General features: G+C 45.0%; 1 protein-coding gene across 2 annotated transcripts; it reads right to left on the bottom strand.

The window, feature by feature from the left end:
* Positions 1 to 22939: 22939 nt before the first annotated feature.
* On the bottom strand, positions 22940 to 51131 carry CHKA (choline kinase alpha). 2 transcript variants are annotated; one of them, XM_050952910.1, is made up of 12 exons: positions 50760 to 51131; positions 41522 to 41633; positions 33590 to 33643; positions 30439 to 30552; positions 29701 to 29834; positions 29223 to 29327; positions 28735 to 28793; positions 28284 to 28371; positions 26440 to 26548; positions 25739 to 25845; positions 25117 to 25198; positions 22940 to 24323 (listed from the first exon to the last, which is right to left on the bottom strand). In XM_050952910.1, exons 1-12 carry the CDS (start codon positions 51068 to 51070, stop codon positions 24264 to 24266), a joined length of 1335 nt encoding a protein of 444 aa, XP_050808867.1. In that variant the 5' UTR covers positions 51071 to 51131; the 3' UTR covers positions 22940 to 24263. The 2 variants fall into 2 exon arrangements, with proteins under 2 accessions (XP_050808867.1, XP_050808868.1); XM_050952911.1 differs by lacking the exon at positions 50760 to 51131 and adding an exon at positions 48900 to 48949.
* Between the last annotated feature and the right edge of the window lie 20958 nt (positions 51132 to 72089).

Below are 72089 nucleotides of genomic sequence, written 5' to 3'. Positions count from 1 at the left end.
CATGCATTAATCTCACTTATAATTTTTTTATCACATACTATTTAAGTTTTTGCTTTGTAACTTTTAAAAAATGTTTGTTCTGAAACTATGGACCCAGTCAGGAGGGATTGAAGGCCTCTCAAAACTAAATGGGCTCTCATGGGAGATCATAATACAAAGACTTTGTTAATTGCCCCTTCACACATATGAAGGGGGAGGTGCAAAAGAGCTCATCCCATCAGCCTGAATTCTGGCAGAAGACAATACAAATAGGTGACAAGAAAAATTTTCCCCTCTCTTCTTGCTGTTTGGACTCTCACAGAGCTGGAGCTACAAAACTGAAGCAGAGAGCCCCACAGTCAACCTGGGTTAGCCCTAAAAGACATGCAGAGCTGACAGATTAATACAACTGGCACCTTTTAAAAGCATAGACTGTAACTTATTTGTATATATATGCTTGCCTGCTTTAACCGGGTAATAACTCTCTCATTTCTATTTTTTAGTTAATAAATCTTTAGTTTATTACAGGACTGCTACAGGTATTGTCTTTGGTGAGAGATCTAAAGTACAAATTGACCAGTAAATTACTGTTCTCTTGGACTGGGAGCAACCTGAGTATTTTGTGATCTTTGATGTATAGCAACCAAAGTCCAGCTTGCCTGGGTGGCATGAGAGGATGCCCTAGGGGACTGTCTGTGACTCCATGGAAAGACTGTTAAAGTGCTTTAGGAGTTCACACTTGTTACAGGATTGGTGAAATCTAATTACAGAACATACAACCAGTTTGGGGTCCCTGCCCTGGTTCTTGACAGTCTGCCCTGAGGTTGGCACTCACAGTCGTGAGCCACTCAGACAGCGTGACAGACACTACAGTTTACGAAAAAGTTTTCCAGTGCTGGGAGGATGAGGCTGTGGGAGGAACTTCACTCTACAAACTTATTTGTTTTCAGGGAGATTAAATATTTTTACTGTCTGTTTACATCCCAAGATTAGGCTCCTCTGTGTACGAGCTACCAGATCGCTTAAAGAGGACTCCTGCATGGCTTGAACTAGGGAATATTTTCTAAAGGGTGAGATACACATGGATCCTGTGGTTCTCAATACCTGTATTCTGGTACTAGACACAGCAATTGGGGGGCAAGCAAAAGTGGCTTCAAGCCCCCTTTGTGTCTCCTAGCATTTGGATCCTGGCCAGAAACCTGCTGAGTCCTTAGGTGGATGTTAGAATCGACTCTGAGCCACAAAGTCAAGACTCGCCAAGACCACATCATACCCTCGCCACAACTCCTCTTCCTGCAGAGAACCCAGACCTATATTTGCACATCTTCACAATTTGTAAGCCATATTAACTGTGTAACTCTGTCTCCCTCTAGTGGAGAGTCCACACAGAAGTTTCAGCTTGTGAGCTGGGGCACCTGGTTCTGTGGTTCAGCCAACAGAAGCCCAAACTTTTAGATTCAGGAAGTCTAGGTACAATCCTCACTAATGGTGACCCATGCAGGGGCAATGCATTGCATAATCTTGTTCTTGATGTGGGTGTGTCAAATTAATGCATGCATTTTCCTTTTAAAGGACCATGGAGATGATGGGAGTTTGAGACTAAGGCCATCTAGCAGTTTCTATACTCATTACATTCACTCACTTGAGAACTTGAAGAACACCAATTTTTCTCTCTGGAGGGAGGGCATCCATGGGTGCAGGGGAATATTTAGGATTTTAATCTAAGAAAGTGTCCTGCCAAAGCTCTGGTGCCCTTGACATGTTTGTAAACATGTGTTAATGAATAAGCCTGTGCCCTCAATGTCCTCAGGACTCCCTACAGCAAAATCTGAATGATTAACCACAGAAGATGGAGTTTCCTGCAGTCTAGATGTAGTAACATAATTTAATATTTGCATTTTGTATAATTTAAAATAATAAGTAATAAAATAATAACGTAGCATGCATTAAATATATTGATGTATAATTTGACCATATCCTGAAAGCCACTCTTTTCAAATAGCACCAAAAAAAAAAAAAAAAAAAAAAAAAAAAAAAAAGGGCCTAATATGCCATTGGTAGAAATGCATCAGCCAAAATGTCTTTGTGTCTGGACTAATTTCAAGGCAGTAACAAACCTTTGCCAGTGTCATGTTATTGATTTGAACTGGGACCATATAGAACATGTTTGCAACCAAGGTCCTGTAGTGGCACCACATCTTGTATAAAGGGGGTCAAGTGAGGTGTCTAAGACAAGGTTATGGTTTGCTGGTTATGATTATGTTGTCTATATGTGTGTATCAATTTTGTAGTTGAAGTTATAAAAATTGGCTCTATACTGTCTGTATTTCAAACTTATGCTATGCTTCTAAGTAACATCCCAGTTGGTGTTAGCTCTGCCTAGCCTGCTTGATGGCCCATTAAGGACCATCAGCTATACAGTTGGCCCAATGAAAGAAGGCAAATATGCCTTGTAACTCAGCAAAGTATGCAGGAACTTGCTCACGTGACTCCAGACACCATTTTGCTGTAGTTTTCCACAGTAAGAACAAAGAGGAGTTCTTACACCTGGAAAAAACTATAAAAGGCTGATGCCTCATCTCCATCTGGTCTTCAATCCTGCTTCGTACCTTTGGGACTTTGCTACAAACAGAAACTCTACACAAAGGGCTGATGACTCATCCCAGCTGGGGACTTGATTTGATCCTGCAGTTTATTCTATCACTGCTACAAGCCTGAACCAAGAACTTTGCCATTACTGTATGTAATTGATTCCATTTTACCAATTCTGGCTCTCATCTATATCTTTTTCCTTTTATGAATAAACCTTTAGATTTTAGATTCTAAAGGATTAGCAACAGCGTGATTTATGGGTAAGATCTGATTTGTATATTGACCTGGGTCTGGGGCTTGGTCCTTTGGGATCGAGAGAACCTTTTTTCTTTTACTGGGGTATTGGTTTTCATAACCATGTGTTCCCATAACAAGTGGCACTGGTGGTGATACTGGGAAACTGGAGTGTTTAAGGGAATTGCTTGTGTGACTTGTGGTTAGCCAGTGGGGTGAGACCAAAGTCCTCTTTGTCTGGCTGGTTTGGTTTACCTTAAAGGTGGAAAAACCCCAGCCTTGGACTGTAACTGCCCTGTTTTAAGAAATTGGTACTGAATCAGCACTTTCAGTTGGGTCTCGGCCAGAACCAGCATCGTTACAGCCAGTCACCATTTTGTTGGTTTAGCATTTTAAAGTGAATTCTGTTCATCTACATGATGTTTGCCTTTAGATCCACTGGGGTGAAGCCAAAAAGTCAATCACTACAGCAGGACAATAGCCAGGACCAAGGTCACCCGTGAAGCGTGTGTCAGGAGCGTGGAGGGAAGGATTTCAAAATAAAGCAATGGCACCAAATGACAGACCAGGCACGAAGGCAGGAGCTGATCTGAAGCAGAGTCAGCAGTTTTTACTCAGCAAATAGGGGAACAGAGACTGTCGAGGCTACGAGGCCAATAATGCTACCAGCCCTTTCACCATGTTATATGTTTGCAGAGTTCACGTAGTTCTTCCTAAGTGTCTTTCAAAGCACCCACCTCAGTAGAATTCTTCTAAAAATAAGAAATCGTGCCACTGCCTGCACCACACCCTTACGACGGCAAATCAGCGTGAGCAGCCCTTACAAAAACCCTAGTGCAGTAAACCAGCATGTGTCTCCCAGGGCTCAGGAACAACCTTACAACTAGTCATGATACAAGACAGCTTGTTTCTCCTGTTCTGAGCCCACATTTTGAAAATCTTGGCCATCTCTGTTTATTACTCCTTTCTTTGTGCCATGAACTCGCACTAGGTAATAGCACAAAGAGAGCGCTGTATGATGACGTATGTGCCTCTGACCTGCAGGGGACTCTGGTATTTGGAACCCTTATAGTTTAGAAGGATTCAGGCTCAACACGGACTGGAATAAAAGAAATTCACAACTGAAGATATAAATGAGGAATAAGAAGAAAACAACAAGCAACAACATAGCAAATAGTTACACCACTGGAGACTAGTGAGCCTTATGCCATGTAACAGGGATGCACTTAAGAGGGACCAGTATGCATTCTTCTAAGGGAAGTAAAGGTTAAGGTGAAGCTAGCCAAAGCTTAGCTAGGGGTTATGAGGAAAGCCCAAGTAAGAGAGTGCCACATAATGAGTGGGGAGATCTGGCTCCCCTTCCTATTCCAGTTTCTGGCCCTAGCCCTTCTTAAGTAAGTCAAGTGCTGGCTTACACAAGTCAAAGCTAGTAATATACCTTTCTGACATGCATTTCAATCCTCGCTGCCAATTCACTTCTGAAGAGTGGCTAACGAGTGACATGGGAGTTTCCATGTTAAAGCACCACAGTGACATTTACATCAAATGGGTTCATTTTTCTACATTTAACACTGCCACTGTTGCTAGTCACTGCTGAAGCTACATTGGTTCTCGTGCAAGATCTGACAGAGTCAGCAGAAACAGAGCCTGAGTGATATTTATATATTTTTTCTTACCTAAACTGTACTCCTCAGGACAGTGTGTGTGCCTTTTGTCTAACAAGTGTCATGTGAGTCTATGGTGCTTTATTCAAAATAAAAGAGTTATGAATAAATTACTGGAAGTGGTTTTCATGAAAACTGATGACTCATGAAATTGAAACTCGTTCAGAAGTTTTTCTTGGAGCAACTTTAGTTTCAGTTTCTATTTTTTCTCATGTTCCTCTTTTTGGGTCTTCAGATGACTGTCACTTGGAGAAAGAAAGAACACAAGTGTGTTGCATCACTGATCAAGGCAATTTCTTGGCTGAGTTTTTCATCATAAGAACATAAGAATGGCCGTACAGGGTCAAACCAAAGGTCCATCCAGCCCAGCATCCTGTCTACTGACAGTGGCCAATGCCAGGTGCCCTAGAGGGAGTGAACCTAACAGGCAATGATCAAGTGATTTCTCTCCTGCTGTCCACCACCACCCTCTGACAAACAGAGGCTGGGGACATCATTCCTAACCCATCCTGGCTAATAGCCATTAATGGACTTAACCTCCATGAATTTATCCAGTTCTCTTTTAAACCCCACTGGACAGCCCAGTGGGTTATTCTCTGCTTCAGAGAGTCTTAAACTTTTTATAAAAAATATATAAACACATAGCCCAGAGAGCAGGAGCCACAACGCCCTTCTCATGGACACCGTGGAGGCCATGGATCACCCAGCCATCTCCGCCGCATCTGATGCTGCCTTTAGGGTTGCCCTCACAACCACTGTAGCCTCCTCCACCAGCGCTTTGAACTCCTTCCTGTCATGCTCCTGGAGGAAGTCCTTAAGCTTGGGCGAAGAGCCCCACAGGTTGAACTCATACTGGCCCAGGAGAGCCTGATGGTTTGCTACCCATAACTGGAAGCTCGAGGACAACTAAATTTTTCTTCCAAATGAGTCCAGTCTTCTTGAATCTTTGTTTTTCGCAGTAGGGGCTGGTTGGCCCTGCTGATCCCTGTGGTTGACCGACTTGACCACCAGGGAGTTAGGGGCAGGGTGGGTGTATAGGTATTCATGCCCCTTGGTGGGCACAAAATACTTGCGTTCCACTCTCTTAGAGATGGGGGCCAATGAAACTGGTGTTTGCCACAAGGCATTTGAAATTTTCGCCACCCCTCCTTGGAGAGGCAAGGCCAATCTGCCTGGTATTGAGGTGGACAGTAAGTTAAACAGGGAGTCCAAGGGCTCCTCCATCTCCTCTGCCTGGACCTTGAGGCTTGATGACACCCTTTTAATAGTTCTTGGTGGGCCTTAGAGTCCTCCTGTGGGATCGAGGGAGAAGGGGCCATAATTGCCTCATCATAGGAGGGTGAGGAGGCTGGCGCCATACTTTGTGTGTCCACTGGCACTGGAAGGTCCACCACCTGGTTGGTCTCTGGGCACGGTGCTAAGGATGTACATTCCACCAACTCTTTCCTTGGAAGCCGGGAGAGGGAGGCCGACGGCCCTTTTCAGGCTCCGGCTATCGAGCAAACCCCCACCGGGGGCTGCGTCGGGGGCCATGGTGCCCACTAGTACCATGGTGCTGGCCACGGGGCCCAGTGCCATTGCATCTGCTGGGGCACCAGAGGAGCAGGCTGTTCGGCCTGGGTGGCCTGACCCATCGATGGACAGCTACAAATGGAGGCTGGGCTGACGTACGACCTGCCACTATCCCTGGACCAAGTGGAGCGGTGGCGCAAGGAACGGTGCCAATCTCAAGACTGTGATCTCCATGTGGCAATCAGCTCTGACAGGCGGATCCGCTATGGCGACTCGCTGGCGATTGACACCCAGGGCTGCAGGAGCAGTGCAGTGGCAGGGTCCTGGAGCAAGGCAACAAACGGGAACGATGTTGATGTTCGTGTAGTGATCAGCTATGATGGTCCCTCCGAGACAAGGACCTTTGGCGGTGTCTGCCTTGGTCCCGTTGGTATTCGCGCCTCGAGGCGGAGCGGTTCCTGGAGTCTCAGTCAGATGGAACCCAGCTAGATAACCTGGTGGGAGTCAATGGCGACCCATGTGGACTACGCACGGAACGGTTACTGAGCAGCGAAGGGCATTGGGAACGTTCTTTCGACCAAGACCGGTACCAAGTTGGGGGCAACTGTGGAGATCCCAGTGGTGGCTTGTCTCTGGAGTGTGAGGCCAGCATTGGCAGTGCTCCTGGTACTGGCATGGACATGACATCCCGGGCTGCCTGCAGGGCCTCCGGCATGAAGGGCATCCAGACATCTGGGGAAGCCTGCTCTGACTGGGCCGGACTACTCCACTCGACTTGAGTTGGAGGACTAGAGGCCAACGGTGATCGAGGACTGCCCAACACGGGTCTAGTCTCTGCCCCAGATTTACTCTGGTGCTGCAGCGGAGAAGGCCTCTTCTTAGCCTTCTTGGCATGCCCCATAGATGGGGAGTGGTGCTGACTAGCAGATGACGCTGGGGGGTCACCGTGCACTGACATTGCGGTGCCCCGTGCCAACTCGGAGTGGAGCACCGGAGCCAGGGTCAGCGCCGACTCCATCAGAATAGCCTGGAGCCAAATGTCTCTCTCTCTCTTGGTCTGAGGCTTATACAACTTGCAAATCTTACAGCGATTGCTGAGATGAGTTTCACCCAAACAGTGTAAACAGTCCGTGTGCGGACACTCACTGACATCGGCGCCTACAAGTGTCTCACGACTTAAAACCCGGGACGCGGGGCATGCCTCAAATCCCAGCGCTCTAGCTAACCTAAACTAAAACTAATCGAGTACTAACTACATACAGGTCACGTACACTGAACGAACAAGAATTCTGGGGACAAGCTACAGCAAAGCTGGAGCAAAGCAGTTCCGAAGTACATTCACTGGCGGCAACAAGGAACTGAGGGTGGAGGGAGTGCGCAGCTCCCCTTATAGCATGCCATGGAGACACCACTCCAGGGGTCGCTAGGGGTGCTTCCCTATGGGTACTGCTAGGGCAAAAACTTCTGACATTGGTGCATGTGGCGAGCACGCGCACCTACTGTGGAATACACATGAGCAATCATTTTATTTTGCCGGGATAAAGGTATTGGGACTCTCACATCAGAGTGAATTGCCAGATCTATCAGATTTTAAACATAAATCCCCTTTAGTCTCTTCCTGAAGAAGGTAAATCTATTATGCTGCTCTCTGCCTTGCTTTATATGCTAATTGCTACAGAACTGTATTTAACATAATGGCTTCCTTCTTCCACCCTACAGAAGTGGCCAAGACAAAGTTAGGTAAAGTGGGCCAAGAGGGAGAAAACTCATATGCAGACACATTGGCAGAAGAAGTTCAGAAAGATGCTAGCACTACAATAGCACAAGTTTACAGCATCAAGAAACAGTCGCTGTAAGTATTGCAGGTAAAGCAGGATGGCAGTCTCCTGAGACATCAAGGTGTCAGTGCCACTAGTCGAGTTGTCCAGGTGCTTTTCACAGGGCTTCAGATAGGCTCCCTTTCCTCTCCTGCCTGCACCATCACAAAGGCTGCTAGCATGAGAAGTTTGCTGTCCCCAGAGGTGTATAGAGGAGCTTGAACAGCATTGAAGCACTTTGCTGTGTGGAGCATGCCATTTTGCTCTCAAAATGGTGTCCTTAGCACAGCATGAGACTAGTGGGGGCATTCCGCTAGCATACAGACATTCAGGACTACACCCAGGGCCGGCTCTAGGTGTTTTGCCGAAGCAAAAAACAAACAAACAAACAAAAAAACCCGGAATGCCGTCCCTGGAATTGTGCCTCCCAAAGTACGTGCTTGGTTTCCTGGTGCCTAGAGCCGGTCCTGACTACACCACTGGCTGTCCCTCCCTCCCGCATCCTCCGGGGTGGCTCCATTTCAGGCACATAAGTATTTTACCCTGAAACCCCTCGAGGATCAAGATACTGCAAAGAAGTGTGACGTTCTGAGTGTTTTCCCACCCTCGTTGACCCATCTAAGGGCAGAATGATAAATACATCCTCCACATTGACAGGAGCAGAGGTGGATCCTGTCCTAGCAATAGAAAAGGGACTAGGCCAAGCCAACAGTGCTAAGGATGTAATCCTCCTCTCCCGTCGCCCAATCTCAAATCTCAACAAGGAAGACAGCCAGAGTTTAGTCCTGTTTATACATAGAGAGAAGCCACTTTGTACACACCTGTCATTGTCCTAGCAGCATAAAATATCAGGTCAGCCTAGAACCATCTTTCTGTGGGCACAATGAAGTTGTTTAGGTCTGGTGACTCAAAAGCCAGATCAGACAAGAACCAGATCTATGGCCAGGGAAGGGGAGATATAGCACAGTGGACTGTCCGGCATTATGATGTCCATTCTCGGACTCACACACAGGACACTCAAGCAAACCAAGTCTCAGAGTGGGAGACCTCCTATATTTATGATCAGATACAACTTTCATAGTCAGCCACCTCCTTGACCTTCCTATAAGGCCAGCGGCACAGAGAGACGCCTAGGCTAGTATTGTCCTGCAGGGACATCCAGCCAGATCTTTGCAATACATGCAAGGCCAGAGGCATCATTTACACAGTCGAGAAATAACAGCCACCAGAGGACTCACCGCCAGCAACCTGGCATAAATCAGCATGAACTACAAAGAAGTGCACGGCTGTACCACAGTTCCAATCCCCTTCCATAAAAGGAAGCCACCTTCTCCAAGAGACCGTATTCATTAGCACTAGATATCACTAAACAAAGGAAGCCAGACTCCCATGTCCTGCCCAGCATCCCTGGCAGGGGCGGCTCTAGGCATTTTGCTGCCCCAAGCACGGCGGGCAGGCTGCCTTCGGCGGCTTGCCTGCAGAGGGTCCGCTGGTCCCGTTGCTTCGGCGGACCTGGAGGTCCGCCAAAGCTGCAGGACCAGCAGACTCTCCGCAGGCAAGCCGCCGAAGGCAGCCTGCCTGCCGCCTTGCGGCGCTGGCAGAGCACCCCCCGCGGCTTGCTGCCCCAAGCACGAGCTTGGCGTGCTGGGGCCTGGAGCCGCCCCTGATCCCTGGGTTGGTTACTTCTATAAGAAAAGCAGAATACACATAAACAAAACCACATATAGGGAGGGCTAGACTCCAAGATCTGCCCAAGCTTTCTGAGCAACATGGAGAGACCCTCTAGCAAGTTTTTTTCCTGAATACAGTGCGCTGTCATTATCAGCCTCTCTATTAGGAACGTGTGCAGCAGGGAAATTTTCAGTGACTCAGGTTCAAAGGATTCAGGTGGCCTCTTTCAACTGTGCTAGGAGAGAAATTCCCCTGGGTCCTAGCTTTCCCTGTAGCCCTGTTTAGACAAAGAGCAATACATACATACAGAGCACAACCCTTTCAGCCGCACAATAGATCTTAGAAATGAAACTAAAATCTCTTCCATAATAGATCTTTGGTGCTTCCCAGGAAATCACAGCTCAAACTGCAGAAATTCAGCTGCATTCTCGCATCTGTGCCAGAAACAGCTCTCTCATACACACAAGTATTTTGATTATGGAAATAAAGCTGGCCATGAGCTTTCAAAAATACATCATCCTGGTAATATCTGACTCACAATCATAATGGAAAACAAATAAAAGAACAGATAATTAAAAATAATCAGCATCACAGACATGAGTTTTGAAAGTTCTACGAAAATCTGTATTTATTCTCAGGAGTTCCCCTGGTAACAAAAATAGACAGTTTTTGAAACCATAACAGTTCAAAGGAAAAAAGGACAAAAAATGCAGTTGGAAGCGGATATCATCAAAGTTCAAAATGTCATATGGGCCTTTCCAACTGGCTAATCTCCAGGGTCAGCTGGCATTAGCAGCCAACTCTGTAAATCTTTTCAGGAGTTTCTATAGCCTTGAATAGTTCAAATGTTCCCTCACTCTCTTGAACAGGGAAAATTGCCCAGTTCCTGCTTGGAAGCCAACATACTGATACTCCTGAGAAAAGATGCAGATCCAGAAGACTGATCTTCATATTGACCAGTTTATAACATTAACTAATTTAGACAATAAAATGCTGCCAAAAAAATCTTAGCAAAATGCTCTCCCTAGCCCCCCTGCTACTAATTCACACTGACCAGCCTGATTTTATCCCAGGGAAATCATTAATCATAAAAGCCAGTGACTACTAAACATCATCCATCAGATGAAGGGAATGAATAGAAGTGATCTTCTTCTTGCATTATACACAGAGATGGCGTTCAGCAGAGTTCTTTGAGAAGTGGTGTAGTACAATGAGGAGGTCTCTGGACTGGAAGTCAGGAAAGTTAGTTGCTGTTCCTGACTCTGTTACTGACCTGGTTTGTGATCTAGGGCAAGTCACTTTTCCTTGCTGTTGCCTCTCCTGTCCTTGTTCAGTGGGATTCCTCACATATTTAGAATTAGGTACTTTGTTGATGTGGGTCTTAAATTGGCAGTTGGCCCAGAGATTTTCTTCTTCTGGTGCAGGCCTCGCTGCAGTGATCCGTGCATTTGTTACTTCCAGACTGGATTGCTGCCTTGTGCTGAAGCAATTAAGATCACTTGGATATTTTAGCTAGTGTCATATGCAGCAGCCCCATGCTTTATACAGAAGGCAGATTATACTGGCGCTCCAGAGACTGCACTGGCTTCCAGTTTGTTTCCCAGTGCAATTGAAGGTCTTGGCTTTGATCTATAAAGCCCTTTAAGATTTGGGTTCTTTCTACATACCTTGAAGACTGCCTATGTTCTCCTCTGATGGATGAGGTAAGATGAGCTGCTAAAGCTCAGAAAAAGACGGTTACTTACCTTGTAACTGTTGTTCTTCGAGACGTGTTGCTCATAGCCATTCCAGTTAGGTGTGCGCGCGCCTCGTGCACGTTTGTAGGAGATTTTTACCCTTGCAACACTCAGTGGGCCGGCAGGGCGCCCCCTGGAGTGGCGCCGCTATGGTGCCGGATATATACCCCTGCCGGCCCCTCCGCTCCTCAGTTCCTTCTTGCCGGCTACTCCGACAGTGGGGAAGGAGGGCGAGTGTGGAATGGATATGAGCAACACATCTCGAAGAACAACAGTTACAAGGTAAGTAACCATCTTTTCTTCTTCGAGTGCTTGCTCATATCCATTCCAGTTAGGTGATTCCCAAGCCTTACCCAGGCGGTGGGGTCAGAGCGAGACGTTGCGGAATGTAAGATTGCTGAGACAAAGGCAGCATCGTCTCTAAACTGCTCGACCAGTGCATAGTGGGATGCGAAAGTGTGGACTGAAGACCAGGTAGCAGCGCGACATATTTCCTGGATAGGTACCTGGGCCAGGAAAGCGGTGGACGAGGCATGAGCTTGAGTAGAGTGGGCAGTGAGACGGCCGATCGGGACGTGGGCCAAGTCATAGCACGTCCGGATACAGGACGTCACCCATGATGATAGCCTCTGGGAAGAAATAGGCATGCCTTTCATATGCTCCGCGACCACTATAAATAGCTGAGGCGAGTGTCTGAATGGTTTGGTTCTCTGAATGTAAAAGGCAAGAGCCCGGCGGACATCCAGGGTATGCAGCTGTTGTTCCCGGCGTGATGCGTGTGGCTTTGGGTAGACCGGTAGAAAAATGTCTTGATTGATGTGGAAGGCGGAGACCACCTTGGGGAGGAAAGCCGGGTGTGGTTGCAGCTGTACCTTGTCCTTGTGGAAGATCGTGTACGGGGGGTCCACCATCAGGGCATGAAGCTCCGATACTCGTCTGGCCGATGTTATAGCAGCTAGGAAGGCAGCCTTCCAGGACAGGTACAGCAGGGAACAAGTGGCCAACGGCTCAAAGGGAGGGGCCATAAGCCTAGCCAGAACAAGGTTGAGATCCCAGGTAGGAGAAGGGCGCTTAACCGGAGAATAGAGTCGCTCCAAGCCCTTAAGGAACCTGGAAACTACCGGGTGGGAGAAGATCGAACTGCCGGATTCCCCAGGATGGAAGGTGGAAATCACGGCTAGATGCACCCTTATCGAAGAGAGTGCCAGGCCCTGCTCCTTGAGGTACCATAAGTAGTCTAAGATAATGGGGACCGATACACCTGCAGGAGCAAGGTTACGGTGGGCGCACCAATGGGAGAAGCGCTTCCATTTGGAGAGATATGTTGCACGCGTGGAAGGCTTCCTGCTTCCCAGGAGGACCTGTTGCACCGGGGTGGAACAGCGCAACTCAAATTGGTTTAGCCAGATAGCAGCCATGCTGTCAGGTGGAGGGACTGCAGGTTCGGGTGGTGAAGCCCCAGCTCCTGAGAGGACCAAAGGCCTTGAGTACAAAGGTGCCCTAAGTGAGTACCCCAGCCGAGAGAGGAAGCATCTGTTGTCAGAAACACCGAGGGCTGTGCTGGGTGGAACGGACGACCGGCACACACCAGGGAGGGCGTCAGCCACCAGTTGAGGGAGCCCAGAACGCTTGGTGGAACCGTAACTACCATGTCTATAGTATCTCTGCGAGGATGATAGGCTGAGGCGAGCCAAGTCTGAAGAGGACACGTGCAGTCTTGCGTGTCTCGTCACAAAAGTGCACGCAGCCATGTGCCCCAGGAGGACGAGACAGGCGCGGACAGAGGTTGTTGGGAAGCTTTGTAGCCTCTGTATGAGGCAGACCAAAGTCTGAAAGCGGTGTGGGGGTAGGCTGCCTGTTGCAATATTGGAGTCCAGCAAGGCCCCTATGAATTCTATCCTCTGCGTAGGGAGCAGAGTGGATTTGTCCAGGTTGATAATCAGGCCTAAATGGGTGAATAGGTCCTTGATGACGTTCACGTGGGTGGTGACCTGAGCCTCGGAGGTCCCTCGAATGAGCCAGTTGTCGAGGTATGGGAAGACATGCACTCGACGATGGCGGAGGGAGGCGGCGACTACCGCCATACATTTCGTGAATACCCGAGGGGCCGAGGATAGGCCAAAGGGAAGGTCTGCGAATTGATAATGTTGACGATTCACCACAAAGCGTAGGTACCTTCTGTGCGGAGGGTAGATCGCGATGTGGAAGTATGTGTCTCTCATGTCGAGAGCAGCGTACCAATCTCCAGGATCCAGGGAAGGGATGATGGTTCCCAGAGATACCATGTGGAACTTGAACTTTCTCATGAATTTGTTCAGTCCTCGCAGGTCCAGGATAGGCCGGAGGCCTCCTTTCGACTTGGGAATTAGGAAATATCTGGAATAGAACCCCTTGCCCTTTAATTCCATGGGAACCTCCTCTATAGCTCCCATGGCAAGGAGCTTGGACACCTCCTGCAGAAGGAGTTGCTCGTGAGAGGGGTCCCTGAAGAGGGACGAGGAAGGAGGGTGGGAAGGAGGAGTCGAAATAAACTGAAGACGGTAACCATACTCCACCGTGCAGAGGACCCAGCGGTCCGAAGTCAGCTGGGACCATGCAGGGAGGAATGCGGCAAGGCGGATGGCGAACTGAAAAGGATCCTGGGAGGCAATTGGTACGGTGCTCTCGGGCGCACCCTCAAAAGTTTGGCTTCGGTCCCGTCGGTGGCTTGGTAGGACCGGAGTTGTTACCCCCCTGTGGTCCAGACTGTCGTCTGCGAGAGGTACGACCTCGCCTTCTGGAGAAGTCCTGCCTTGGATGAGGTGGGGGGTAGGGGCACTGGGGCTGCGGTCGGAAAGATTGCCTCTGAGTCTGTGGCGTATGCATTCCCAGCGAACGCATAATTACGCGATTGTCCTTCAGACTCTGGAGGCGAGGGTCCGTCTTCTGGGAGAAGAGGCCCTGGCCATCAAAGGGTAGGTCCTGTATCGTATACTGGAGTTCAGGTGGTAGCCCTGACACCTGCAGCCACGATATACGCCGCATGGCAATCCCTGATGCGATGGTTCTAGCCGCTGAGTCAGTGGTATCTAGCGAGGCTTGGAGGGAGGTCCGCGCCACTTTCTTCCCTTCCTCCAGGAGAGCTGTGAATTCCTGGCAGGAGTCCTGTGGGACGAGCTCTACAAACTTCCCTACTGCCTCCCAGGTGTTATAACTGTACCGACTCAGGAGGGCTTGTTGGTTCGCCACCCTGAGTTGGAGGCCTCCCGCCGAATAGATCTTCCTACCCAGCAAATCCATGCGCCTGGCCTCCCTTGATTTAGGCGCAGGGGCTTGCTGGCCGTGGTGCTCCCGTTCGTTGATGGATTGGACTACCAACGAAGAAGGAGGAGGGTGCACATACAGGTACTCGTACCCCTTGGATGGTACCATATATTTGCGTTCAACCCCCTTGGCTGTGGGTGGTACTGATGCCGGGGATTGCCAGACGGTATCCGCTCGCGCCTGTATTGAGCGGATGAAGGGAAGGTCAACCCTGGTTGCAGCTTCTGCTGATAATATACTGACAACCGGGTCGTCTACCTCTGGAACTTCCTCAACGGGTAAGTTAATGTTGAGGGCGACGCGCCGCAGGAGGTCCTGGTGCGACCTGAGGTCAATGGGGGGCGGACCAGATGTAGCCATCCCGGCCACCGCTTCATCCGGTGACAAAGAGGATGAAACCCCGGGAACCAGCGGGTCTTGGAGTTCCTGGTCCTGGGGGATGTCCTGCGGATCCTGTGGATCTGGTACATGGGCTGTGGGTTCCTCCGTACCTGCCGGCAGACGTCTGCTCACAGTGGATTCTGATGCCCGATGTTCAGAAGGGGCGGACCACGGTGGAACATGCGGATCACCTTGGTTCTGATGGTAGGCCCAAGGTGTCCAAAAAGGCCAGTGATGAGGGCCCTAGTGATTATCCGAATTCCCGTATGATGCAGATTCTGCATGAGAGGAGATCGATGGATGGCGAGATGGCCACGGAGGGGCGGAGACCGTTTGGTGAGTGTCTCTGCATCCATTCGGACCGTCTCTATGCGGTGCCGGAGAACGGTACTGAGAGTCGTGACGGTGCCGGGAGTGGGACCGGGACCTGCGAGCAGCATGGTGCCAGGAGGTAGACCGATACCTGGAATCGCCGTGCCGAGATCAGCTGTGAGAGGCCCGGTGCTGGGAGTGTCTAGATCTGGATCGGTGACGGTAGTATCTGGATGGTGACCGGGATCTCGAGCGGTACCGCGAGTACGACCGGTACCTTGATGGAGAACAGTACCGGTACTGCGAGCGGCCGCGGGATCGGGATAGATGGCGGCACCGGGAGCGCCTGCGGGACCTGGACCGGGACCGGCGAAGCTCTGTTGTGCCAGGCAAAGAAGGTCTCACAAGGGCCGGCTTGCCAATAGACTGAGGGACCCACACCGGCGGTGCCAGGGGTCGAGGCAGCTCAGGCTCCGTCATGGCGATCAAGTCTCGTGCTGCGGAGAATGTCTCCGGTGTGGATGGCACGGTAAGCTCAACCACGGCGTGTGCTGGGGAGCTGGTTAGCACAGGACTTGACGGCCCTTGCAAGGCCAGAATCAACGGTGTGGAGGACGTCGGTGCCGCGGCAGATGACGGTGCCGGGCGATCCGACTTGGTTAAGCGCTCCGACTGTGGTGTGGATACAGTCGCCGCAGGAGGTTTATGCTTCTTGCTCCTAGGTGACAGCGAGCGGTGCCGGGTGGGAGCTTGGGCGGATGAAGGCTGATGTCGTGTAGTCTTCACCGATGACGTGCGCTCCGGTGCTGAGTAGGTACTTGTTCCTGGTGCCGCTGCTGGTGCCAATGACTGGGGAGTCAAAGCCGCCTCCATCAGGAGTTGCTTTAGGCGAATGTCTCGCTCTTTTTTAGTCCAGGGCTTGAACGCCTTACAGATGCGGCACTTGTCTGTAAGATGAGACTCACCCAAGCACCTAAGACAGGAATCGTGCGGGTCTCCTGTGGGCATCGGCCTATGGCAGGCCGAGCACGGTTTGAAGCCCGGTGAGCCGGGCATGGGCCCCGGTACCAGGGAAAGGGACGAGACTAATCCCTGAATCCCCCAAACTATCTACAACAACTATTACAGAACTAATGACTAACACTAACTATGCTTGTAAGAAATCGAACTATATACACAATTAGAAGAAAAATGAGCGAATCGCTAGGGAGGTGGAGGTCAGGCAACTGCACTCCACTGTTCCAACGACTGACACGGGCGGTAAGAAGGAACTGAGGAGCGGAGGGGCCGGCAGGGTTATATATCTGGCACCATTGCGGCGCCACTCCAGGGGGCGCCCTGCCGGCCCACCGAGTGTTGCTAGGGTAAAAATCTCCAACGAACGTGCACGAGGCGTGCGCACACCTAACTGGAATGGATATGAGCAGGCACTCGAAGAAGAAGGATGGTTTTGTTTGTGGTTAAGGGTGGAATCCACAAAGCTGTTTAGGAACCTAACCTCAGATTAAGGCACCTAACTTAACCTAGAGGTTCAATCTAGTAGGGGCCCTCTGATCACATCTACTGGACTGGAGCCCGTCAAATGCTGGCTGGAAGAGGAGCCTACCTTGTAACCCAATGGTTAGTACAATCACCTGGAAAGTAAGAGATTCAGGCTTAATCCCCAGCCTTTTTGCCAGAGGGGTAGAAAGGACTGGAACAGGGGTTTCCCATATCTCAAAAGCATGTGCTAATCACTGAGCTATGGGATATTCTGTTAGGGCATAGCCTCAGTGTCCCGTGTTGAAGATGTTGCACTCTGGATAACTAAAGAAAGAGTGACTGGAACAGGGGAATTTGACTTAGGGTCTCCTGCCTGCAGCAGGGTGCCCAAACCACAGGACTACAAAATCACTCCCACTGTCTCGCTCTGGCCCAGTCGCTCTTTATTTATCCAGAGAGCAAAGGCTTTATCAGGGGAGATTGAGGGAGGCCCCACATCAGAATAACCTATAGCCCAATGGTTACAGGTAGGTGCTCCCGGTTCAAATTCTCCCCCACTATCAGGGAGGGGGGAATTGAACCTGGGTCTCCCATATCCCAGGTGAGTGCTCCAACCAATGGGAAAAAAAGCAGAAGATGGACACTACTAACACATCTCCTCTGGCCATTTTGTATAGAGCAAGGGAGGTGCTGAAGTCAGGAGAAAGGGTTCCTGGTCATGGATCACGAGCAGTGCTAGGCACCTCCCTGAAGTCTGGATTAAGGCACCTATCCCTGAGAGAAAGGTGGGGCTTAGCACTTTGGTGGCTCCCTACTTAGGGTGCTAGCTATGCAGATTGCAGTCTAAGGCACCTTCCTCTTAGCATATGTGCAATGTGTCTCAGGTGGCACGTGACCAGGATTCATCACTGAATTTGGTCTAAGGCACCTCTCTTTCCCCATTCATTGGATAATGAACCGAGGTGCCTAAATTGGTTTTGTGGATCAGTGTCATTCCTGTCATTTTGTAGGTATCTAAAAGTTAGGTGCCATGATGCTCAGCATTGCAATGCCTAAGTCCCTTTGTGGATTTGACTCTGAAGCACTAGAGCAGGACAAAGGAGATCTGCATTGTTACTTGGTCTGCCAGTGACTTCCTGTGAGACTGTAGGCAAGTCACTTATTCTCCCTGTTCCTCAGCTGTGAAATGGGGATTTATAATACTCCTTTTCTCCCACCCACCTTTTGTCTAGTTAGGCTGTGAACTCTTTGGGGAGGGGCAGTCTCTTCCTATGTGTTTGTGCAGCATCTAGCGCACTAAGGCCCAGCTCAGTTGAGTCCTCTAGAAGCTGCTCTAACAACCCGGTAGAAGTGCCCACATGCAAACAGGAGGGTGCTGGGGGTCAGGCATTTTAAGTGAATGATCTTCAGTTATGGAGTTTACTATGCTCATGGGGTTGAGAGAGATCAAATTTACTGAATGCCTGGGCATGCTGCAAGGCCTATCCCTCAACTCTCCAAGGTGAGCAGGCTGGGTGCTTTGCTAGGGAGGTAATGGAAAGAGTCATAGGCATTGAGCCAATCATGATTTTAAATTGACTTGCACATGTATCTTGAGCTTTTGCAACACACTTTAAAAATCCGAATAGGCACATAAATGTATCAAGGTGTAGTAGCTGATCCATTTTGATTGAGACTAGTGGATAAAGCTCACATAGATGGGAGAGGTTCTTTCCCTGTTTGTTTATGATAATGGAATCACAATTAATATTAGTCAGTGGGAGATACAGGTGCTCTCAAAATAAGAGCCATAATAAAGCCAGTTTCACATCTGGAGAAACAAGTAGGCAGCTGGCTACAGATCAGCTTTGTTGCCTGGACAGTTAGTCCAGTAGCTCCTTACTATTCTATGCCAGGGCCCTGTAAGTGCACTTCTGTATTTTATTTCAGTCTGGACCTATTACAGCTATTTATCCATCTCTGGTGAACAACTTCATTTATTGCTTCACATGGATTCAGTCTGGCATGACAGATGATCCCAACTGCATCCTGTAAACTATGGGAGCTGTCACACTGCTACTGCAATGATCTTTCAGGAGTTGAATCCCTGAAAGCCTTATTGTCTCTGTAAGGGAAAGCAACTAGTATCCCCCTCCCCCTTCCTGCTATGCTTCAGGAAGACTATATGGTCAGCCCAGCTGTATTGACTGACTGCTCCTGTCAAATCGTGGGGCCAGCTTTATTTTCACCTTTTTATAAATAGCTCTCTTGTGCTTGAGAAACAGCATCTCAGGCCCTGGCTTGTTGGAGAGGGAAAGACAGACAGTTACATCTAGAATTAGCTGCTGATCCTATGATTCCTGAAAAATTGCTGTGATTTTTTGTAGATTGAGGTCTTTGGATAGCACCCGACATCCCAGGTAAAATAGAGTCAACTCTACCCATCTCCTTCTGTTCTACACCCACAAGACTAGATTAACTGGTGTAAATGGATACAGCTTCATTAACCCAGCCCAGATTCATTTCATCAAGACTCATCTCTGAAAAATGATTGTAAAATGGTATTTCTGCCTTTTTTGCCCTGCTATGTTTTTCAGAGAAGTGAGCTTGGGCGAGAGGACAAGATAATGTCTTCTCTAATTGCCAGCTCTACAGGCTCAGAGAAGCAAACTGGGTGCTTTCCATTACATTATCACCAGTAATAAAGGACAAATTAGGGCTATGGAGACTACTGTGCAATAATTGCATTCTGGGGGTTTGTACAGCTATTACGGGCTGGAACTTACAGAATTACATCCATCCCATTAAAGTGCGCTGGCTCAGCCAGGCTATTAGAAAGGAAAAGCAGCAGAAATGTTTGTCACGAAACTTGATGGATCTGATTCTGAACAGAAAAAGAGCTGATGGGTGTAGGAAGAAGGTACCATTTTTCATAGTCGTTTTCCAGAACACAGCCACACCTCAAGCTGCTTTCAAAGAGCATTTCCACAATACATGCAGGCCCATGCTAAACTCTCACCCCTTCATATCTTCAGTGTTGGGGGAGTGGGCTGGCTAAGGTGCTGTTAAGTGATTACTAATCAATGGCTGTTTAGTGACCACACTCCCACTGTTACAATTAACACTACTTGGTGCTTTGAACAGAGTGGCCAAGGGTTATGTGGGCACTGAACTTTAAATAGCTCCCCAATTCCCATCCATAGCACCTTTTGATAGGTGTTAGCACATTAATGGGGTTATATAGGGAAGATGTTCCTTTTGTGGCACACGTGCCATAGAAACAGAACAGTCATCTCCAAGGACCATTAAATAAGCTGATGTATTTTTTTTTTTACAACAAATTTAAAGTACACTTAGATGTGGACAAATTGGAGGACATCTAAAGGAGAACAACAAAAATGAAAGTTTTGAAAACGTGACCTATAAGGAAAAGTTAAAAAAACTTGGCATATTTAGTCTTCAAATATATTAAGGGTGGTTATAAAAAGGACAGCAACCAATTATTCTCCATGGCCACTGAAAGGAGGATAAGCAACAGAGAGATTTAAGTTAGTTAGGTTGTCCTACTACCAAAGGATAGTTGGAAAAAACTTAAGTACTAGAACAGGTTTCCAGGACAGGTTGTGGAATCCCCATCGCTGGAGGTTTTGAAGAACAGATTAGACAAACACCTGGTTTAGGTATACTTTGTCCTGTACCTGCAAAATGATGTTAAGCATGTTGCCTAAGTACACCATATTCTAAGGGAAGTGGAGACAAAACATTCAGTAACCCTTTCATGCAAAAAACCTCTGACATAACCTTAGTCCCAGATTTGGACCTTAGCGTCCAAAATATGGGGGTTAGCATGAAAACCTCCAAGCTTAGTTACCAGCTTGGACCTGGTACCTGCTGCCACCACCCAAAAAATTAGAGTGTTTTGGGGCACTCTGGTCCCCCTGAAAAACCTTTCCTGGGGACCCCAAGACCCAAATCCCTTGAGTCTCACAACAAAGGGAAATAATCCTTTTTCCCTTCCCCCCTCCAGGTGCTCCTGGAGAGATACACAGACACAAGTTCTGTGAATCCAAACAGAGTGAATCTCCCTCTCTGTTCCCAATCCTGAAAACAAAAAGTACTTTCCTATTCCCCAGAGGGAATGCAAAATCAGGCTAGCGATCCAACACACAAATCTCCCCTTGATTTCTTCCTCCCACCAATTCCCTGGTGAGTACAGACTCAATTTCCCTGAAGTAAAGAAAAACTCCAACAGGTCTTAAAAGAAAGCTTTATATAAAAAGAAAGAAAAATAAGTACAAATGTTCTCTCTGTATTAGATGATACAACACAGGGTCAATTGCTTAAAAGAATATTGAATAAACAGCCTTATTCAAAAAGAATACAAATCAAAGCACTCCAGCACTTATATTCATGCAAATACCAAAGAAAAGAAACCATAGAACTTACTATCTGATCTCTTTGTCCTTACACTTAGAAACAGAAGACTAGAAAGTAGAACCACTTCTCCAAAGCTCAGAGCAAGCAGGCAGCCAGAAAACAAAGACCTTAGACACTCAATTCCCTCCACCCAAAGTTGAAAAAATCCGGTTTCCTGATTGGTCCTCTGGTCAGGTGCTTCAGGTGAAAGAGACATTAACCCTTAGCTATCTGTTTATGACAACCTCAAACTCACAAAGCTCAAGAGTTTAGATGACAAAAGCACCAGCAACACCCTAAAATTGTTTTTATGAAGATAGATCACAACCGCCAGTCTCCCACTTGTGCCCACATTTCTGGTGAACTCCACCAGCATAAGCACTAAGAGTAGCTGCTAGGGTCTTTGTATTGTTTAAGTCTGATCACAGCAAGTCTAGATGAACTGTGGTCAAGAATGGCAGCAGCAAGTCTGCACTAGTGTTTCCACCAATGCTAATATAATATTTCCTGGAAATTACCAATGTAAACAAGACCTATGAGTCGCTAAATCATTCAGTGACTTTCTGTTCTCTTAACTGCTGTGAACCAGAGCTGTTCAAGAAAAAAAGAAAAAAGTGAGCATGTCTTTACTGTTCCCATTGAAGTCCATGCCCAGAAAAGACAACAGTAAACATCTGAAAATCCTACATGAGTGTCTCCAATATAAATTCATTAGTAAGGGTATGCACCTTGTATAAGAGCAGCAAATTTCCCCTCCTAGAAGCTACTGTTTTTGGCAGAGAATTCTGTAGCATTCAGTGAACAACTAACACGCTGGAGTTAACTGTCCCAGTCTCTGAAAAGTTAGCAATTAGATCCACCTAAATGCAGAGACAGACATGTGAAGCAATCCTAACTAATAAGATGCCACTGACGTACCTTTGCAATAGCACATTTCAGGTGCAGAGTAGGTATAGCATAGCTGTATCTCTGAAGGTTAGTTGGCATCTATGAAGTGTGGCAGGGACTCCGTGCAACATGCATTGCACGGTAATTAGAAGAGTCTTCCTCTGGCTGGCAAACTACCTCATTCCCATGTTTTAATTAAGAGTTCCATGCTACAAATGTTACTGGTTGAGAGTTTACAAGCCCAGTAGCTCTGTCAAACTGAGCCCTTAATCTATTTAATGAGTTTGATTCTTTAGATCATGTACTGTTAAGTATCTGTAGTTAAAAATTACAATTGCATTCTCCCAAAAGGACCTTTGTTTTTCCCTTCAGCAGAGTTTCAAGATGTGTTACTACTTAAGCATTAAATTCTAAATGTAGGAGAATGATCATGTCTCCATTTGTTTCACATAACATTTCTGCAGAAATATTAGTTGTTTTCCACTTTGTAACATCTCCCCCTCTGATTCCTTGCTTTTTAGCTGCCTTTATGATTAACTTGTGTGACTAGTTAAAAAGTCAAGCTAGCTAACTTGAGTGGTACCTATTTTCTACTGAGGTTTGGGAGCATCATGTTCCACTTGCATATAGAAGGGCTGCCACAGAATGGACTGATTCACTAGACAATTTAAACCAGTCCGCCTTCATGGGCAGGTTGGTATCAAGGTAAGGCCTTCAAGGTGGATGTGATCTTAGATGATCTGCGACTGGCTATCAGCACTCATTCTTCATTGCTAAGATGTGAATATGATTTTTAAGGAGTAATGTCAGCTTCAATAACCACAACTACTGGATTAAAGGTGTTATAAATTAGAAGTATTTGCAAACTGACCCTCTAAAGAATCAGAAATGGCACATTGCTATATAGCATGACTTGTTCAAACACTGCACACTCCCCTCAAATGTTTTATACACCATCTTCCACACAAGCCTATATGGGAATACTTAAAAAAATTTATTGTAATATAATACAGTATGTCTTAGCAGAAAGCACGAACACAAATAAAACAATGGCCAAAGTAAAACAAAGTTCCCAAAATCTAAAGATTTCTCCAGAGAACATTTATACATATGCTGTAGATTTCACAGATATATACATATTTCATCATCATGTTACTGTTTCCCACAACACACAACTTTACTGGACTGCTGGAACAAGATTGAAGTCAGAGGTTTAACAAGGAAAAAAAAAGCTACCTAGAAGCCAAAAATACACCTCAGTTGGTCAAAAAATGTGTCTCCCTGCCCTCACACTGAGGGAAAGGGGATTATCTTGTGATTTCCCTCATTCCCTCCACCCCAACACACCTTCCTTACAGACCTGTACTGTGGTAACACCCTTCAGTTCAAGGAGAAGGGCTGGCTTCAGCTGGTAGCATTGTTAATGCCAATCCAGTCATCGAGGGGTTGCTAGAGTAATTCAAGGCACTAATTCCAGTGCTGCCAGCCTGGAGAGTGTCATAAACAGCACATTGCAATACTGCTAGATAGCTAGGCTGATCAATAAAAGCATGTTCTTGGCGAAGGATGTGAAATGAATAGGTTAGTCATCCCAAATCTCTTCAGAATTTCCAGTTCAAGATTCATCTGTATTTCATTCTACAAAGACACATACATGACAACTACATTCATACATATTTAGATAACACTTGACAGCAATTTGCTTTAATGTGTCCTTTAACCATTTTGCTGTATATAGCAGCAGCTTTCATGAGACAATGTTCAGGGGACACAATGAGGCTAATACAATTAACTCACAGTAAGGCCTTTCAGCCAGCTTCACAGTATAACAGTTGTCCTCCGACACAATTGATCTTCCCATTGACCAGTAGTGTCTACAATGTACTACCAACTACAAGTGTTCTCGTCACAAATGTTCACCAGTATGTCAATAAAACCCCTAAAAACAAAAAAAGTAAGTACCAACAGTAACACTGTTTGATCTTGATGCATGTGGTATTCCACACTGAACTGTAAGCTTCCCCATAATATAAGATACCCTTTAGATTAAAAGGATTTCAAGATATTGCACTGCTGTATTATACTTTTGCTTTCCAATCTCATTCCAAAGATTTCTTATGAAACTGTAAACAAATAAACCAAGTGATTTTGTACAGTCTTCACAAATTGTATATCTGCATTCCAAAGAAACTGGAATCCACTGAAACCTTCATTATAGATACAGTAGCCTAAGCACAGTGGAAGTTCTGTCCAGCTGCTTTCTTTGTACAGTAACAGATTGTCCATTCTTCCAACATTCACTCTTTAAGTTTCCTCTTCTGGTCAAAGTATGCATCAAATCTTGACATTGCATAGTCCTAAATAAAATGAGAAATAATTTCCTGAGAAACAGTGTCAGCTGTGTGCTGCCATGATGTACATGCATTCTTGTCTGCAGTTTGGGAGACTATATAATATGAATATAGATAGAAATATTTGGATATTATCCTCCTGGCTTCACCTTCCAAGAGTATTTGGGGGCAAAGGAAGAGACCTTTTAAACAAGTTAAAGCATCATGTTAAAAGTCTAATTTCAGGTTTAGTAGCATTTCTGCATCCTATCTAACCCTTGGCTATTAGTTTCATGTCAGTTAAATTTGTCTAGCAACAAAGCTATAGCACTATTCAAGTGTACTAAAACCTTTATCAGCAGTTTCCTCCCGTAAAGTAACTAGACAGTAATATCTTTACCATTCTTAGTCCCAGAGAGGAAGCCTTACTAGAGAAGTTTAAGAAAGCTATGGAAAGATTTGTTTTTCCTCCAAAACAAAACTAGTATTAAAACTAAAATCCACTGTTCATGTGTTAGTCAGATACCGTGAAGGGCAGATGCTGCAACCCTTTCAACTACAGGAGAAGACGTCTGGGAGTGTGAAAGAATCAGCTCACTGGGAGGTGAAAAATAATTCCACTTCTGTTCACTGCTGGACAGAGTATTAGCAAAAATTATTGATATAACCACCTATAGTGTGCACACGTGTGAGAGAAAAAAAGGTAAATTTCTTTTAAGAAAGCAATGCTGACTAAGATTACTAAATTACTCTTAAGGTGCATTAAGGTTTACTTTTAATTAAATGAAAGGTTAAGATTTTACTCTTTCAGAAAGCATACCATGTATCCAAACTCAATGGATGAAATCTTCGCTTGTATAATGGACCACAGGCCCCAGAGGAAGTGTGATGCCAGGGCAAACCTGCAAATTACAAAGCAAAATGCTTGCTGAAAGACTTTCTAGTGTCCCACATTAACTGCATTATCTAGCCTACCTAGAGTCAAAATCAGTGCCAATTATTATAACTTGCTATCTTTTAGACGAGTCATATTACATTTGAGCATCCCAGAACAGAGTTCCTTCTTGCTCCAAGCAGTCATTATATGACATCAGTATACCACTCACTAATCTCCAAGAAGCTTGGAAAACGTACCTTTATCTTAAGGCAGTTTTTCATAGCACAGCTTAGTTATTTGTACAATGCCCTTAGTAACTTCTACAGCCTACTATTTGCATTGTGCCATAACAGTTTTGACATGGAACAAGGATTCATTTACAACCATTAGGGGGTTTGTTCTCATTTACCCTAGAAAAGCTATTTAAGACAAATTCTAACTAGACATTTCTCAGTGATACAAGAATGTGAATCCTATAAAGACATCAAAATGCAAGTGTTATGCAGGTGGACTGTACACAGAATGCCAACACTGCACTATCACTACAGCAAATATAAATAGTTACCTATTGACTTCCATCAACATATCTTCTTCTGTTTTGGACTTGTCTTCATTACTTAGATTTTCAAATCCATTTTGGAATGCAGTCAGATAACTGGAGATAAAATGAAGCTAAAGACAATAGTGATCATGAGAACACATCAGACAAGTCTTAGTCTCAAGAACGGTTAACATCATGCTAAATCTTTATGAAGACCCTAAGAAGTTTAGTTTTTTTCAAGATTGCAAATTTGAGTATTGACTATTCTGGATCATTTCAAAACCTAAACACCAAAAGAAGAAGAATGCCACTGAGTAACAGATTAGGAATTCAGTATATAAAGACAATATCCCATTAGAATATCAAAATGGCATCTGTAAAAACTATCTAACCCTTTTGCTTTTGGTCTTAACCCACAGTTATTGAAACTAGTGGAACATCAAGACAAGCTTTGCATGAACATATGGGACCACAGTAAGTGTTTTACCTGAAAAGCTATTGGCAGCAATGGAAGTTTATCAGGGCTTTTTATTTTTTAAAAGCCTTGTACCCTAACATCACACTAAGTTTATGAAAGAATGACTACTACATCCAGTGACACAGTGAGAGGAATTTTGGTGGACAGGATGTATAGTAACAATTAAACCAGTAATTAGGAAGGACAGATCAGATTTGAAGCTTGTGGACACTGACATCTGCATGCAACTCTATTTTCATGCACCTACCTGTTGCATCCTTGTGGGATACTTCAAAAAACTGGCTTTGAAGAATGGGTATTTTGCATAAGTGTAGTCATACATCCATTCACAGAAGTGATTTGCAATGTCAAATCCTCTGAAAATTAACAGTTCAATAGTTAGGGCAGAGTTCAAGTTTCCAGAATATTTACGTATTTGTTCTTGTTTAAAATCAACAGTCCTGAAAAGTTTTATTATGAAGTATGATGAGAACATTTGCATGAAGTACTTTAAGTTCTACAAATAGGAGATCAGAATTGTCAGTAAAAACAAGTTTATTGATGAAAACACAAAAAGCAAATAGCACAAGACACAACAACTTTAGCTTTTTTAAAAAAGCTAGCAGTAAAACTAGTGTCCTTATTGTCCATGCAAAAGAACTTGCTACTGCTGTTTGTGTGGAGTACATCAGCAATACTAGAATCTGTGACCTGAACTCAAAAACCAACCGTCCAATATATTGAAGAACTGAGAACTATTTGATAACATTTTTATGGAATGCAGGAGGTAATTTAGATCACAAGTCATTTATTAATACTGTAAAAACCCACTTCTATATAAGTGGCTAATACTCCACTGGCATTGAGTTCAATTAAGTTTGTTGTGATAAGGTTTAATGGAGTAGTACACTTAGAGAATACTTTTCAACTTGGCAAAAACTGATATATGGCATTACTAAGACTAAATCAGAAGATGCTGAATGAAGAGGGCATTTTTGAGTAGTCCTGTAACATCCCGATAGATAATCCTTGCACATATGTCGGAAGGAAAGGGGTTAACCAAAAGGATTGAAAGGAAAGCAATGTGGGGAGTTACAGATGCATGAAGTAGCAAGAGCCCTTATGTTTAGAGAAAATTGCTGAATTAGTTAATTTCACAGATTTTCATGTACAGGAAATGGAAGCTTGTGCTGCACTTGGATACATTCAGACCACCAGTAACTCATGCACTTTTCTTAAATACAGCAGGTGGTCACAGGTGAGAAAGTTATTTGAAGTTGCCTCAGAACAGAGAGTCACAAGGGATCATCTTGCTGTGCTAGAACAAGGTTGCTGCAACAACTGATTTCAGAAGAAAGCAGCAAACTACAGTGCTAGGAAAAGGTTTTGGTAAAAATAGCGAGGACAGTGGAAGTAATTAAGATAAAAGATGGCTTGTGAACACAAGCCATCTCTAGCAGAATTTTTAAGGTATGCAGTAAAGATTTCAGACACATTACTTAGATGTTACACTAATGATCACATCTTTCTGATTAATAGAGAAATCTCTTGCATTTTCTAAAGAGATTTTATATTCACTTTTCTGCCCCATTTATGGAAAACACAACCCAGTCATGTCTAGGAGGCATGCTATCACAGGCCAAATATGTGTACCGAACTGCAGCAGTCTAGCTTTTCAGACTTCTGCAGATGAATTAGCTTTCAGATACACTGATTAAGGCACCTGTGAGCCTGCCAATTTGGCCTTTGCTCAGAGTTTTTTTTCATAGATTCATAGACTTAAGGTCAGAAGGGACCATTATGGTCATCTAGTCTGACCTCCTTCAGAATGCAGGCCACAGAATTTCAGCCACCCACTCCAGGAACAAACCCCTAACCTATGTCTGAGTTACTGAAGTCCTCAAATCTTGGTTTAAAGACCTCAAGGTGCAGAGAATCCTCCTGCAAGTGACACTTGCAGTTTTGGTTAATTAAAGGCAGGACACAGAATGTAATACAGAAAAGTACAACTCACTGGAAGAGACTAGATTTAGCAAAGTCTTATTAGCATTTCCTTTACTGTAATTTAAAGACATGCCAACCATGAAAATCTTGTTGTTTAGAACAATTTACCTGTAATTATAGCTGCTGTATTCAAAGTCAATAAGCATTAGCTTTTGTTTTTCAGAATCCTCTCTGCCTTCCAAGAGCAAGATGTTACCTGAAGAGTTTTGAGAAAACACAAAGATGTACTGAGCAGAATCACTCGAGTTGTTTTGATAAAAACCTCAGACAGTACTTCTATTATAAAAAGTTTTCAAAAAGCTTTGCTCAAGGATCCTGGCATTCCTTTTGACAAAACAGGAAAGGAACATGCGAAGGCATCGGGATACCTATATTTAATTTGTAACAAGCTTGTCAATCCTCTCCCTCAACTCAACCCATCATAATCCAAGCTGTCAGTTCACAGGATTGAGTAGATATATAGCCCAAAATAGCATTAGTAGAAATCAAGCAAGAAATAATCAAAGGCTGCTCTTAGCACTGCAGTATTAACCTAGTTGCCAAACTAGTGCCATCCTACCTTCTTGGCAGTCATTGTGGCAAAAGACAACTGGTGATGAAGTAGCTTCAAGCATAGATCTGAAAAACAAGAGCAAAGGGCCAATAAAGAGCTAAGACACAAAAGTTTAGACCCAGCTAAAATGTAAAAAACTTGTTTTTGTTGCATGAACTCCCAATTTTGTAGTATTCCTGACAAAAGTTACATTTTAATGCTGCGGGCAGGCTGAGAATTTAAGTGCACAGAAATCAGGACACTCAGAGGTGGGGCTCTACTACAACCAATTCAGCACATTATTACTGGATGCACCATTGTACCCGTTTGTAAGCATTACAAACAAGGGACAGTCGTGGAGGCTGTGGGAACTGTATCAGTTTGACCTGTAAATGTAAGTTTATTGAATTCAGAGAACTATACTAATACATTATCATTACATATACAAAACACTCTGGTATCAGTGGCAATTCATATGTTAATGTAAAATAGTGGCAAAGAAGCTAAAATGTTACCTTAGGCTTTTCATTTCCTGGGGAAGATTGTAACTGAGAATTTTGTTCAATTTTCTAATCCGGGATTCTCTGGTAAATTTAATCCTCAATACTTGGTGTAGATACCTACCCAAAAAATAAAGTTAATTGTAAAACAGTGTACCAAGTTTGAGTACAATTAATATTCCAAGGCTAGAATGCCAATTATATTACAGTTGAGATCTTTTAGCTTTTTCTTTAGTTTAATCTGAAAATATTATTTACACACACTTGCAAAATCAAGACACATCAAACTGCAACTTCTGGAAAGAAGTTAAGCCTTCTTGACTCCCCCAGATAAAGCTGTTTAGAGACATCAAGCCTTCATCCTTACAACACACCTGCCAGTTTACAGAAGAGACCCTCTAGAATAGCAAGATTTCTACCCATTAAGATTGTCATTGGGTGCTATCTCCCCCACCCGTTTTATAAAATTTACAATAGAAGTGAGAAGACTTACTTTTCCATTGTCCCAAAAAGCCATTTAGGTTCTTTATTAAATGGCATTTTCATACCATGAAACCTGGCCATTTTCTCAGCTATTTCTGCAGATATATCAGGTAAGCCTAATTCTTCAGTGTCTAACTTTCTGCTCTGTAACAAAATAAAACACACTTGAAAGAGTTAAGGACGGAGAAACATTAATATCACTCAATAGCTTTGAAGTAACAGAATCAAACTTCAAATTGTTTCATGACGATTCAGCACAATTATGATTGGGAAGAAATTTAAGTTAGGTGGATTATCTATTAATTATTCATTCATTTGGTAACCTCTGATCTTCTGTCCTATAAGGTCAGAGGGTCAAGTCCCACCTGAAATCTTATACTCTTGGACAAGAGTCCAGGGGATACATTAAGTATGTCATTGAAGAGAACAAAAATAAATTTGTGCCATTTTTTTGATTGTTAACAGAATGGCTGCTCTCAAGCTTGTTTCACTCCTTATTTATTATGATCCAATGTAAAACTACAGCGGGAAAAGAAATTTAGAGAGACATCTTCCTTCCCCTCCAGAGAGATTATAATTAGAGTCAGGAAGTCTAGTTATAGCAACAAATTAAGGCTAACAATTATAAGTGCCACATATTTCATTCCCACATCCCTGCTTCTGTATACAGTCCAAAGACACTCTGGTCATGTTCAATTACAACATCTTACAGCTACTAGCTTGTTGACTAATCATGAATGTGACTCACTGGAATGAATTCCTCTAATCGGCCTTGTGGAAAGATTCCATACAGCTTCGGGCCAAGATTTCTCTCTGCAAGAATGGCAAACATAACACTCTCCAGTACCATGGCTTCTGCACCCTGCATAAAATTAAGGTAACAGAAGTTTACACAAGAGTTAAAGTTTATTATGTTTAAGAGCAAGGCTCCTAAAGTTTGTGTAGGATTAGTTTTTAAATAAATTCTACTGAGACTAGCTGATGTAGGTTTTTCTTTTTTTTAAAAATTACTAAAGAAAAAAGGTTGCTCAATACAAGAAGTTTTAGTATGAAAGCCATGCAGCATTACAGCTTCAGGAGGAAACTTTAGTGAGTGAAATTATGAGGCCCATTGGTGCCTACTGGCAAAGTGTTCACTGTTCTTCACAAGAAACTCCTGTCAGACTTGAACTCACTACATCCTGAATACCACTTTCATGGGTATTTATCCATGAAGGGTAGCAAGAGGTTTCTACTAAAAGCTTATCAATTGTCAATCATTGCAAGATGCAAACATGATTAATATTTAAAGAAACAATATAATTATATTGAGAGACTCACTCATGTGTAATTGTAATGTTTCTTTGAGATGTGGATGCAGATGTGTATTCCACTCAGGTATGAGCACACCCAATGCACTGATGCAAAGCCAGAGAACTTTGTCTAGCAGTACTCCTAGGGAGCAGTGATCATGCCCTTGTCAAAGCCCCTCCCATGGCTATATAAGAGCAGCACCACCCCAGCCTCCCTCAACTTCTTTGCATGAGAGTCCCAGGCTGGAGACTCAAATACAGAAGTCAAGGAAGACAGGTCATGGAATACATATCTGCAATATCTCAAAGAACGGTTACAATACAGGTAACAGTCTTCTTTGAATGGTTGCAGATGTGTATTCCACTCAGGTGACTCACATGCAGTAATCATAGGAGGCGGGGCTTGGAATTTATTTAAATAGAGACTGCAAAACTGCTTTCCAAACTTTGCATTAGGCCTTAATGCCGTGGCGATAGCATAATGTCTAACGAAGGTATGCATGGAAGACCATGTTGCAGTTCTGGAAATTTTCAACTGTAGAGACACTGCTAAGAAACACAACAGATGTTGCTTGAATGCTTATCCAATGAACTCACAATATCTGCTTTGTTGGTGGGGCAGCACAATGGTCTATGCAAAAGCATGATCCACTTGCTTCTCATGCATCAGAAGTCCCAAGCTTTCTTGAAAACTTGGAATGAGCAAGTCAGTCATAAGGGGGTGGAATATCATGTACTCTACAAAGCACTCTTAAATGATGGCTTCCCCATTTGCCCTAACCAGCATTAAGCTGCAACGACAGCCAAATTGTGGAAGACAGAAATAAGGCTGTCCACAAACTACATACTTATCAAATTTACTAAATTGTTCTAATAGTACTAGAAAGAAAACTAGGAACAACTTATGTATTCCTATGAAAGGTATCTGCCCCTTTACTAAAAAGTGTGTTGTGAGACCAGTGATGTGGCAAGAATCTAAAAAGCCCCAAGACTCTAATCCAAAGCATTCACACGGATTTGAATGTAAGCAAAATAAATCTGATCATCATTAGTGAAAATTGCATTTATTACATCACAATATGCACATTGTTTTATTGCTAGACTAAAAATCACATTAAGAACAGGGACTAGCCTGCTTTAGAACAAATTCTAGGACAAGTTCTGGAAGATTGCATTAGAGATAGGATAACTGTTAAGCTAGGTCAGTGTGGTTCTTCTATGGACCTTCAAAAACAGGGTGGCTGATGAATCTTTTTTGCTTCTCTACCTTTCATAGGCTTAATCCACTTGGATTGTTTGGAATTAGTGAGTAAAAAGGCATACTTGAAAATCTGGTCACATTACCATACAGATTGATATTTACCATGCCTTACTATTTATCTATACTGAAATTTTTCCAGGTCTAATGCTGCAGTTTAAACCTAGAGGCAAGCTTATCTCAAATCTGATTAAGTGGCCCTTTAGAAACTGCCATATTACTAGGTTAATGATCTACCCAAGTGCCTTTGGAAAAAAAAGATTCTGTATTGTATTTTAGCCAGCATAAAATGACCTGTTAATTTGTAGCCTGCAGACATAAAAGTGGCCCTACTGGGTCAGGCCAAACGTCCATCTAGCCCAGTATCCTGTCTTCTGACAGTAGCCAGTGCCAGGTGCCCAAGAGGAATGTCCTGGAGCCAATTCTGTGGCCTTTATGCCAGAAGACTAAATCCACAATCATATCAAATACCCAGAATAGACATTTTGTCAGAGCACACAAATGCAGAGAGTAGAAATTCTGGAGTCCTCTATACAGTCCTGCATGAATTGCATCAGAGAGCTATTGACACTTATCTTCTGCCTTGGTCTTTTATGTGGAACCACCAAAGCAGGTGCCTAAATGCAAAAAGATAACCAACCACCAGAAGACATGCCAAGTGCTGGAGGCAAAATACTTAAGAATTTAGAAGTTTCAAATGGAATGGTTAGAAGGCAAGGGGGTATGAGAAAAGGTGGTGGTATTTTTGCATTAGAGCAGAGTTTACAAGTTTCCTTTCCTCTCCAACCATGGTCAAGAAGAAAGTGACTGAGGGTAGCAGATGGATGTTGAACCATGTGCTCTGCAAGCCACTGTGCATGTTCTACTGCTCCTTACTCAGGACAAAAGGACTGCCTGGGGAGTTCTATCAGTCTGGTACCAAGGATTTAAGAATTAGGAATGAAAATCCTGCACAAATGGTATCTTTTATGTAAAAGAGTAAGTCATTTTAAACATTTTAGAGGATTAGCCTAAATGCAAGAAATATTTTGATAACGTGTAGGACTTAAGTGTTATTCAAGTCACAAATCTCTTTGGCATGCAGACGGAAAATTGAGTCCAAGTTCTAGATTTTAACCAAATGCACTGGAAGGATGAAGGAAAGAAGATTGGGAAAGGCAGCAAATAGCTGAATTACCTGCATTTTTTGTAGATCAGTGGCTCAGAGAAAGGGAGACAATTCCAAGAGTGGTCATACATACCCATGTTGAGACAGGCTATTAGATTGTCTGGAATGATGAGCACACAGGAGACAGAAATGTGCTCCTATTTTCACTTCTATGGAATGCAAAACTAACCAGAGGTATTACCTGTAAGTCATTTTCCTTCTGAGCCTGTCCTGATCCTCCTTTATTACAGGACCTCTATGAATGAGAAAAATTAAATAGTGAGAAGATGAAAGCCAACATAATTAGCAGCCACCAGAATAAAGGGAGTAAATAAAACCAGCTACACAGTTAACTATTTAAATCTCCACTGACTTAATCAGTGATATCTACAACACTAGTCTCCAACATCTGACCACACCGCTCTTATCTAACTGCATACAGTAGTTCATTCCAAAGCTTTCAAAAGGATGTGCCATTGAGATCAAACCACTCCCATAATATACTGGAAGTCAAGTATTTTCCAATATTTCAGACAGAATTTTGATTTGTTACTGAAAGTTTAGAAGATCTTTTTAAATGTTAAAAATGTTCTTATTGAAATGTACATTTCACTTTGGAAAAAACATCCCTCCCGTAAGTAAAAGTTAACAGTGAAGGCATTTAGGCTAGATCTACAATACAAACTTACACTGGTATAACTACATTGCTCAGTACTTTGAAAAATCCACACCCAAGTGATGCAGTTATACTAACCTAACCCCTGCTATAGACAGGGCTAGGTCAACGGGAGTGCTTCTCACATCAGCATAACTACTGCCTCTTGCAGAGCTGGATTAACTATAGGAAGAAGCTCTCCTGTCAGCATAGTAGCATCTTCACTAAAACGATACAGCAGCACTGGTATAGTTGTGCCGCTGCAGCTTTTAAAATATAAACCTATCCTTAGATACATCATAGCCAGATTAAATACAAGTCTGAAGAGAGAAGTACTGGCAGAGTGACAATAGAAAGCTTGCAGAGTAGCTGTTTTGCTAGATCCAGATCACCTTTTAGCTTTCAATAATACTAAACTTGACAAAGTTTAATCACTAAGCTCTACTATATGTGTATGCTATGTTACAAGTACTGTAGTTCTTGTAAAACTAGGACTTAAATTTTGTGCATATATGTGGAGGACATGCATAAGATGCCTCAATGAAATTGAATACAAGCAAACAACCAGTCCCATGCGTAATGCATTATGCTATGTTTGTTAATAGCCATCATAAAGCAATTTCAAAACATTAACAAGTCATGCCCTCAGCAGCTGAACCCTCAGTGGCACATGCTTTTAATAAAGTTGCACATTTAAAATGCAAATAGGAATAAAAACCATAGTCTCTTAAGGGTTTGAAGGCAAGGCAACAAGTAAGCAAATATTTGCTTAGTTCTATTCAGCATTTTGTGTGTGGCTGCTGTTGATGTTGCAATTCTGCTGCAACATTGCTGTTTGGGTATTTAAACCACACTAAGTGTGAAGGCCCATAAAGGAAGCCTCCATCTCATGATCGGAATAGAAACATTTCATTCATGGAACCATGAGTATACCTTTCTGTTCCAGAGCTCTAACAACATATCCGTACCAAGGGTGTAAGTGTGGACTGCCAAATACAAGTTAAGCATCACCATCTGTCCTAAGTACCACACAGCAAACTAAGGATTTACACAAACTATACAGCTACAGTATTTAGTTCAAAAGTTACAGCGAGGATGTAGTTGATATAATCAAGAATCTGTCAGAAAGTACTTCCTATTCCACTAAGGTACTAAGCTCCTAGCAGACAACAATATGAAGGCTACTAAATTAGTATATATTCCTTCCAATGAAGTTAATTAGTCTTAAAACACCCACTGAGCCTAATGTGTAATTAAGCAATAATGTTAGGCCTTGTACAAAAGGACTCCTCTGAAAAGTGTCCCTTATGTCAATACCACTATTGCATCTTACTGAATATTCTTGGAACAGCCGCTAAAGGGTTACTCACCATCCAGGAGTCTTTCCTTCTTCGTGATGCTCCTAGAATGGTTCAGTTTATCAGAAGTTAAGAGGATTAGATGGCTTTTTCCAAGACCTGAGTAGGTATCACTTCAATTTATTTGGTTCATACCAGTATCAAGAGACTGGTCAGTATTCTTGTATGAGTATTCTTCAGATTGGTGCCTGAGAATCTTAATGGCATCTACTGTACTATATCTTTAGGAGAAAGTAATGATGTACTGCAGATTTATCAGAAAAATGAGACTTCTGCAGCATTCCTTCTTTTTGGTTACCTCAGCACAGAATGTTGTCCAATCAAGGCAGAAGATGGAATGTGGAAAAGTTATAAAATTAATGGTTTGCAGTTATGAACAGAGGGTTAGAGTTGAGTAGTACACAGGTGCAAATTAGATAAAGCTCCTGTTATTGTCTCTCAAGGAAGATCTTTAACTAGTGAACACTTTTGGACTGAGCTTTTTGTGAGATATTAGAGGTTAAGAAAAAAATCTCATTAGTTGAAATCAGGAAGTCACCTGTAAGAATGTTTGAGGCACACTATTTTCTTGCACCACCAGTCAGAGAATAGACAGTGCATGCAATTCTCCTATTCTTGACCAAACAGACATCAAGGATGCAGTTTTCCCACAACAGAGCTCACTTCACAAGCTCTCAGAAGCTCAAGTGCAACTCTAGTTTTTAGAAGAGCCAATGCTATTGATCTAATGTTTGCTTTAAGAGCAATGGAGATTTTTAGAAGTGATGAACTATTTGAAGTAGAGAACCAGGATTAGCTTCCAAGATTTCTGTAGGGAAATATTTTAACTGTAAAGCACATATATGTTCTGAAATCCATTTTAATGTGGTGGTGGGCCATTCCTTAAAGTAGGACTGTATACTAGCGTTCTTGTTATTGCAGAAAGGAAAGGAGTTTGCTTATGAAGCAGATTAAAAGTAAACCTAATAAATTCCAGGTTACTAGGTGCCAGTGAGGACAACTATTTAATACTAAGATGCAGGGGGGAGGAGAAGTGGGGGTAGAAAAGTTGCTGCAAGTCTTCAGAGCTAGTAGCCAAAGGTGATTCCCTTCCTCCCCCCAAAAACAGACCCCTGATCTTGAGTAACTAATCTTTAAATTTTCCCACTCCAACCTTATACAGAATCTATTGACCTGTGTTGAAGGTTTCTTTGTTAGATGGCAAAGATGGTTGAAGGCTTCTTTGTTAGATGGCAAAGACTGTTTCACTGTCTAAATTTAAGTGTTAAGAACGTGACTGATTTATATCTATACTGATCACATATGCCAGTTTGACAAGGAGAATTTAAGTTCTGCATTTTCCATCCTGATATCCCAGGATTTACTGGGCAAGCTGGCTTCTATTGGAAGATGAACTAACTCAACCCTGAGTCTTTAGAGGAAGTGAGTTTGTCAGCGAGAGTGACCAGATGTCCTGATTTTATAAGGACAGTCCCAATATTTGGGGCTTTTTTTTTTTAAATATAGGCTCCATTAACCCCCTACCCCATCCTGATTTTTCACACTTGCTGTCTGGTCAGCCTATTGTCAGCACAAGCCTAAGGATGGTGAAACTTGCTATGCTTTAGCAATGGTCCCCAGCTCCTTGTTTGCAAGCTCATTTCTAGCACTGGAGCATGCAACTTTGGATTTACGCCCTTGCTGGTGACTCCTGGTTTCAAGTGGCCAAAAGAGTTAAAGGCATACTGAGTCACAGAACGGAAACATTTTCAGACCCTGAAATCTGGTCTACAACTCATGACCAAGAAACATATTGTGTATAGTACCAGTAGAAACCTGAAGTCCTCCTTGGACTCTAAAGTCTGATGGTGAAAATTGGCATGCAAGCTACCTGATGAGAGATGCCCAGAGTTCCCTATTAAGCAGAATGGAATAAACATATTGATTCAGACATTGAGTTCCACCTGAAAAGAATTATAGCTTGTGTTGTGCTTGTACCTAGGTAAATTTGAATGAAATGAGACCAGAGTAACTTCATCTAAATCTTAGCAACTGGGAATTGATGGGTTTGTATTTTTTTACAGCCTGCAGTAGGAACTCTGCCTTATATCAAGACATCTCTAATCCTCTTGACTTCAGACGACATTACCATTCTCTAATGAAGGAGCAGAGGAAAGGAATGGGGAATATTTGTGCAATATATTTGTAGTTACTCTTTACATATTTAGACAGCATAAACAGCAGCTGTGCTACTTAAGTTTTACTATTTTCTAAACATATCAAAACCGGGAACTAAAAAAAATGAAAGCTGTAGAGAATGCTCCAACTTCAGAGATCTCATACTATACCGTGAATCGTGTCTGTCACCTGGAAACCAGAGTGCTCTAGGCACGATCGCATGGGCAAGCCTGCAGCAGAGAACACATGCATATACAACTAAAGTGGTACATTACCCTCAGAACACCCTTAACTCCACCCAACACAAATATATCCCCTGTAAGAGGTGCTTGGCTTCATTCAAGCTATCTGCCAGTGCCAGGGATTTGTAGTTATTCCATGCTACAAACAGACATTAAAAACAGCAACAATCACAGAAAACATTGATAATTACAATTACACAGCAGTCTGCATTTTATTTAGTTACAAAAATAAAAAAGGCAGCAAGGCAGGTATGGAACAATTTGACAGAAATGTGGCAACCATTTTAACTTGTTCAGTTGTTTGCTTGAATGAAAGGTTAGAGACCAGATAGAACATTAGAGTTCCCAGGTCTCTCTTCTTCATTTATATGTAGAAATTTGTTTTGTCTGTTAAATATAAAGCCCCAGTAATGCTGAGTTCATGCTTCTTTTGACAGAAAAATGGGAATTTGAATCAATCCCCAAGTCATCTTTTGGTCGGTAAACTTACAAAAATAAAAAATTAAGTTGAAGTTATAGTATCAACTGTTGTAATAATGTGGGAGCTTTTATTCTGAATTTAAACAGGAAAACAGCACACAATACTAGAATGTTCTGCATATAAAACTTAGTCTCAAACTCCAAAACGTTAAGTGCACTTTGGTAAATCTTTCAGTTCAGTAGTTTATACACCAAGATAGAGAACAATTCAGTAGTCACTTGGTTGCACTGAGAAGCTTTAAAGTTAAATGCTCCCGTAACAATTTAGCTCTGTGGGCAGGAAAGAGGAAAAAAAAAAGTAGCAAAATACATTAGTTTACTTTGAATGTATGTGACATATCTGCATTGTGCCTCAAACATTTCAATTTTAATGTGGTTAGTATTTTCACAAGCACAAATACTTATCCTCTTTAAAAAAAATAAAGATCTGCTCAAGGATATACTCAAGAGAAGTCCTTGATGTGTATAAACATCCATGCCAGTGAGACCATTCATAATGGCCAAGCCAGTTCAGCTCCACCCTCCACCCCACATTCATGCACACAGAAAATTTCTTAAACATATAAACTATTATGACAGAGGAAGGACAAAGCTATCCTTGTGTGGCAGCTTTAACCAACTGGCATGGTTTATATTTGATGAGTTATATGTACTGACATTTGTGTCTTCCAAAATTCATAATAGCAAACTGGAATCATTTTTTATTAGCAACAAATGGTTCTCCCAAAAGGTGGCTCTTATTGGAAATAGTGGTGCAAGTATCCTTCATTTAAAAAATCAGTGTCACTTACTTTTCTATGTTTCACTCCTTAATTATTTATTATGAATACAGTCTTCACTGAATGAGGGGACCTAGCATAGCTTGCTTTGTGCACCAATTTCAACAGAAATTGGAACTGACAACAGTTCAAAACCACTAGAGCAAAGGCAGCAAAACCAGTTAAAACTTACAAGTGATGACTTATTTTTCTAAAACTATCATTGGGTCTTAAATAATTTTGGGATTAGGCCCCAAATCTGACAAACTTCTCAACTAATGTCCCTATTTCTTTCTATATGCAAGTGATAGTTTTTAATCACTAAAAAGGGAAGAATTTTGTTCACGTGTTCTTTATAACCCTGCTTAAATATTTTAGTTTATGCCACCAGAAATTCACTACAATCCTAAATGAGGCTTTCAAAATACCTCAATAAAAAAAATGCAGTTTGCTTGTTTTAATTTGAGTTTAAGATGTAGGTGCTGGAAGAGACAAATGTTTGTCGACAGAAATTGTGAACCTCAATGCAATCTGAAAGTTTTACCTTGGGACTTTCTCTGCTTACTTAACCCTTAGTGAACTGCACCAACAAGAGCAGTCATTTCACTGTCACTACGGAAATAAAGGAAATTAGACATCTCAAAAGATCCTTCAACACCAAGATGAAAAAGGTTAGAAAAGTTCTGAATGTACAATTTCAAATGATTTAACCAATTTAGACAAATTAGTCCTTCTATTTTAAAGCGCAAAATCTTCTTTTGATTCCTTTATGAACAGGGCAGAAAAGAGGTAAGTCAAGAAAAAACCCCGAGGGAAAGAGGCAGGTGACTAAGCTCTAATATTTGCAATTTGTTTTTCCAAACTTTTTCAATGCATAATTACATTCGAAGCCTCTTGCTACTAAAAAAAGCAAGAAGTTCTGCACTTCCATTACTCAAATACAGAAGTTTTGCAGTCCATTTTCCTACTCAAAACTATTGACATTTTAAGATAACTAAAATTAAACCCATAAAATTAAAATTATTCTATTGTGAAAATCATTTAGTGAATTATACTAATATCAATCTCTAACCTATTTTGTAAATTGACTATGGATTATTTTAAAAAATAACCAGTTGTCTTTTGGAAGGTTTAACTAAAAGAAAATTATTAAAGCTTGGCTTAACTGAATACTATGTATTTATCAAATACAGACTGAATTCTTAATTTAGTCCCAGCTGTGCCTGGGTGGTCTCAGACCAGTGGATAATCTATGGCTGTTGCCGCAATACTTGGCTACAGTGGGCCATGCTAAGAATAAACCCTTTAAAATGAATGATGGCCCAGGCTTTCAGCAATTAAAGTCAGGACCTGAATCTCATTGTGTTGTGTATATAAATAAGATGCATTTTGTGATTAGTTAAGCGACACTTTCAGGTTTAATTGGATGCTATTATCACTTACTGGTCAACTCACAGAAGGAAGCATGGATTACATTTTCAATAATTAACTGATGTAATGCCTTCAGAAGATTATTCCAAGGAAGTGACTGGGAATCGAAGGAAATTGCCACCAGCTAATGGTCAGCAAAAGAAATTTCAATCACATGGGAAAAACTGAACATTGTGCGAAGTGTCAAGAAAGGTAGGTAAGATTAAAGTTTGTTCCACACCGAGTGTTGTATACTCCATTTGGAAGTTCACCTGTTAATTCTCTTTTAAAGATTGACAATTACATGGTAATATTTACAAAGGGGTTTTAATCTTGGTACTGACTAATTGGCAGTGAGAGCAATATTGAAAGAATGTTTGATAAAGAGCTCCATGTTAGTAAGCTGCTATGGCAGTTTTAAGACCTAGCATACATTCTGAAATACAGGTTTCTGAAATACAGGTTTCGGAATGAGACAGCTGCAGGGTACTGGATGTTTGGGTCCAAAGTTTTAATGCTATTAAATACTGTACATCAATAGTTTTTACAGTAACCATAATAGACATCTACTCAGCATAGGTCTCTACAAAATGCTCAAAGGCTATTCAGAGTAAGTTTGACAAAGCTTCAACTTAAACCTAAGAAGGGTTTGTGAAAGTGAGGCTAAGATTTAAAGGATTTACAAATTGTTTAGTCTTTTGAAATCTTATGATACCAAAGAAATTCCTATAAATTACACAGCAGCAGATTTTATACCTTGTTTTGGAATATCACACTGCAAACTCTTAATACCAGAAATAAACATTATGGACCAAACCAACAGCAAATGAGCCTTCAGCTGATACACGCGAGCCAGGATTTCTGTATAGAAAGGAGTACAAGTTCTAGGCAATGACAAATAACAGAAACTGACAAACTAGAGATCTAGTCCCACCACCACCAAAAAAAAAATTCCCCAACAGTAAGAGTAGAATACACTTGCCTTGTGACACTGATCGTTTAAGTCTCTTGAAATAATTCTCCAGATATAAACTATAGAAACCCTCCCACTCCCAAAATGTTCTATGTACTCACCATCTGTAGGATTGCACCATATAAGCGGAGGAGAACTTTTCGTGGCTCATCTGCAACCATCTCCATGGTGTCAGGTAACGAGCACTGGAACAGCATGTTGCTGAGGCCACCTCTATCAAAAGAAAGGTGATGTTCACAAAGTCTACTGAACATCAGAAAACTGTACATTCTTCTCATATCAGTGAAGAATAGATTCCTGCTTTAGTACGTATTCCAAGGCTCTGGACTGTCAGATATAGAATGAGTGAGCTGATGTAAACACAGACCAAATTCAAATTCTTCAGCACATCACTAAACCACAAATCAGTACGAAATTTTTTAAAGACTGCTCATAACATAGCTTGCCATTAGAGATAAAAATCTAAATTTTTATTTGGGGGAAGACAAAAAAAATAGGTCTTTTACTTACTGTGGGACAGTCTGTTTTTCTGCTGAAGAGTTACATTGGAATCTAGCCTGAGGAATAAAGACTCTTCCACATTTTCAAAATACCAATTACTTAAATGAACAGCAGCAGGATCTATTTGGGGAAAGGCTCATGAGTCATATAGTAGATATGGTGAAGGTCAGGACTGACATGTTTTAATGAGACATGTTAAAATGATGCTGTTCTAAGCTGTACAGGTCTGTCGCATCTTATGTGCAATTAACATGTGCGATTTCAGCTTTATGTGGTCGGCAAAAAAAACAAAAAAGGAAAAAATTGAAACTTTTTGTAGTGCAGGCAATTCCACCTGCCATTCAACTCAATGTAATTTTGACTATATGCGGTTTTTGCTTTACGCGCTAACTGCAGAATGGAACCCCCCGCATAACATGAGACTCATCTGTGCTCATCTCTTCATAAGCACTAAACCTCTAAAAAGATTAGATTTAACAGTCACCGAAAAAAGTTCAGTTACTTTATCTTGAGACATGCAGTTATGAACACAGAAGTTTGGCAGAAATTTTCATACGCTTCTGCGAACTTGATTGTGTACTATGCTCTCTCCCTTTATTTACTTGTAACATCAGGTATTGAAGGACACCATCAACTAATGGTTTAATTAGAACCCCAAAGAAATTGCATGATTTCAGTCCTGCTTACCTATAGTAAAAACAAAATAAGAGTTTCACATGGTAGTTTATATGCAGAAACCTGCTGATCTAAAATGTACTGAAATTTGATTTGCACTAGCTCTCAGTTTAATTAGCTGACTGTTTGGGGAGCCCTATTATAGTGGGACTAGCACCTGGTACATGGGGTTGTGAAACAAATGTCTACTATATGTGCTGCATGATATGATTAAAAACCACACAAAAAGGAACCTCTAAGATTAATGAAATATGTTTTCAGCTTGTACCCCTTTTACTAGAATAGTTTAAAATTTTACTTGGACAAAAACTTCCAGTGCAGCTTGATAGGTCAAAAGAATGCTCATTTAACTACCCATGGACAACAAATTAGTGTGATGACATGTCAGCTCATTCTGCAAACAGACTAGATTTACACAGTCTGTGCTATGGTTGCAGAGGTGTTGGGTCTTATGAAGTCTAGTAGTAAAATATTTTTATATAGCATCTTTAAATGTAAATTTTTGTATTTTAAGAGTAACTAATAGTGTCAGAGGAGAAAATACTGCCTACAACTGTGACAATAGTTTTACTGAGGGGAAATGAAATGGAATACATCTGGAGTGATATTTTCCTGTGCTGGTGGTCCAACAGCAAGCAGAATATGTCTGATGCCCCTTTTATAGGCAAAGATAAACGAATTAGAAGGCTAATGACGCTAGGCAGGCAGAATAGGATGAAAACTAATTAGAATTGGTTCTCAACTTCATAAATGGGACAGCTAAAAATGATGGACAGCATCTAAGGTTATTTTTGTTCCTTGGGGTTGCGACAGAGTGATGAGTTTGTCAATTGTTATGGTGCCACAAGGAAGATAATAGTTGGCATCTATCAGATGCTGAGAAGGCTGTAGTTTGGCACTTGTACAATCAAATGGATTCATGTCTATAAGCAAGCCTGGAATTTTTAAATGTTTATATTACCATAGCCACTCACATCCCAACTAGGATTGGGATCCTGCTGTGCTAGGTAGTATACCAAAATATGATCGAAGACATCAGGGAAATATGTAAAACCTGAGAAAAGAAGATGGTGGTCAGCTTGCAGTGGTAATCACAAGAGCTGTGAGATGTTGAGTGAACAAATAAAAAAAGTTGAGTTAAGCATCCCCAGGAAGTTAGCAAACTTTCAAGCTAAATATCTAGTCAAATTAAAGTATGGTACCACAACTAGCTATAGCTAGACAGGTATCTGTCAAGGGCGGGATTCAGTATACTTCTGGTTCTCTCTCCCATATCAGCAAGATTACATTGCTTTGCAATCCTGGAGCTAATATTGCTTTGAGTATCCCAGTTACAAGTTCATCTTTTGAAAGCCTTCAAGCATTTAATTATCTTGGCAACAGCCTGGTTATCCAGTATCTGGACCAAGTTTATTATAGCAAATTGAACCTCCTCCTTTAAATCATTTCAAGATAAAAGATTAGACTGAACACTTATGCTCATATCATACCCCCATTTACGCTCACTTATTTCAAGCTAAACAAAGTGCTACAGAAGCGTTATCACTACATTGCCTACTTGTTTCTAATATGTAAATCAGTGATCTGATTACCTTGAAGACAGCCATACCTGTCTCTCACCCAGTAAATTATTCATAAGGCAGCAGCAAAAGATTGAGAGGGAAAGAAAAGAACACTGATGCCGCTCACAACTGCAGGATTTTCATAGGTTTCAGTTATTTATGATTACAGATGTGCATCACCTCTTACCTGTAATGCATAAAGCTATGCTCATTACAAAATTGCATGATGTCTGAAGTACTGCAGTTTAAAGAAAGGTTTTTATGACAGTGGTGTTTTACAAAAATGGCAGCTATTGCTACATACTCCACTTGCTAGTTGTCTTATCTTTTAATATTTCTAATGTGCTGAAATGGCTTAGAAGGGCTCAGGAGAACCTTGTTTTTAAACACTGAAATAAATTGGTTCAACCATGCAACATAAAAGTTTGTTACTGTCTCAACTTAGCTTTGATTAATCAGTCTTATTTAAAATGCAGTTCTACCCTGAAACATGACTATCTAAACCTAATTCATTCGTACTCAACAGGTATGCTCCCTGCATATAATATTCAGAGTCATAACAGGCTGATTAATGCATTGTTACTTTTGACTTCTGTGAGCACTGCAGAACTAGCAGTCTAGTGAAAGGTGATTTCAATTCATTCCTGAGCATGACTAACAGAATTGATTACCAAGATACAGCTGCAGGACCACTTAGATTTTGCCCACATACCTGTGCAACCCAGTTATCTTCAGTGGGTTTATAATAATAGGAGATATACCAGTCTCCTAGAACTGGCAGGGACCTTGAAAGGTCATCAAGTCCAGCCCCCGCCTTCACTAGCAGGACCAATTTTTGCGCCAGATTCCTTAAGTGGCCCCCTCAAGGATTGAACTCACAACCCTGAGTTTAGAAGGCCAATGCTCAAACCACTGAACTATCCCTCCTGCACAGGTATGAGGGCAAAATCTGGCCTGTAGAACCTTTTTCTAGTGGTAACACAAGAGAAGAAAAAGCAAAAGAAAGTTTGACTTTAGAATCCCAGGTTGAGTTTGCTGGAACAGCAATTAGAAAGTTTTTTTTTTTAAATTGAGCACACCTGCTAGGAAATAATTGAGACAGACTGGGTAGCTCATGCTGCCATTATTCAATATTTGTTTTCAGACCACAACTGAGCTTTAAACAGATATGCTGGCTGAGGTACTCTTTAGGAAGAGGAACTTATATAGGCATTTGGTAGAACTGCTAAATCATGGTTGATTTTTTAGCTGGGTAAGAAGTTTAGGAAATCCTGCAGTCCTGTAAGTGATTGTGCCAGTATCCTGGAACTACTTAGTGAAGTGCACCAATATCAATGTACAGCTAAAGGTGACAATGTTTTAGAAAAGGTTAGCATGCAATACACATTACTGTAGCCTTTATTTTGCCTCCCAGAGATTTCAGAACATCTCACCACTTGACAAAAAGCTGCAGCTCTTTCAGATGCCCCAAAGCTCAGAGGTCTGGGAAAAGCACAGCATGACAGACCCTGTTATATTCTATTGCTCAGGTTTACCTTCAATGGGATCCTAGGAGTCTGAATGTCAGAGACCTACAAAAAAAAGCTGTGTAGATCAGCACTTCCTGAACTTATCTGCAGAGAGCTGGCTAATGACATGGCACTAGCTACTCATTTTCAGCTGCTTCAATAGAGATCTATGCCCTTTGTGATGAAGTAAGAATGCCTTTTAAAAAACCTATCACCACTGAGAAGCAGCCAGTCTGTATGCTTCTACTGGGGCTGCTAACTACACAGAGAAAACAGCAGCAATCCTTTGGAACCAGGGAAATGAATATCCAAGGAAACAGTACTACAATGCATCCAGATATTATGTTTAAGGAAGAAGAGGACCAGGTGATCTGGCAACTATAAGTATGCAGTGGGGGGAAAGACTAGGCAACTTATAACCATGCAGGTAAACGGGGGAGAAAATAGAAAGATAAGGGAGATCACATGAAGAGCAAAAATAAACCATGTAGAGTCATGACTACAACACTAGGGCTACCTACATCTCCAAATAGCATTTAACATAGAACATCGAACTGTTAATGTTTACTTCCCTTGTAAAGCTCTTGAGAATGGGATAGTTTATTAGTTTTAGGATAAACAGTCCTTTCAAATTAATTGTATACAATACAAAACCACAGTGATGGACAATTCCAATGTGAAGGACTGATTTTGAAGTTTATTTGTCTGGTGCTCTACCGATGACACTGTATCAAGGTTCAGGAATCCTTGTGCTACTCCATTTAGCTTGAACTTGACTATGCTTTGCAAGGGCAATAGTTTCATGCACTTCATCTCTGAAAGATGTAATCATGGCACGTCATACAGGAGACCAATAAAGGCTTTCCTTATGACAAATCACTTGAAGTTGTAAATACAGTTTCTGAATACAATACCAATGTAACTACGAAAAAAAGTATGTGAAAAGGCAACAAGATTCAATTAATCTGCTTCTGTGGCACCATATGATTTGGCATTTCAAACAGGGACTCCTTTCTCAGCATGTAGAGAGATGTCCAATAGCACTATGGTGTGATACTCTACTCAGTAAAGGTTGGCATACACCATCCCAGCTGCTGATCAACGGCCACAGATGGGAAAAGAAAGTAACACTTTCTTTGCAAGAGAAGTAGAGTACTACCACTAGTTGAAGGCCAATACCAAAGATGAAAGGGTTATTCATAAGTGTGACATCGCACCCCATAAAGCTTTATGAATGTATACATGACATCACTGGAATGTTTAGGCTACATATGCCATGTAACATCTCTGTAAAGGTTATGTTCTACAGAAGCTATTCATCCTATGTATATGTATGTGTTGTTATTATTGTATTCGAAGTTATGAATATTGGCTGTATACTTGTTTGATTTTAAATAGCCTTAGTACAGCATTTGGTCAGCTTCTTTAGGAAGAAATTTGCAAGTTAAGTACCCAACCAAGAAGCACTTAAGGGACAATGCACCTTAGAAGGCTCCAATCCACATAAGTAGTCTACATGAAGACATTCAAGGTAGCATGTGAACCATGTTGCTCCCTGTAAGTTCTGAGTCATGCATGGACATGCGACTTGCCCATGTTACTCCAAAACTCCATCTTGTAGCTGGAATTCTACACAGAGGGAGAAAGGGGTATCCACCCACAAGAGAAAGTCTATTTAAACCTTTGGGAGATCCCTCCATTGTCTTCAGCTAGCTCAAGAGATATCCTTTGGGGGTGGAGAGGCTACCTGAAGGAAATTGGAACAAAGGACAGTAACCACAGGGTGTGTGAGTGAGTGCTGGACCCAGATTAGGAGACTAGTCTGTAAAAAGAAGCTTACTCGATCACCTCTGAGGCCACGTCCAGACTAGGAAATAAAATCGATTTTAGATACGCAACTTCAGCTACGAGAATAACGTAGCTGAAGTCGAATTTCTAAAATCGAGGTACTCACCAGTCTGGACGGGGCGGCATCGATGTCCGCGGCTCTCCACGTCGATTCCGGAACTCCGTTCGGATTGATGGAGTTCCGGAATCGATGTAAGCGCGCTCGGGGATCGATACACCGCGTCCAGACTAGACGCGATATATCGATCCCCGAGCAATCGATTTTAACCCGCCGATGCCGCGGGTTAGTCTGGACGAGGGCTGAGGGTGAGGTTTTATCTGTATTTGTTTTACTGCATTAGATATAGACTTGAATTACCAAGCAAACTAAAATAAAACATGCATTTTGTTCTGTCTGTTACTACTTGAAACCACTTAAATCCTACTGTCTGTATTTAATAAAAATCACTGCTTACTTCCTATTTAACCCAGACTATGCATTAATACCTGGGAGTGGGAGGCAAACAATGTTATAGAGGGCAAACAATTTATGAGTTTACCCTGCATAAGCTTTATACAGGGTAAAATGGATTTATTTGGGGTTTGAGCCCCATTAGGAGTTGGGCATCTGAGTGTTAGACTTCTTTAAGCTGCCTTCAGTTAAGCTTGCAGTTTGTGGGATGTGGTTCAGACTTGGGTCAGTGTTTGCAGCCAGCAAGCAAGTCTGGCACAACTAGACAGGGCTCTGGAGTCCCAGGCTGGCAGGGAAAGCAGAGGCAGTAGTAGTCTTGGCACATCAGTTGGCAGCCCCAAGGGGGTTTCTGTGATCCAACCCATCACAATAAGGTTTAGAGGCAACATCTCCAATGTCTCTGCTCAGTTTTCCAAAACAGCAAAAATGGCACAATTGTCATTTTCACATATAACTTTGTTCTGAATAGCTGTGCAACTGGTCAGAGTAATGTCATTCACTCTGCTATCAAGTCACAATATTTTGACCCTCCCTGACATCAGGAGCTACATCTAAACTGGTAGCAGTTTTCCATCATCATCATGGTCCTATTACGCCTCTGGCATTTAAGGGTGTCAAAGCTCCTCCACTCTTGCCTGTTTCTGGCAAGTCTTTCAATAGTTTCCCAGCTGTGCCCCAGGTTTTTCAGTTCAGCTTCCACAGCTCTTCGCCATGTTGTTTTCGCACAACCTCGTTTTCGCTTGCCTTTAGATGCCCATCTTACTGCTACTCTGGTGATGGAATCAGTTTCCATCTGAAGCACATGACCAATCCATCTCCAACACCTCCTGGCAATGATGGTGCTCAAAGCCTCTTGGATGCACTGTGTCAACAAAGCAGTTTTCCATAAACAGCCATTAACAGGAATATCCAATTTTGTTAATCCAAGACTCACCGAATCAGGGCTATGTTCTCCGTAAGAGGGAAATGGAGTCCAAGAGGTTCTATGGCAGTAGAGTGCAACTGCTGGCCAGAAAAATGCAACAATTTAAGGTATTTTTTGTCACAGCCCCCTTCCTGAGGAAAGCTGCCAACGCAAAATGGCCTAGATAATTTGTCTCAAAGGCAAAAGGGAAACCTTCCAAGAAATGGAGGAGAGAGCACCACAGTCTGAGGCAAAATGGAAATATTTAGCCTCAGTCAGTGAAGCAGGTTGACAAAGAGGAGAAAACAGGAGTGGGTAGATAAGAGTAAAATAGTAAGTATCCCAACACAGTAGGAAGATTAACAACTGGAAACTAAAGGACTTTCAGATAATGTCACTCTGGTGACTATTTGCAGAAATTTGGACAGGTAAAGTTAGAATATCAGGAAACCACAATGACTGTGATCCTTTAATGTTTAAATAACTAATTATAGAAAACATCCAACTCAGAGATCATATCTGTAAAAAGAGTAAAAAACCAGACACCATCTTAGTTTAGTGTAACTCAGAAATTCAAGAAGAGTCTTCATTTTACTTGGTATACTATCAACTCTGTCTAGTCATTTCCACCATTTAACTTGAATAATCAGTGCTCTGTATATGGAGAAACATTTAAAATGGAACATGTTTTAGAGCCACAAAAAGTGCCAGGGGGGCTCCAGTACAAGTGTAGCTCCTGAAGGTCGGTTAGAGAATTAAACAGTACTAGATTTCAAGTTAATTAAGATCCTAAAATATTTTAAACTTGTTGAGCAAATAGTTTTGAAGTCACAAATCCCTTTCACATAGCGGCTTTTGAAAATGCAAACCCTTGAACCACAGTTATGGTCAGAGGTACTTGGGCATTTGGAAGTATTTAAGACTTATGTAAAAATGGATACTGCTCTCTTTCACTGTTAGAGGGCAGTTCCAAAATACATTTACAGTTGCTGACCAAAGAATCCATAGTCTAACTCCCTCATGTTCATATCCAGGCCATACAAACCTGGTTACTCCATAGTAACCAACTGACATGCTGAATCACAGCACTACAGAAACAAAGATGACTCACAATGCTGGGATTTGCACTACCACTTTCAATTTACAGGATGAAAAGAAAATGAAATTTTGGACACTGAAAAAAGTCACAGACAAAAAAACCAAGGAACAAGTTTGAAACACTCAAATTGTTCTAAGTAGAGTGCAAGCATTTTTAGGCAATTGTATAAGCAGTGCAGGAGCTCCCACAAATGCTCTGGTGAGCCACGAATCAAGCATATTTTGGTAACTATCCAGAGCACCGCCTCTTGGTTCAGAATTGAGCTACAGATGTAACAGTGCCGACCCCCCTTGCCTTTGGTTCTGGATTCGCTACCCTGACTTAACTACTGAATTTCAACTGATTTCTGCTGCCCAGCCCCCTCCCCCGCCTGGGCTTTGGAAGATGCAGAGGGAAGTAGGTCCTCCCTGCCCCGCCCGCTCGGGGCTCTAGGTGGGTTGGCCGCACTGACCTTGCAGCTGGTGCTCTTGGCGAGGGGGAGAGGAGGAAGAATCCAGCTGAGGAGCTCAGCCAGCCTGTCTACTCCCCATACCTACCTCCAACAAGCAGTGCGGGGGGCGCCCAGGGCAGGAGGAGAATGCAGGTGGGAGAAGATCCCCGCCCCCTCAGCCCCATAGTGCCCAACACCGGCCTGGGGGAGGGGACCACTACCTCCCCGCCCCCTCAGGCGCAGAGCGCCCGCCACCCGCCCCACTGTGGACAGTGCCTGCCCTCCCCTGGCCCTTTCCCGCTGCTCCGGCCCCTCAACAGCGCCCGAGGGCTCCCTGCCCCGCCCCCGAGAAAGCACTGACCTGATGGGGCTGATGCGCAGCTGCTCCTCCTGCAGCCCCCGCCAGGCGCCGGGCAGGAACTCCTTGCACCACAGATACGCCTTGCGGCGGGTGCGCGAGTCGGGCTCCTCCTCAGGTGGCAGCAACGTGGCCGGCGGCTGGTGCTGCGGCGCCCGCACCCCCGCCAGCTCCTTGCCCTCGGCCTCGGGGTGAGTGGGCGGCGACGGCGGCTGCCCCGCGGCGGGCAGGACCACCCCGGGGCCGGCGCCACAGCCGAGCAGCAGCCCCAGCGGGGAGGGCTCGGTCTCGCCGTTACAGAACTTGGTCTTCATAGCGCGGGCGGGTGAAGCAAATCGGGGCGGGGAGCTGCGCGCGCTCGACTCGGTGCCCGCAGACGGAATGCGAGAGGCGCGCGCCCGCTTCCCGTTCTTATAGCCGCTGACACGCGGATCCGCTCACCTCGCTCACACCCCCTTCGCCTCCCTCCCCCTCGCCCCCCGCTGTCCTTTCTGATTGGCTCTCGACCCGCACCAGGCGTGCGGGCTCGGGCAACAGACGCCTCCTGATTGGCACAGAAAGAAAGCAGCGGCGCCAGCTGCCGCAACGCAGGCTTTTGTGAGGGGCACACGAGCAGCCGATTGGCTGCTCCCGGTTGCCCCGGCGATCGGTGCGGCTCGCGCGCGCCTCACAATGATGTGGCGAGGGAGGGGAGGCAGAGCAAGGTGATTCACCGCCGAAGGTCACCCCCACCTTCCCGCGCTCAGCCTCCATCCCCCTCCCGTCTGAGCTCCGCCCCTCAGCCCCTTCTCGGGGCTTAGCGCCCCCTCTCTCTGTGATCAGGCTCCACCCCCCGTGCCTCCATCTCCCGGCCGTGCCCACCCACCACCCCTCCCCCGCCAGCTGTGCCCGCCATCTCTCTCTCACCCTCCTAGCACAGGGATGCTCTCCTGCTGTGCTCAGCATCCGCCTCCCACACAACAGGATTCTCCGCGGGTGGGAGGGCGAGGACATTAAGCCTTAGCAGAGCTGGGCAGTCACTGGAGAGGGAGGCAAAAGGGGGCATAGCTAGAGGTGTACTTGTCAACTGGACAAGCAGAAGAGGGGGACTGGGGCCAAGCTGAGGTCACCTTATGTTAGGTTTGGTTTAGCACTTGGAAATTTAATATAACATTATTACATCATTCAGTAGCTAGTGTTTAATTGACTTAGTATGTCCTGGGATGTTAAGCTTGGGGTGGCAGTGTCATCTATTCATTGCAGTGAGCACTGTGGGAGCTACTGCTGCGCAGGACAAATTGGCTCATGGTAACCAGGAGTTCCTTTAGCTCAAGCTCTTCTGGAAAGATGCAGGCTAATTAACAGTCTTATTCAGTTGGAGTTGAATCACACAGAGATGACAAACTTCACACATTTGACCTGTACTGAAAGGTGAACTCCAGAGGAAAATTGGTTTCTGTGTACATTGCTTTAAAGTTTTGTTTTTTTAAATCTATTTGTTTTTTACTTTGGAAATATAAGAAATACCATGCTCTGACTGCTTTTTCTTGAAAGACTGGCAGTATTTGCCGTGTTAGGATGGTGACATCATAATCAGCTGAAATCAGTGGCAGCTTTCCTAGCCCTCAAGTGGAGTGGGAAGGAATGTTAAAATTGCCTAAGACTTAATATCCTCTCTTGTCATAAAAGAGCAATAAAGGAACAAGCCACCTTTGCATCTCTATACAGGGTGCTGGAACAATTTTTATAGTAGGAGTGCTGAGAGCCATTGAACCAAACTGTACACTCTGTATATAATGGAAACCACTTCAAGCAGGGGGTGCAGCAGAATCTCCAGCACCTAGGTCTCTATATACCACCATTTATCTGAGGAGCTCTGAGTATGCTACCTACAGGTGTGTTGTGAGGGTTCATTAGCTGGTGTTTGTAAGTATTACGGGAAACTCAGGTCAATGATTTTCCTAACATCACAAGACAAGTCAGTGGCAGAGGTGCAAGTAGAACTTAGGGATGCTTACTCAGGCAGAATTCACATTCACTTCAACAGACTTGTCTGAGTAAAGACTTAAGAATTTGGTCCAAAATACATACAGGAATTACTTTATCACTGGAATGCAGCCGTGGGTGAGGTGAAAGGCAATAACCTCTGGACAACTGACACACACGCAACCACTTGTGAGAGGGGAGTATTTTTTAGCTAAGGACATGCATCAAATACTAGTTTTCTAGTTTATTGGTACCCATTCTTTATGATGAAAAGGTGACCAGAAAACAATCAGTGATCAGTGCTCATGGGAGCCTAAACTGCGCCTTGAACAGAAAGAACATTATTTCATTTTGTTCGTATCGATTCCCTCTATGCTTTTTCTGCTGTAGCCATACACTGGGCTAATGGCTGCCAGTGGCATATGTATTCTGTGGTGAAAAGCTTCTGTCAATAGTCTCACAAACCCACAGTAAGAAAGAGCGTCCAAAACCAGCCCAGGTTTCGTTCAGTAGCACCTTGCATGCAATCTATGTGCGTGGTAAGGAGCGTGCTCCCATTGCCAACGTCTGTGCTGGGGGGAGGAAGTATGTGTACAGAGGTGGTGGTGAGACATGAGACATCTGTCACTTGTTAGAGTTGTATGTTGCACCTCTCTCAAGACTTATTCATGTCTGTCAATAATATTTCAGAGGCAGCTGATGCTGATTTTAAAGTAAAACGTATGAAACTCTGAGGGTGTGTACATTGCCTAAGGACTTGATAACATTAAAATACTTCCTTGTGCAGATGCTTGGAAAATACAACAGCCAAACTAGTTAAAACTCTCCTTCCCATGTTCAGGCATTTCTTGTTAACAAGTAGTAAATCCTGTTGGGTTTCATTTTAATACTTACTAAACAAACAGACTGCTGGGGGGAGGGAGAAAGCTCTGTATTTGGACAAACTAGTACATACCTAACTAATTCAGTTGGCAACTAAAAGAAAAACATTAATACTTCCCCTTCCCCCTCCAATTTCTGGTAGCCATGTCTATTAGATAAAAAGACCTCACTGCCCCACCCCCCAAAATTGCCAGACCTATTTCTGTAACACTTGCTTCAAAGTCTGTTGTCCTGTGCGCATTCAAACTATATGATGACGTAGCTCATAGGCTAATCCTAGAATGATTTGGTTTACCATATAATCAATTTTCTTCTCCCCATAAGAAAATAAGAATGGCCATACTGGGTCAGCCCAAAGGTCCATCTAGCCAAGTATCCTGTCTTCTGACAGTGGCCAATGCCAAATGTTTCAGATGGAATGAACAGAACATGTAATCATCAAGTGATCCATCCCCTGTTGCCCATTCTCAGCTTCTGGCAAATAGAGCTAGGGACATCCCTCCCCATCCTGTCTAATAGCCATCGATGGACCTATCCTCCATTAATTTATGTAGTTCTTTTTTGAACCCTGTTATAGTCTTGGCTTTCACAATATCTTCTGGCAAAGAGTTCCACAGGTTGACTGTGCGCTGTATGAAGAAATACTTCCTTTTGTTTGTTTTAGACCTGCTGTCTATTAATTTCATTTAGTGACCCCTAGTTCATGTGTTCTGAGAAATAGTAAGTAATGCTTCCTTATTTACAGTAAGGGCTGCTCTTCCTACAAGCAGTGGACAAAGCAGGCGGCTGCCAAACGATGTTAGAATGGAGCATTGCACAAATTTAATTTAACTGTATTACTGTTTAAAAGTGCCAGACTGACAGCCCAAGTCCTTGACTAGCATATTTATCACAGTTTCAACATTGCAGTGCCACTGATGCAGCTCCACCAGCAGTAGCAATAGTGGGAAAATGAACATAAACTAGCCACTAGTAATTAACCACCATGTCATCTAACCTGGCTCAGAGCAGTAGTGCAAATGCATGAGACAGATAAGTACCTACTGGTTTCTATGTTTATACACAGATTAGATACAGTACAGTAACTCCTCACTTAACGTTGTAGTTATGTTCCTGAAAAATGCGACTTTAAGCGAAATGATGTTAAGCTAATCCAATTTCCCCATAAGAATTAATGTAAATGAGGAGGTTAGGTTCTAAGGAATTTTTTTTTCACCAGACAAAAGACTATACATATATATATATATATATACACATACACACACACACACACAGAGTATAAGATTTAAACAAACAATTTAATATTGGTACACAGTGATGATGATTGTGAAGCTTGGTTGAGGTGAAGGGTCAGAGGGTGGGATATTTACCAGGGAATGCCTTACTGCTAAATGATGAACTAGCAATTGGCTGAGCCCTCAAGGGTTAACGCTCACACTGTACAAGGCAGCAGGAATAGAGGGAGGGGAGACAGCATCACAGACAGAGACACACGTGTGTGTGTGTGTGTGTGTGTGTGTGTGTGTGTGTGTGTGTGTGTGTGAGAGAGAGAGAGAGAGAGAGAGAGAGAGAGATGCGCATTTCCCCTTTAAGTACACTGCCTTGTTAATTATATCAGCTTGCTGAGACGCAGCTGCTGCCAGCAAGCTCCCTCCGTCCTACGCCCTGTTGTGTGTCCCCCCTGCTCTATGGAAGATGGGGTATGCAGGATGCAGGAGCAGGGGGAAGGGGGACACCCTGACATTAGCCCTCCTCTTCCTCCCCTCACCCCCGCCCAGCAAGCAGGAGTATCAGGGAGCAGCTCCAAGGCAGAGGGCAGGAGCAGCCCATGGCAGTGGAGGGAGGGACAGCTGCAATTGCTAGTCTGCTGGGCAGCTACTGTACCGGAAACTTAGGGGAGCAGGAGGCTGATAGGGGGGCTGCTGGTCCACCCTAGTTCAAGCCCCCACCAACTAGCTGCCATGGGCTGCTCTTCCTGCAAGCAGTGGACAAAGCAGGCGGCTGCTCAACGATGTTAGAAGAGAGCATTGCACAACTTTAAACAAGCACATTCCCTAATTGATCAGCAACGAAACAACGTTTTAACCAGGACAACTTTAAGTGAGGAGTTACTGTACTTTCTCCATAACAGTCATGACTTATAGGTCTCTACCATACCCTCCCTTAGTCATCTCTTTTCCAAGCTGAAAAGTCCCACTCTTATTAATGTCGCCTCATATAGAAACTGTTCCATACCCCAAATAATTTTTGTTGCCCTTTTCTGAACTTTTTCCAATTCCAATATATCTTTTCTGAGATAAGGCATTGCTCATTGTGCAATAATTTACTATGTTAGCTATGTATGGTAGGCTAATAGGTTTTAATAATTGAGGCTGAAATAACATTTGTAATAGCACTTGTGACTCGAGAGCATGGTTAATCACGAGTGATGCAACTCTCTCCTCTATTTAGAATGTGTTTAGAGAGTGGAGTCTAGCTCAACTGTTTCTATTTGTGTAACTTTCTTGAGGTTTGGGCTTAGTGCAGTGCTAAAGCCATAAAAGCTGTTACAAATAGGTTTTAATAACCCAAAAGGAAATAACCACATGTATAATTAGCACAGTCATTCAATTCATGGTGCACAAATTTTGTTGTGTGTGTGTTGGGGGTGGGAGGATTCCTAAGCCTGTTGTATGCCTGAGGGCTTGTCTACATCACAAAGTTGCAGCGCTGGTGAGGGGGTTACAGCGCTGCAACTTAGGAGGTGTACACATCTGCAGGGCATCACCAGCGCTGCAACTCCCTGTTTGCAGCGCTGGCCGTACTCCCGTTTTGTCTCGGGTGTAGAGGATCCAGCGCTGGTGATCCAGCGCTGGTAATCAAGTGTAGACACTTACCAGCGCTTTTCTTGACCTCCGTGGAATAAGCTGGTATCCCAGCATACCTGAGGAAGCCTCTGGTAATCAAGCAGGTCTCCTTTCCTGGTTTGCTCTCGCGTTCGCCGAACTCCCGAGCAAGCAGGTCTCCTTCCCTGCGGTTTGCTCTCGCGTTCCCTGAACCCCCGTGCAAGCAGGTCTCCTTCCCTGCGGTTTGCAGGGGGGTTCAGGGAACGCGAGAGCAAACCGCGGCGAAGCTGGTCTCCTTCCCCGGTTTGCTGTCTCGTTCCCCGAACCCCCGAGCAAGCAGGTCTTCCCTGCGGTTTGCAGGGGGGTTCGGGGAACGCGAGAGCAAACCGCGGCGAAGCTGGTCTCCTTCCCCGGTTTGCTCTCGCGTTCCCCGAACCCCCGAGCAAGCAGGTCTTCCCTGCGGTTTGCAGGGTGGTTCGGGGAACGCGAGAGCAAACCGCGGCGAAGCTGGTCTCCTTCCCCGGTTTGCTCTCGCGTTCCCCGAACCCCCGAGCAATCAGGTCTCCTTCCCTGCGGTTTGCAGGGTGGTTCGGGGAACGCGAGAGCAAACCACGGCGAAGCTGGTCTCCTTCCCCGGTTTGCTCTCGCGTTCCCCGAACCCCCCTTGAAGCCGCCCAACAGCGCTGCAGTGTGGCCACATCTAACACCACTTGCAGCGCTGGTTGCTGTAAGTGTGGCCACTCTGCAGCGCTGGCCCTATACAGCTGTACTAATACAGCTGTAACAACCAGCGCTGCAAAATTGTAGATGTAGACATACCCTGAGACTGCAGTAATGGTTGTGGTTGGACTGTGTGGTCTGGAGGGGAATTACTCCGTCACCTCTGAAGCTCTCCTCACAAAACTATGCCTACTTTGAAAGTGTCCTTGCTGACAGATGTCATAGTTGCCACAAGCTTTTGTGGAGGGGCTATGGTTGGAGAGCAACTTAAATGGCAGCCTTGTAGATAGTTTGAGTGCCACAGCTCATCCATATACTCTAAAGGAGTGCAACATTATCTTAAGTTAGCCAAACTTTTTTATGCCTGAGTGCGACAGAACACACCTCTGTATTCATACCCTAATGTAATAATCTTTGTACAAAATAAGCCTTATGAGGCATCTTTTGAAAACTAATAAAAGATGGTTACTCACCTTTGTAACTGTTGTTCTTCGAGATGTGTTGCTCATATTCATTCCAATTAGGTGTGCGCACGCTGCGTGCACGCTCGTCGGAAGATTTTTACCCTAGCAAGACCCGGCGGGTCGGCTGGGCACCCCCTGGCGTGGTGTCGCTATGGCACCGAATATATACCCCTGCCAACCTGTCCGCTCCTCAGTTCCTTCTTGCCGGCTACTCCGACAGTGGGAAAGGAGGGCTGGTTTTGGAATGGATATGAGCAATGCATCTCGAAGAACAACAGTTACAAAGGTGAGTAACCATCTTTTCTTCTTCGAGTGCTTGCTCATATCCATTCCAATTAGGTGAATCCCAAGCCTTACCTAGGCGGTGGGGTCGGAGTGAGATACTGAAGAATGCAAAACTGCTAAGCCGAAGGCTGCATTGTCTCTGGATTGTTGCACCAGGGCATAATGGGAAGTAAAGGTGTGTACTGAAGACCATGCAGCTGCTCGACATATCTCCTGAATAGGTACTTGAGCTAAGAAGGCGGCTGACGGTGCCTGGGCCCTGGTAGAATGTGCAGTAATATGACCTGGAGAGGTATGAGCTAGATCGTAGCAAGTCCGGATGCACGCCGTTACCCAGGACGAAATCCTCTGAGAAGAAATGGGTTGGCCTTTCATCCGGTCTGCCACGGCAACAAAGAGTTGGGGCGTTTTGTGGACGGGCCTCATTCGATCAATATAGAAGGCGAGCGCCCTACGGACGTCGAGCAAATGTAATTGCTGCTCCCTACGAGATGTATGCGGTTTGGGGAAGAAGACCGGGAGGAATATGTCCTGGTGGAGATGAAAGGCTGAGACTACTTTAGGGAGGAACGCCAGATGTGGGCGTAACTGCACCTTGTCCTTGTGGAACACCGTATGGTGGGTCCACCATCAGAGCCCGAAGCTCAGAGACTCTCCTAGCCGATGTAATGGCTACAAGGAAGACTGTTTTCCATGACAAATATAGGAGTGAGCAGGTTGCCAATGGCTCGAACGGAGGGGACTTAAGTCTCGTCAGGACTAAATTGAGGTCCCAGGAAGGGGCGGGGTGTCGTACTAGGGGGTATAGATGCTCCAAGCCTTTGAGGAACCTCGAGACCATAGGGTGGGAGAAGATGGAGTGAGTACCTTCTCCGGGGTGGAAAGTAGAAATAGCTGCCAAGTGCACTCGCAAAGATGAGATAGCGAGGCCTTGCTGTTTAAGAAAACAAAGGTGGTCCAAAATAATGGGGATGGGAACCTCCGTAGGTGCGACATTCCGCGTTTGACACCAGCAGGAAAACTGTTTCCACTTGGCTAAGTAAGTAGACCGAGTAGAAGGTTTTCTGCTACCCAGGAATACCTCTTACACTGGGGCAGAGCAACGTAATTCTGATTGGGTTAACCATGCAGGAGCCATGCCGTGAGATGGAGGGATTGCAGGTCTGGGTGGAGAAGCCTGCCGTGGTCCTGCGTTATCAGATCCTGATGAAGGGGAAGGGGGATTGGATTGGCTATCGAGTTGTCCAGCAACGTGGTGTAACAGTGTTGCTGGGGCCACGCAGGGGCGATCAGGATCAGTTGAGCCCTGTCCCTGCGAAGCTTTACGAGAATCCTGTGCACCATCGGGAAGGGTGAAAGGCGTAAAGCAGGTGGTTCGCCCAAGAGATTAGGAAGGCGTCCGATATTGAGCCCGGGGCGAGACCTTGGAAGGAGCAGAACCTCTGACACTTCCTGTTGTTGTGGGAAGCGAAGAGGTCTATGTGGGAAAAGCCCCACTTCTGGAAGTTGGAATGCACAATGTCCGGGCGAAGCGACCACTCGTGGGAGAGAAAGGATCTGCTGAGATGGTCTGCCAGAGTGTTCCAGACCCCTGGGAGGAAGGACGCTACAAGGTCTATAGAATGGGCTATACAAAATTCCCACAGTTGGAGCGCCTCCTGACAAAGGGGGGAGGATCGAGTCCCTCCCTGCTTGTTTATGTAGTGCATTGCTGTTGTGTTGTCCATAAGCACTAGAACACAACGGCCCTGCAGATGATGTTGGAATGTCTGGCACGTGAGGCAGACTGCTCTCAGCTCCTGGATGTTTATGTGCAACGCTAGCTCTTGAGATGACCAGAGGCCTTGCGTGTGACGATGGCCTAGGTGTGCCCCCCAGCCGAGAGACGACGCGTCCGTCATTAGGGATACTGAGGGCTGTCTCGGTTGGAACAGCATTCCTGCACACACCAGGGAAGGTGTTAGCCACCAGTTGAGGGAGCCTAAGACGCTCTGAGGAACAGTGACGACCATGTCTATGGCGTCCCTGCCTGGGCGGTAAACTGAGGTGAGCCAGGTTTGAAGGGGACACAGGCGTAGTTTGGCGTGCTTGGTTACAAAAGTGCATGCGGCCATGTGACCGAGAAGGCTGAGGCAGGTGCGGGCCGAGGTCGTCCGAAAAGTTAGGAGGCTTTCTATGGCCGAAACTAGCACCCAAAACCGGGGTAGTGGAAGGCAGGCTGTTGCGAGTTTGGAGTCTAGAATGGCCTCAATGAATTCTATTCTTTGAGTGGGCACTAGAGTAGACTTCTCTAGATTAATCATCAGGCCCAACTGCTCAAATAGGTTCGTGATGATGGCAACATGCCTGGTGACTTGGGCCTCGGAAGTCCCGCAAATAAGCCAGTCGTCTAGGTAAGGAAAGACGTGTATTCGCCGACAACGGAGGAAGGCGGCCACTACAGCCATGCACTTTGTAAACACGCGCGGGGTGGCGGAGAGGCCAAATGGAAGGACCACAAATTGAAAATGTTGATGGTGCACCATAAACCTAGGTACTGTCTGTGCGGAGGGTAAATGGCGATGTGAAAGTATGCGTCCTTCATGTCGAGAGCAGCGTACCAGTCTCCAGGATCCAAGGATGGGATGATGGTCCCCAGGGACACCATGCGGAACTTCAACTTCTTCAGAAAGACGTTGAGTCTGTGCAGGTCCAGGATGGGTCGGAGACCTCCTTTTGCCTTGGGGATTAGGAAATATCGGGAGTAAAATCCCTTGCCCCTGAACTCCTCCGGCACCTCCTCTATAGCTCCAATGGAAAGGAGCATACGAACCTCTTGCCAGAGGAATTGCTCGTGGGAGGGAGGGGGCGAAATAAATTGGAGGTGGTATCCAAATTCCACCGTGCGTAGGACCCAATGATCCGAGGTTAATTGGGCCCATGCAGGGAGGAAGGAGGAAAGGTGGTTGGAAAACTGAAGGGGATCCTGGGGAAGGACTGGTGCTCTGCTCTCGGGCGCACCGTCAAAAGTTTGGTTTGGGTCCCGCTGATGGTTTGGCGGGACCGTTATTCTGGCCCCCTTGGGAACCCGATTGCCGTCTGCGGTTCCCGTGACCACGCCTCCTGCTAAAGTCTTGTCGTGGCCTGGGTGGGGGGTAAGGGGGCTGAGGCTGGCTACGGAAGGACCTCCGTTGGGTTTGTGGAGTATGCATCCCAAGGGAACGCATGATGACACAATTATCCTTGAGACTCTGGAGTCTAGGGTCCATTTTCTGAGAGAAAAGGCCCTGTCCATCAAACGGAAAGTCCTGGATAGTGTGTTGCAGTTCAGGAGGTAGGCCTGACACCTGCAGCCACGATATTCTCCACATTGTAATTCCTGAGGCCACAGCGCTGGCTGCCGAATCAGCAGCGTCGAGTGAGGCCTGCAGGGAAGTCCATGCCACTTTCTTCCCTTCCTCCAGAAGGGCCTGGAATTCCGGGCGGGAGTCCTGTGGGAGCAGTTCAGTGAACTTACCCACCGATTGCCAGGTATTATAATTATACCTGCTGAGCAGGGCCTGTTGGTTAGCCACCCACAGTTGGAGGCCTCTGGCAGAGTAGACTTTACGTCCCAATAGATCCATCCGTCTAGCCTCCTGCGATTTCGGGGCAGGGGCTTGCTGGCCATGGCGCTCTCGCTCATTCACAGATTGAACGACCAGAGAGCATGGAGGAGGATGGGTATATAAGTATTCGTACCCTTTAGAGGGTACCATGTATTTCCTTTCCACGCCTCTGGCCGTGGGAGGGATAGACGCCGGAGATTGCCAAATGGTGTCCGCTTTGGCTTGGATGGAACGGATGAATGGCAGAGCCACGCGAGTTGGCGCATCCGCCGACAGTATGTCTACGACCGGGTCTTCCACCTTCGGGACCTCCTCCACCTGAAGATTGATATTTAAGGCGACTCGCCGGAGAAGGTCCCGGTGGGCTCGGAGGTTGATCGGGGGCGGGCCCAATGAAGAAGTACCGGCTACTGCCTCGTCTGGTGAAGAGGACGACGACAGACCCGATATGGTTGGCTCATTTAGTGACTCCTGTTTCTGAGGAGCATCAGGGTCCGGGAACACCTGAGGGTTCGGTGCCAGAGCCGATTCGTCTGTACCTGCTGGAGGAGGGCGGCTAACAGTGGCCTCTGGTGCACGATGTTCCGACAGGGCGGAACAAGATGGAACTGTGGGTTTGCCTTGGGCCTGGTGATATGCCCAAGGCGTTGAGAAGGACCACTGAGGCGCTTGTTCTGTGCCCTGAGTCTCCTGGAGGACATGGCTATGCGTTTCTGAATCCCCGTAGACGGTGCTATCAGCGTGCAAAGACTCAGATGGGTGCCGTGACGGCCATGGTGGAGCAGAGAGCACGTGAGGAGGAGCCCTGTGCGCAGGGCACCGTACATCGTACCGCACCGGAGAGCGGTACCGGGAGTCGTGCCGGTGCCGAGAGGTCAACCGGGACCTGCGACCAGCGCGGTGCCGGGAGGTCGATCGGGATCGTGAAGCTCTATGATGAGAGCGGCTGCGGCGTGAACGGTGCCAGGAGCTGGACCACCGTCTGGAATATCGGTCCGGAGAGCAGGATCTTGAGCGGTGCTGCAAGTACGACCGGTACCGAGAAGGAGATCGGTACCGGCACTGCGAGCGGCGCCTAGATCGGGACCGGTGGCGAGATCGGGAGCGCTGGTGAGACCTCGATCTTGAGTGGTGCCTGCCTGCGGTGTTGATGGAAGGTGGCCTGACCAGGGCAGGCTTCCCTGTTGATGTAACAACCCGCACCGGCGGTGCCGGGCATTGAGGCAGGGTGGGCTCCATTAGGGCAATGAGTTCCCTCGCTGTCGAAAAGGTCTCTGGTGTGGTGGGAACGATAAGCTCTACCGAGGCGTGTGCCGGGGAGCTGTCATGCACTGGACTCGACGGCTCTTGCATGGCCGGAATCAACGGTGCCGAGATTGCCGGTGCCGCGGCAGTTGTTGGTGCCGGGCGGCTTGGTTTTGACTGCTGCTCAGACTGCTGTTCAGATATAGGAGCCGCAGGAGCTTTGAGCTTTTTGGCACGCGGGGAGAGGGAGCGGTGCCAGGTTGGCTTCTGGGCCAGTGACGGCTGGTGCAGGGACATCTTCGTGGTGCCGGCGCTCTTCGGTGCTGACGAGGCACTTCTCCCCAGCGCGGACTGTGCGGCACTAGGTGCCGAAGATGGAGGAGTGAGGGCCACCTCCATTAGGAGCTGCTTAAGACGAAAGTCCCGCTCCTTTTTTGTCCGCGGCTTAAACGACTTGCAAATCCGGCACTTATCTACAAGATGGGATTCCCCCACGCACTTTAGGCAGGAGTCGTGGGGGTCCCCCGTTGGCATCGGCCGCCGGCAGGCTGAGCTCAGTTTGAAACCCGGTGAACCAGGCATGGGCCTGGGCACGGAGCGAGGGGAAGGGGCTAATCCCCAACCCTCTGAACTATATACACTAACTACGTTTACAAAAGGGTATTAAAAGTATTAACTACAACTATAAAACTAAACTATATACACAATAAATACTAGAACGAGTGAATAGCTAGGGAAGTGGAGATCAGCTAAGCCGCGCTCCACTGTTCCAATGACCGACACGGGCGGTAAGAAGGAACTGAGGAGCGGACGGGTCGGCAGAGGTATATATTTGGTGCCATAGCAGTGCCACACCAGGGGGCGCCCAGCCGATCCGCCGGGTGTTGCTAGGTTAAAAATCTTCCGATGAGCGTGCAGCGGCGCGCACACACCTAATTGGAATGGATATGAGCAAGCACTCGAAGAAGAACTTGCTGGTCAATAATACCATGTTGAAATGTATGTAGCTACATTATACGTAAAGTTATGAACATAAGCCAAAATCATGACAGAAGTGTGTTTACTAGACAAATCTGGTAAGTGCATGAATCTGTTTCTCGAATACAAAGGAAAAGTTGACAACCTTAGCCAGGTGTCATCAAAGCTAGTCATCTATCAAGTGGCTATTCTTTGGCATAGAAGGGAGTGGGAAGGCAAGAGATAAGGCGAATCTGCTTTTGGGCATACACAGGTGAAAAGAAACAGCATGGAACTTCCTCCTCTAGACTCCATGTCTCCTTGCTCTTGGCTGGAAGAACTTTATTTAGGTGTCACGCTCAGGAAAATGCATTTCAAAGGGTGATTGAATTATAAAAGTGAGGGGCAAAACCACCCCAAGTTATCTTTTCCTGTCCATTTCTCTGTTTTCAACTAATATGACAAAAGAAACAGCTGTTGGACCTTGGGAGAAGATCCATACCTGAAACTTGTTCAGAAATGCTAGTGAAAACCTGTGGTAAGAATTTCACTTTGAACCTAGTCTAGTTTGTTAAGTTTAGTACTAGGAAGCATTTTATCTTCATTTTTCTTGTAATCACTTCTGACTTTAATGCCTTAATACGTGTGCTCACTTAAAACCTATCTCTTTGGAGTTAAATAAACTCATTTTATTCTTTAATCAAAACGAATCCAGTGTTGTGAACTGTCTGGGTAACTCCATTTAGGGTAGCAAACTGTTGTATCTTGAACCCCTTAGAGGGGCAATAGACATAATATATCTGGACTGTCTGAGTGGGCTGGACAGTGCAGAACACATGTTTTGGGGTGGAAATTCAGGATTGGGAGTGTGTTTGGGTCACCCTGCATGCAATAACCAAGGCTTCTGGAAGCCAGAGTGCAGCTGGTGTTTGCTGACAGGTTGCTGGGGGCAGAATTGCTGGATCAGGACTGTGGCTGTACACAGACCCTCAGGGTGTGACCTGCATGCTGTTTGGGAGGAGCCCAGGTTGGGAGCCACAGCAGCAAAGCATTGAAAGGCACTCCAGGTTGCAGGGCAGGTGGTGACATACCCCCTCACTGGTCTCGATTGCACCCTAGAATGTCATACTGAGTGAAGGGTGAGGTGGATCCAACTTTCATTTTGGACAAAAGCTTTGACAGTTCATATGTTACCTGGATGAGGTTTATCATCTTTAATGGTAAGCCAGGGGTAGGCAACCTAGGGCACAGGTGCCGAAGGCGGCACGCGAGCTGATTTTCAGCGGCACTCACACTGCCTGGGTCCTGGCCACCCATCCGGAGGCTCTGGATTTTAGTTTAATTTTAAATAAGGTTTTTAAAATGTTTAAGAAGCTTCATTTACTTTACATACAACAATAGTTTAGTTATATATTATAGACTTATAGAAAGAGACCTTCTAAAACGTTATAATTATAACCTTAAATCAGAGTGAATAAATGAAGACTTGGAACAGCACTTCTGAAAGGTTGCCAGCCCCTGTGATAAGCTAACTAACAACCAACATCTGTAGCTAGAGGGACCATTAAAGTTACACATTTAGAAACCCTTTCTAACAGTGAGATCATTTAGAGAACAACTTGTCAAGGAGGAAGTCACTGGGTTAAAAACATCACTTAGAGGTGTTCTAGAGCAGACTAGATAAAGGCCAGAGGATCACCAAATCCAAGAGATTGTCACAGGCTGAGAGGGGATAGCTCTGCTTTTCATCCTTCTGAGGCACATACATTAAGTTCCAATTGGTCTTGGCTGAGACCTTAAAAACTAGGGTCTAGTCAGGTCTGCATAGGCACTAATTCTGAGGTTTTTAACTCTTCCTAGAGAATCTGGACACACAACTCTTCCCCGACTGATATCAAAGAGTTGTCTCTAAATCCCTTAAGCAGCTTTTAAAATACCATCCTAAGTATCCCAAGGCATTTGTAAGAGTTGCTTGCTCTAGTATCCTTAGCTAACATTTTCCCCCTTTCCCCCTGTTCAGAAGTGGCTGAATATTACGATTGTACATATCTGAGGTTTGACTTTCCATGAACTTCTGTAGTGTTATGCAGACATAAAACATGTGCAGAGGAGTGGAGACTTGGGCCCATACCTTGTGAAGTACTCAGGGACCCTTCAGGACAAAAGGCATTATATCTGTGTCAAATATCACTGACAATATCCATCTGTGATGATATTTCAAAAGCCCCGCAAGTTATTTTGGGACCCATCCAGTCTGTAGGCTGTGGGACTGATGGATTAACTCTAGGATTGGACTCTCTTTTTATCTGGCTTTTGTTTGTTGTACTTTGCAATGTAATGGTTTAATTCTGTTTTCTTTGCATTTTATCTTGAGTGCAGGAGTAATACAATTATTAATATTATTATTAGAAGACACATCATTAGAAAATAAATCTGATGTTGCTTTAGTCCAACAAAAAGCCTGCTCTCAAAATAAGTGTGCTTCCACTAAGCACCAGCCCTTTTCCTTTAAAGATATTTAATACATACCTATGGACTATTGACACTAAATAAAGTGTCAAGGCGTTCTCAGTTCTACTCAGTTTTGAAACAAATGAATTTACAAATTTGACTTGTTATATATTAACCAGACGTGGGGAATCCAGCTGAGTAACGTGGGAGTTGTTGCAACATCAAGACTCCATATAAAAATTATTATTCAGACTTAAATAAATATTGGTTCAAGCAAGAGATAGATATGACTGCAGTTTAAGAGGCTATGGTCTCAGAGTAAGTTACCTTAGCCCTCACCTCTCCCTCTGTTCTCAACTGAGACCTACTATGTCAGTCTGAACTCTTGGGGACTCAGCATTCCCAGCAGCTGGCCTTCATTTGTGGAATTGGCTTCTTCTCCATCAGAGCCTAGGTTTGATGTTTGTCTTGACCCCACACCACATACAATTTACTAGGCCATAACTTGCCTGGTTATTGATCTTGCAGCCAGGCAGGTTTTCTATCAGCAGAGGGAAGGGATGGTATAGGATAAATTGTTCTACACTGGGCACTGAGGGCAGTGCATAGTATAGTTTGTTATACAATGCCCAGATGCGGTAGTAACGGACTCGAAATAAGTCAGGTGCATGCATATGGAATTTGACCGTAAGCTATCCCGATATCTCCCCCAGTTTTGGTAAACTGGATGGGTCTGTCATTGATTTCAAGGAGCTCAGAGAAGGGAGTGCCCCTATTCAGTTTGTCTACAGAATGATGGAAGGAAGTGTCTGCTACATCCACACTAGTAATCTGCTGTTTGTTGCAATATAGATATCTCCTTTGCTTAGCCTTGAATTCCACTTGCTCTGCTGAGTGGGAGTAATACAAATCCTTCTGGATACATTTTATATTTGCTGATCATAAGTAAGGACTAGCTTCCCAATGCAGTTGGAGTGCTTAATCTCATTTAAAAATGTGCCTTTAGTGCTAATGAAAGATATTGCACTCACCTGCAGACTGAGGTTCTGTATTTATTTATCCACAGAAGAGGTTCAACAAGAGCAGAGGCACTACAGACTTCTCCAAACTGCTTTTCGAAGACACCTTAACACTGACCAGGAGGCACCACTAAAGGGGTGAAAACAGTCTGGTTTCCAGCTGCATGCAGCTGCTTTTGGCCTCTCTTCTGAGACTACCAGCTAACATGGACAGTTAGAGGGATATAATTGTGGTGGGACTTTTACTCTTCTGGGAGCTGGATTGGGATTATCATCACATTTCACATAGGCCTCCAAAGAGCCAACTGAGTTAACAACTACTGGTCACTTCTGAACTGGGAAAGATCTAAACCAGTGACCTAATGGAAAGAGGCAGCAAATCCCCTTGCCAACCAGTCCTAAGTGTGACATTTATTAATTACAAGCATCTACCCTAAATTTCCATCTCTTGTTAAAAGTCACTTTTGGCAGTGACTCTACAATTGCTATTTTTGCTAAACATGAAGAAACAAACTATTTCCATGGATTAGTTTTCAAATAATGAAGATAGACAAGCAACACAATCAGTCCACAATGTATGATCTTACAATTCCAGTGAGATACACATATCTTTATCTCCCAGAACAGATTGGCCTCTCTTCCTGTTTTTAATATGATACAGAAAGCTAACCCAAGCAGTGTCTTGGGTCTCAAAACAAAGTCCTTTCCTTAGCAATATTCTTAGCCGAAGGAATAGTTGGAACCAAAATTGGTGGCATTCCGACATCTGAAATGCAGAATGGTGACTTGTGCATGACTGGCAGTGGCACAAGGACTGAAACCCCCCCCTTGGAGATGTGGAAAATTCTGCCAAGAATTGGCTGGTGAGGATGGAGGAGGGAAAGAGACCTGCGTTACCTACCCATGAATAGCTGGTTGGTAGGGATGAGATGTGTGCTGGAAATCAAATGGCTACTGTGATATTAGAAGTGCCTTTTTAGCAAGAGCAAGAGGGTAGGGGCAGCTCACTACTAGCAATAGGGGAGAAGGGAAAGAGCTGCTTATCTGCAATGGGAGGGCAGCAGAATCCTCCTGCTTGGAAGAAGGGGAGGGCAAGAGGCCCAGGGCTTGATGGTTGCCAGTCTTAAAATGTCCCAGCTACGTTATGAAGCAAAAAAAATTGACCTTTGTTACTTTTCAGTACCTGAGGTTTAGGGATGTCTCAGCTTCAGCATTGTGATCCCAGCACACAAGCTTCAGCACAACGCAGCAGCAACAAGGTTAAATTAATGTTGTCTACTTTGGTTCAGTTGTTGCTGATGGCTGATAACTAGTACAATAAAACTTTACTGCATGTGGGAGATTAGTGTGGAGGACAATCCTGACGTCATGCAGGGAGAGAATAAAGCACTAGACAGATTCCCAAACTATTGGTTCACCTACCACCTTGCAAAAAATGGTTGTGAAGGGAATTAATGGAACATCAAACTCACATACCACCAGTGGTACATGTATCAGGTTTTGAGAACCCCAGACTAGAAGACCCAGGAGTTCCTTTCTAACTTTATCTTCTAGGTCAGGCCTGCACAACATACGGCACGCGGGCCGCATGCAGCCTGCAGAGGCTCACTGTGCGGCCCGCGGCAGGGATTCAAAAGGCTCTGTGCTGCCCGCAGTGGTGGGGAGTCCAGAGCCATTTAAATCTCAGCCGCGGCAGGGATTCAAAAGGCTCTGAGCTGCCCGCAGTGGCGGGGAGCTCAGAGCTCTTTAAATCTCAGCCGCGGCAGGGATTCAAAAGGCTCTGTGCTGCCCGCAGCGGTGGGGAGTCCAGAGCCATTTAAATCTCAGCCGCGGCCAGGATTCAAAAGGCTCTGGGCTGCCCGCAGCGGCGGGGAGCTCAGAGCTCTTTAAATCTCAGCCCCGGCAGGGATTCAAAAGGCTCTGCGCTGCCCACAGCCGTGGGGAGCCCAGAGTCCTTTAAATCCCAGCCGCGGCCGCGATTCAAAGGGCTCTGGGTTGCTCGCAGTGACGGGGAGCTCAGAGCTCTTTAAATCTCAGCCGCGGCCAGGATTCAAAAGGCTCTGGGCTGCCTGCAGCGGTGGGGAGCCCAGAGCCATTTAAATCTCAGCCGCGGCCGGGATTCGTAGGGCTCTGGGCTGCCCGCAGCCGCAAGCTCAGAGCTCTTTAAATCTCAGCTGCAGCTGGGATTCAAAGGGCTCTGGGCTGCCCGCAGCCGCAGAGAGCCCAGAGCCCTTTAAATCTCAGCCGCCAGGGCCGGCTTTAGGCCAATTCAACCAACTGCCCTGAATCAGCCAGCCCCTAAGAGGGCCACATGCCCAAGCCCCAGTACGGTGTACCGGCAAAAGCCAGTGCGCTGTAGCGGGGTGGCCCAGCTTCCCCAGGGGGCAATTTAAAAGGCCTGTGGCTCCAAGGCCCTTTAAATTGCCACCAGAGCACCACTGCTGGAGCCCTGGGGTAGGGCTGTGGGGCTCTGGGGGCTATTTAAAAAGTCCGGGGTTCCCATTGCTTCTACCGCCCCGGCCCTTTAAATAGCCAACGGAGCCCCACCACTTCCCCAGGGTTCCCATGGCTATTTAAAGGGCTGGGGCGGTAGAAGAAGGGGAGCCCCGGGCCCTTTAAATACCCCCAGAGCCCTGGGGTAGTGGGGGGCTATTTAAAGGGTGGAGCTCCAGCTGCCTCTGCCACCCCGGTCCTTAAATAGCCGCTGAAGCCACACCGCTTCCCCAGGGCTCCCTCGCCTATTTACAGGGCTGGGGCGGTAGAAGCAGGGGAGACGCGGGCTCTTTAAATAGCCCCCAGAGCCCTGGGGTAGCGGGGGGGGGTCTCCAGATGCCTTTGCTGCCCTGGTCCTTTAAATAGCCCCCAGAGTCCCACCACTTCCCCAGGGCTCCTGCAGCTATTTACAGGGCTGGGGCAGTGGAAGCAGGGGAGCCCCAGGTCCTTTAAATAGCTCCTGAGCCACGGGCTGCTACTGCTACCCTGGTGGAGGAGGCAGGAGGAGGGGGCACTCACCATACAGGATGAGCTGAACCCCCGTACCTGCACTAGTTGCCCGCAGCCAACCCCTGCCGCACCTCCTGCCCTGCCTGCACCAGTTCCTGTCTGCAGCCAGACCCTCACCCCCTGCCTTGCCTTCAGCCCTGCACCAACCCCTGTCTCCAGCCAGCCCTGCACCCCCTTCCCTGTCTCCAGCCAACCCTTGCCGCACCCCCCTGCCTGAAGCCAGCCAGTCCTGCACTCCTTTGTCTCCAGCCCTGCCAACCCATGCCGCACCCTCCCTGTGGCCCTGCCTGAAGCCAGCCAGCCCATCCCACATGCCTTCTCCAGCCTGCCCCACACCCCTTGCCCAGCCTGCAGCCAGACCCTACCTCCAGCCACCTCCCCCCCACCTCCAGCCAGCCCCATGTCCACTGGTGCCCTGTAGTTCTTCAATGAGGTGGGCAGGGAGCAGCTGGGACCCACACGTGCACCCTAGCACACCCTCAGGGAGTGGCCGAGCTCATTTCTAGTTCAGACACATCTTTTTAAAAAAGAACTTTAGGTAGGGTTAACATACATCTGTACTTTCCCAGACATGTCAGGCTTTTTGGATCTTAAGTCGCCATCCAGGAGGAAAATACGGGTGTATGGTAACCCTATTGGTACAAAAAATACATACTGTGGCAGAACTTTTTATAGGGAACCGGTTGCTAAGAAATGAAAGGCTTTTTTTTTACATGTTTTTTTTTTCAGTCATGCCTGCCGGGGCCCCGCCGAAAATGTTCGAATTGGGCCCCGCACTTCCTAAAGCCGGCCCTGCCAGCTGCGGACGGGATTCAAAGGCTCTGGGCTGCCCACAGCCGTGGGGAGCCCTGGGCCCTCTGAATCCCAGCCGCGGCTGAGATTCAAAGGGCTCTGAGCTGCCCGCAGAGATTCTCAGCCGTGGCTGAGATTTAAAGGGCTCAGGGCTCCCCGCCGCCGTGGGCAGCCCAGAGCCCTTTGAATTCCGCCGGCGGCTCCAGCGGATGCGCTGGGGCTGGGATTTAAAGGGCTCGGGCTCCCCTCAGCAGCAGGAGCTCTGGGCCCTTTAAATCCCTGCCCCAGTCCCACAAAGCTCCGGGTTCCCACAGCCGCTGGAGCCCCGGGCCGTTTAATTTGACCCTGAGGGCTCCCAGCCAGCTCTTCAGCTGGGAGCCCCTGGCTGATTTAAAATCAAGTATCACCTCCCCACCCCCAACCTTCCTTTTTGGCCCACAGCTGTTTTGGTGGGGCGGCACTGGGAAAGGAAGGTTTGTTTCTGCAGGGCTGGGCAGTGCTGGGGCGGAGTGTTTCCGCTGGGCCAAGGGCGTGGGGGGAGTTTCGGCCCTCAGCTGTTTTCTTTGGAGTAATGTGGCCCTCGCCACTTTACGAGTTGTGCTGGCCTGTTCTAGGTAATAGGAGAAAGCATATTAACACCCAGCTTACTTCCAGATTTTGTGGGATGGCTGTCACAAAACCAAAGCCCTCTGGTAGGTCATGATACAGTTATATTAACAAGTCCCGGATGTGGACTGGTGTAAATGGACACAGAGGCTTTTGTGTCTAAGTCACAAATTAGAACATGGTCCAGTCAATAGGGAACAAGATGCTGTACATGTATATTTGATCCATGCAAAATGAGCATGGTGGCTTGTGTTCTGCAGAAGGCCAGACCAGACGATCACAGTGGTACATTCTGGCCTTGAAATCTATGAATCTTTTGACAAAATGGTTAGTCACTGGGAAATATCAGTTTGTCAAAAGTGAGAACGTACTGGATTTCACAAAAATGTAGTTGATCAGTGACTTGAACCCAGTTCTTCCACATCCCAGTTGACCACCAGTCTAGTAGTTATTCTACAGCTTGGGGATTTCTCCCAATCTCTCCTGTTGGAACTGTTCCACTTTGTGTATGCTAAATAGTCACTGGAGCAGG

This window comes from Gopherus flavomarginatus, chromosome 5, assembly GCF_025201925.1.
Source record: "Gopherus flavomarginatus isolate rGopFla2 chromosome 5, rGopFla2.mat.asm, whole genome shotgun sequence".
NCBI lineage: Eukaryota > Metazoa > Chordata > Testudines > Testudinidae > Gopherus > Gopherus flavomarginatus.
The sequence above is the reverse complement of the archived record's forward strand: the minus strand, read 5'-3'. Positions and strand labels throughout refer to the sequence as shown.

Coding starts and splice junctions, on each gene's coding strand:
- CHKA (XM_050952910.1), bottom strand. CDS start 51,070: ATGAAGACCAAGTTCTGTAACGGCGAGACCGAGCCCTCCCCGCTGGGG. Junction 41,634..50,759: donor CTGCGCATCAGCCCCATCAG/GTCAGTGCTTTC, acceptor TTCTTTTGATAG/AGGTGGCCTCAGCAACATGC. Junction 29,328..29,700: donor CTTTTTGGGACAATGGAAAA/GTAAGTCTTCTC, acceptor TTTTTTGGGTAG/GTATCTACACCAAGTATTGA.